The sequence below is a fragment of the Serinus canaria genome, chromosome 5 (genome assembly GCF_022539315.1).
Source record: "Serinus canaria isolate serCan28SL12 chromosome 5, serCan2020, whole genome shotgun sequence".
Lineage (NCBI taxonomy): Eukaryota > Metazoa > Chordata > Aves > Passeriformes > Fringillidae > Serinus > Serinus canaria.
In genome coordinates, this window is record NC_066319.1 from 17,632,927 (window position 1) to 17,701,921 (window position 68,995).

General features: G+C 47.7%; 3 protein-coding genes and 1 non-coding gene across 7 annotated transcripts in view; 2 read left to right on the forward strand and 2 right to left on the reverse strand.

Annotated features, from left to right (window-relative positions):
• Positions 1–3,190: 3,190 nt before the first annotated feature.
• On the reverse strand, positions 3,191–7,876 carry RPLP2 (ribosomal protein lateral stalk subunit P2). Its single transcript, XM_009099279.4, has 5 exons — positions 7,730–7,876; positions 7,176–7,299; positions 5,409–5,457; positions 3,718–3,816; positions 3,191–3,310 (listed from the first exon to the last, which is right to left on the reverse strand). Exons 2-5 carry the CDS (start codon positions 7,296–7,298, stop codon positions 3,234–3,236), a joined length of 348 nt encoding a protein of 115 aa, XP_009097527.1. The 5' UTR covers position 7,299; positions 7,730–7,876; the 3' UTR covers positions 3,191–3,233.
• On the reverse strand, positions 5,142–5,274 carry LOC115485509 (small nucleolar RNA SNORA52). Its single transcript, XR_003946286.1, has one exon. It is a non-coding gene; the product is annotated as a small nucleolar RNA SNORA52 (small nucleolar RNA).
• Positions 7,877–10,253: 2,377 nt separating the features above from the next.
• PIDD1 (p53-induced death domain protein 1) lies at positions 10,254–26,300 on the forward strand. 2 transcript variants are annotated; one of them, XM_050975401.1, is made up of 16 exons: positions 10,254–10,346; positions 11,858–12,228; positions 13,944–14,357; positions 15,018–15,221; positions 16,078–16,132; positions 16,313–16,514; positions 17,167–17,295; positions 17,592–17,771; positions 18,335–18,482; positions 19,459–19,594; positions 19,825–19,975; positions 21,307–21,430; positions 21,767–21,885; positions 22,304–22,411; positions 23,361–23,566; positions 24,291–26,300. In XM_050975401.1, the coding sequence occupies exons 2-16, from the start codon at positions 11,964–11,966 to the stop codon at positions 24,526–24,528; spliced, it is 2,679 nt and encodes an 892-aa protein (XP_050831358.1). In that variant the 5' UTR covers positions 10,254–10,346; positions 11,858–11,963; the 3' UTR covers positions 24,529–26,300. The 2 variants fall into 2 exon arrangements, with proteins under 2 accessions (XP_050831358.1, XP_050831359.1); XM_050975402.1 differs by having other exon boundaries at positions 19,825–19,903.
• Positions 26,301–35,249: 8,949 nt separating this feature from the next.
• The window catches only part of SLC25A22 (solute carrier family 25 member 22), a 50,595-nt gene continuing 16,849 nt past the window's right edge, over positions 35,250–68,995 (forward strand). Inside the window, exons 1-5 of one of the 3 annotated variants that reach the window (XM_030240438.2) lie at positions 35,305–35,319; positions 39,535–39,595; positions 58,286–58,392; positions 62,499–62,624; positions 65,784–65,839. In XM_030240438.2, coding sequence (XP_030096298.1) covers positions 58,373–58,392; positions 62,499–62,624; positions 65,784–65,839 — 202 coding nt within the window. In that variant the 5' untranslated portion in view covers positions 35,305–35,319; positions 39,535–39,595; positions 58,286–58,372. Of the gene's footprint in view, positions 35,320–39,534; positions 39,596–53,016; positions 53,128–58,285; positions 58,393–62,498; positions 62,625–65,783; positions 65,840–68,995 lie in introns of those variants that run through there. The other 2 variants (XM_030240437.2, XM_009099281.4) reach the window with 2 other exon arrangements.

Below are 68,995 nucleotides of genomic sequence, written 5' to 3' on the forward strand. Positions count from 1 at the left end.
GTTAGTACCTGCAAGATAACAACATACAGGCTAACAATCTCTGCTTTTTCAGGCAAGACCTTGTGTTTTTGCCAGCCGTTGGGAATTCAAAGGAAGACCAAAGGCAGCCTGTTACAATGCTGATTCCAGAATGTTACTTTAGTAACATTGCTGTCCGTAGTCAGCAAGAAAAGCACACCAGTCATGCAACGCAACCCAAGTGCTCTCAACATCACTGGAAAGCTGGAGTTAAATGTCTTTTTCTTACCTCTTTGTGTATGTTAGGTCATTCCATGGCAGACTCTTGGCACTTGCTTCATAGGAGCATGTCCTGAGGCAGAGGAGCAGTCTTGCTCCTTTGGGACTGAATTTTTCTTCTAGGAAAGGTTCTACAACCATCTCTGCACCTACGTAAGTCAAGCCTACTGAGTTCAGCAGGCCTGCCTGCATATAGCAGCTTGCAAAACTGGGCCTTGGTAGTAAGAGTGAAACTAGTTGAGAGTGGCCCCAGGGAACCATTGCTTATTGCTTTCCAAGTAGTGGAGATGCCTTGTCCTTTTCCCTGCCCCATGGTGTTTGTAAGGAATGTTGTGATGTTCAGTGAGAGCTGATTTGAGACAGCATGGCATTTGTGTACCACTGAGGAAAGCCTGCACATTTCAACGTCAAGCCTATGACTAAATCACTCTCCCCTGCTGTCAATTTGGTAATGATCAGTTACTAGTGTAATCTCCAGGCACAAGACTATCCCTCCCTTTCCCTTCAATGCCCTTGAGCCCACCTTTTATGAAAAATTCAGGAAAAATCTTCTCTAGCTAAAATTGATTCTGTAAGGGGGACAGACCAGGACACAAGTCCAAGTATGAGCAGGCACTAGTCTCCTCTGAGAGAAGCATGGAATACAGTGATTCCACCCCACCAGTACCTTTGCCTTTGATAAGTCTGAAAGGGCATCACTGAGACTTGAAAATCCAGAACAGTGACTCAAAGCAGAAGCAGTGATCCCATCTCCTTCACAGCTGAAGCTCATTGAAATCAGAACCGAATGAACTCCATGCAGAACACCAAACAAGTGTGCAATAAACTTCCAGGCACATCCCTGCTCCTGTACAAAGCCATCTGGTGGCAACAGTTTCATAAATAAGTAAGGAAGGGGGAAGTAAACTTAATAGGTTTGATTTTGTATTCAGAAGAAATGTCACTATGCAGAGGTTTTAACAAATTCTGCATGTGTGTGAAATCTTGGAGCAGAGCCGAGCCATGCCCTGACCTTCTCATGAAAAACCTACCATGTGGTTGTTACGTTGACTCCTTATAGCACTGTGATGAGAGCTCTATTTTCAGAGCTTTCCCTGAGAGCTGCCCCCAGAAGTTTCTTCTCAGAACAGTTTACCAATGAGCTGTCCTTTTGCTCAGAGGTTAACCGACAGTTTTCATGAAAATCATGCACTTTTGCAAAGGTATTTAAAGGTTGTAAGAGAACACCCTCCACAGGATCAGGCCCATAATTCAAGGTTAAAAGGTCATATGAAGAAGATAAAAACAGGGTGAAAAAATAAGTTAGTCTAGGTGTAGTTGTACTCCTCCCCTCATCACAGTAGCCAGCAACTGGCACCACAGGTTTGTTTCATCCCACGAGCATGGGCACTGCAAACCCATCAAATAGCTCAGCGCCATTCAAATAAATTCCTTTGTGCATGGAAAAACCCTACTGAGTGGTGTGCCAGGGCAATCCCTTCCTGTGTAAACACTGATGGTGCTCTTGAAGCAGCAAAGCAAGGCACTACTGGGAAGGGGGGAGGCAGGAGCGACCTCTCAGTAAAACTACATCCAAAACCCACTCTTTTTCAGTGACCTGAAATGGAGAAATCACCAAGAAAAGCACCACAGCCCCCCTGCTCCCAGGGCTGAACCACTGCCATTATGGATCTAACAGAACTACGGTGAACAACTGAATGGTTTCCATTACTATCAAACCACCAGGTTGGCACTTAAGGGACTAAGTAGATGAAAGGTATTGGCACTGTTATTACTGTACATTTTTCTGGCACCGAGGAGAGAAGGGCAGCAAGGGTTAGTTGCTTAAATCATGGCCATTTTGAAACTCTTTCAACTGCTCTCCTGCTTGGCTGCGAAGTATTGGGTGTTTTCTCTCAGTACACCAGAGAGATGAAATAGTTTTTCCTACTTGGATTTCACCCATCTCTACTCCCAGAAGTATTTTCCATGCTTTGTCCAATGAGTCATATGAACACAGCTGTATCAGCAATTGCCTTTTTTCCCCAAAAACAACTACACTAGAAAAGCTCCTCAGCATACCTGCTGCAGGGATATCTTTTTGACTCTATCTGTCCAGACTTTATCTGCACAGATCACACATGAGATTTGTACTCTACCTACCTACACTGACAGATGAAGGCTGCCACAAGAAGCCACGTTAAGTTGCCTGCCAAAACCATCTTCTAGCAGTAGACAAATAAAGCAAAATTCTCCTTCCTCTCAAGCTGATAAGTTCTTGGCATGACAGAGATGTTTCAGTTCTCCAAAAACACCATTCTCATTTCTTTGTTTAAATCAAGGTACGAATAATGTCCTGATAGCCCAGAACAGCCATTTAGCATGAAGGGCACCTCTGGATTGATCTGTGACTTATGCCAGCAGGATGCAGTTAGGCTTTTATTTTCTGGTTACAGACTGTTAAGCATATGGATGTAACAGGAAATCCCAGTCAACCATTTTATCACTGTTGTCCCTAGATCTTCGAAGTCTGACAGTAATGAAATTGGTGTTTTTAAATATTTAAAAAACAAATTATTATAATTAGCTCTGAAATTGTTACTGGCCTAATTCAGGCCTGCAGTTCCTTCAGTTCCACATTTTGGAACTGAATAAACATATCCTGGAAAACAAAGTCCTTGTATTGCTGAATAGATGAGCCACTTCACTGAGTAACCAAGATAGAATGAAGAAGGCTAACATCAGGAAGATTCCGTTTCCACACACTGTTTAAGAAACAGCAGTGTCAAAACAAGCATCCAGGTTCACACAAGCTTTGCCATTTCCTCAGTACTCTCAGAGCTGAGTCCTACAGTCTGTCAGAAAATTCACACACCTATTGCAGACAGAGATAAAAATCGAAGCTGAGTCAGAGCTATTTAAAGAACAGCTGAATCCAAGAGCACTCGTGTGGTAATAATAATAAATACAAAAATATTTAAAACAAAGAATTTTAATAACTTCTCTATAACAAATAATTAATCAAAGAGGCCGAATCCCATGTCATCATCAGATTCTTCTGACTCCTCCTTCTTCTCTTCTTTCTTCTCCTCAGCTGAAGAAAAAAAATACCAAGTGAATAGGCAGTATTAACACTGCACAACAGATTTTTAAGATTCAAGTTTTGGCGTTCCCTGCCTACTAGTATTAGAGCCTCCAGGGCTCATCTCATTCCCTTTCAGCAACCAAATAACACTGAACAGATACAGACACTACTGTTGCAGGAATGTGCTTTACACCACCAAGTCTCTTTGATTCTTGGTTCTAAGCAAGACCAATCCTAAGGCAGACAAAGAGCAAATGCTTCTGACTGTCCAAAGGAAAAGTAACTGTTCAGTTGACACTTCCATTACATACTGAACTGCTGAAGTGGAGAAACCCTGAACTGTTGACTTAGTTGTTAAGCTGTTACCAGAGGCAAAAGGAGTTTCCCTGGAGCCACACCTTTCCACTCACACTCACCAGCAGCAGGGGCAGCAGCTGCGGCAGGAGCAGCAGAGCCCCCTCCAGCAGAGACTGCCACGGCTCCCCCAGCCGGCATGCTGGCAAGTTTTCCATTACCTGAATGGGATACAAGAGAAGGTATTTATTTACACACGCATGCCAAGCACAAAGTTAGGAGAAATGGAAAAGCACAGGAACAAATGGATCCTGTCTCATGGATTGAACCTGTCACTAATCTGCTGAAAGGAACAAGAGGCTGCATCCATGATAAATATAAACCGTTATGTGAAAAACACTCAGGAGTTTCAAGATTCACAAAGGCTTGTTCCAAGAACACTGGCATCATATTATTAGTAAGTTTTCTTCTGTTCGAAGAGTACCTGTCTTTCTTCCAAAAAGTGTCATAAAAATAGCAGCAAACACATCCAATTTCGCACACCCATGTCGTTCTCTGAATACAGCACAGTAGCCCAGAAAGTGATAATGTACCTCAAAAGTAACACTGGCAGCACTGGTTTCTCCTGCTCCTTTTTTTTTCCCTTTAAGAGTAAAGAGAACTCTGAGGGCATAACGGGATCACACTTACAGGAGAGAAAGGGAAAAATTGATTTATTTATGGCAAAGAGTACAGTACTTTAACGAAATTCCTCAGCACCCTATGAACCCTACTGCATCTCCTTTGAGACTCCTGATTTCTGCTCGTATTTGGAAAGCCAGCTGGTTCTCTGGCCTCTTGTCTTTCACATACCAAGGCTCCCTTGGCATTCAAAGGTCACGTACACACTATGTTTGCCTGTATTCCAGTTTCTTGGAATCAGTTTCTAAATAATTCCCTGTTACTTCAAGAACTAATTAAACTAGCAAAGTAAACAAACATGTTTCATATATATGTATGTTCTAAGAAACAATTTAATCAAAGTATTACAGAAAGAGACAGCGTAAACATGTTGTAACCACAAGTATAATAGCTCTCTTAGGTCTTTCAAACCACATGGATAGAAATGTCCAGTGCCTGCCCCTGACAGCAAGGCCAGGCAAAGTCCTGGCTACCTTTAAACAAAAATATGCCTGCAAATTCCCTTGTGCATATACACTTGCAAGAAAATAAAAATTCAATATTCAGAAACCTTTGCACTACCTCAGCTCTGCTTTACTTCAGCCCTATGACCCAGTCAATTAACGTAAAAAGTTGCAGCCTCAGTAAGAGCACAAATTTCTACAGAAATCATCCCTCAGAGTTCTGTCTCAGGGAAAAGGAAATGCTGGACTCTGAGAGCTCTATAAGATATGTGCACTGGAGAGGCTTGTGCTCATGGCAGAGAGTGGAGCTGCACTCCAATGCCAACTGCCTGCTCCTCATGCTTTACATCACCGGTGCACACAAGTGGGTAAAACACTAAACATCTCGTAGAGACCCCAAAGGACAGCTCAGTCTCTCATCAACATGTCCAGAAAACTCCATCATGAGCAGACTACCAGTGAGCTCATACATGCTTCAGTTCTCCAGTTTAATGTGGTCCACAAGCGAAACCCAGCAGGTACTGGCACTGACCTGCAGGGAATTAGAATGGACCTGATTCCACTCAATCCAGCTGTGATCCACAATGCTCAACAGACAAAGGGTCTGACTTGGCAGCAATTCCATACTCTCAGGTCTAGGCTATCAAAGTAACAGGCAATTACCTGGGTCACTCAGAGACTCTACTTACCCTGGGCAATTACATCTTCAATATTTTTTCCATTCAGCTCACTAATAACCTGTAAGTAAAATTTACAATGTTAAGAGTTTCCAAACAGTGTAAGAATCACCTACATTTAAACAAGTACTGATAAATCACCATATGCAGTGCCTCCATCCTGCCACTTATCCAGCCCCAAAATTCCTTACTTTGAAGTGCCAGGATCAGAACATTGACATGAAAACTTCAGCTAAGTCTTCAATACTTTAAGCATTTTCATGAAATCTGTTACTGAATTCCTAACTAATCCAATGACCTTGAAAAAAAGAGGATGCAGAGATGTTGTGGAACCAATGAGGAAGCCCCACCAGCAGTGTAAGTCACCGAGGGACTGTTTACATTTCTTGCTTAATGGCCCCTGGGAGGCTCTGAAGCACTGGGTTCTGGACCCAATACCACAAGGTCCCATTCCTAGCTGTATCAAATGTTAAAAGCCAAGCTATTGTATCCTTGCCCTGGAACACAGAGTTCCAACTTTAATTTTAGGACCACTGTTGTATTACCAGAGATGACCAAAGCAAAACACAAATCCAAAACTGCTAAAGCAAGCACTTAAAAATAATGCTCCAGAACTTACTGGTGAGTCCCAGCTATCAGGAGTCAGTGGCCAAAGCTAAAGGACTTTAGCAAGAGCTTTTTAACAGGTATCTTCTGCTTACACAGAGCATGGGATGTGTGAAACTATGTGCCTGCATGACTGCTCCATGCAGAGAAAGGTGCTTCTAAGACTTCACTTCATCTACACAGGCTTAAGATACAGACAATCAAAAAATTAATTATGACCAAAACAGATCCCAGAACAGCTTTCTGAATATTGGAGAATTAAAAAAAGCAATTAATTCATTACAGTATTAAACCTTAAGGAGCAAAAACCAAAACACCTGGCATTTAAACAGGAGCACCACGAGTTTAGACCATAGTAAGGATGCTGTCAGCTCAGCCAACCCTGTCCTGTTGGGCCTACGGTAAAATACCGGGAAAAAAGTTTCTTTTTACCTTTACCTCTCTGGAAACACTTCACATATGAGTATGGGACAACTGATAAGATCATTTTATTGGTTCTTGGTTTTTTCCCCCTTTGCCAATTATTGTTAGGTCCACAATGTTAGGATCGATTTTATAACAGGAAGCATTCTAATTAAAATACTCTTTATAAGTCTGTTTTCTAACACAAGCACGTTCATAATTATTTCCAAAATCTTCCTATATATTATCCTCAAATACCTTTAATCTCCACCTTAGGACTTGCTTTTGTTTCTTGGTGAGGAAACAAATGCTCATTTGCAGCACACTAAATAAGAATGTATTACTGAGTATCACACCTTCAAAAATGTTGGCTCTGAATCAATACTGACCAAAAATAAGAAGTGAACCTTCAGTGCAGACTATACATCCTGTCAGAACATATTCAGTGCATCCTTACATGCAGCCACCATCTCAATGATGATTAGGCTGAACTCCCAGAAGCCAGCAACAACTGACAGAGACCTTTGCAGAGGTATTGAGTACACTCAAGACCTTAGCAGAGGTATTGAATAAGAAAGCCAGACTTTCAAAAAAGTTGTAAAAACTTATGACTGGCTCAGAAGCGTTCAGAATTCACACTGGTAAGGATCACCAAATGTCTGAACAGCATAAGAGAACATCGGTAGGGAGGCAACGGGAACACTGAAGACAAAGAAACAGCTCCAATGTCTGGCGCTGGCTGGGGCATCTGGAATTAAGAGGCAACGCCACCTTGTTCATGCGTTCATCGTCTGTCTCGATGCCGACGCTGTCGAGGATCTTTTTCAAGTCCTTGGACGTGGGGGACTCGTTGCCCCCGAGCACGGCGAGCAGGTAAGCAGCGACGTAACGCATCCTGCAAGACCGGAGAGGAGAGTTTCAGCATGGCCGAGTTACGTGTGCTCGGAGGGAGCCCATCCCTGCTCCCTCCGCGCCACAATCCTTTGGCTCCGCTTCCAAAGGAGGATCCGCGGCCAGCGAGGCCACGCTCCGCAGACGGCGCCAGCACGGGGCCCGCCCGCGCCGGTACCGCACACCTCTCCCGAAAGGAAGCGGCAACGCGGCACTGCCGACCTGGCGTCCGCCTCAGCCCATCTTGTGCCGTCCCGTCCCTCCGCCAGCTCCGGCCCAGGCGCGGGCCGGGAGAACACATGGCCGCCGTTCTCCCCTCCTGCCCCCCCCCACCCCGCCCGAGTGATCTCGCCCGAGTCCCGCGGCCACGGCGGGCTAGTGCGCGCGGGCCGGGCGACACCACTGCCGCGGAGGGGGGCGCGCCACGCGCTTACCTGGGCGGCAGCGGCGGCGCGGGACAGCGGCCTGGAACGTGCGCACGCGAGGGCAGAGCGGCGGCGAAAGGAAGGGGCGAGGCATCGGCAACGCCTTCTTCCCGCTACCCTTCAACAACGAGCGCTGCCATTGGGCCGGAGCGGCGGGCAGCGCGCAGGCCAATGGGGAGCCGCGGGTGCAGCCACCGCCAGCGCGGCCGGTGACACATGCGCAGAGGCTGGGTTGCCCGAGCTGGGAGTGCTGTGTGGCATTGTCCCTTTGAAGCTGGGATGGTGGAGATTCCCCAAATCACGGAGTCACAGAGTCAAAGGAGATTGGCAAACACCTCTGCGATCATCGAGTCCAATCTCTGACCGAGTAGCACTCTGTCAACTAGAACATGGCACTGAGTGCCACGTTCCATCTTTCCTTGGACTCTTCCAGGAACGGTGACTGCCGCCAGCCCTGGGCAGCCCGTTCCAATGCCCGAGTACTCTTTCTGTAGAGAAATTACTCCTGATGTTCAACCCAAACCTTCCCTGGCACAGCCCAACACTGTCATCCAACTCTGGAATTCTGCCCTGCCCTGGCCTGGCAGGCTCAGCACAGACCCCTCCATTTGTCCCGGGAGCTGGGTTCTGCCACCAGGTGCACATGAGGCAGATCCACACCCAGAGCCCTCATATTTGTTTATTTCGTATGAGCGCAGAGATGGGCAGTGGGTCATGAATCCAGAAAGCCAGTGCCTGGCTCTGTTGCATTTCTTCATGGAAAGGGTGGTCAGGCATTGGAAAAATCAACCCCAGGGAGGTGGTGGAACCATTGTACCTGGAAATGTTCTGGGAACAACTGGACATACCAGTTAACTTTGGTCTAGTGGAGTTTGGCCGGCGGTGGAACTTGATGATCTTGGAGTGCCCAGCAGGATTAGGGAAGTGATCATCCCTCTGTGTTTGGCACAAGTGAGGCCACACCTCAAGCCCTGTGTCCAGTTCTGAGCCCCTCACTTCAATACAGACACAGAGGTGCTGGAATGTGCCTGGAGAAGGGCAATGGAGCTGGTGAAGGGTCTGGAGCACAAGTCTTGTGAGGAGTAGCTGAGGGAGACGGGGGTTTTTAGTCTGGAGAAAAGGAGGCTCAGGGGTGACCTTAGTGCTCTCTACAACCACCTGAAAGGGGGTTGTAGAAAGGCAGGGGTTGACCTCTTCTCCCAGGCAATTAGCAAAAGGACAAGAGGACATAGCTTCAAACTGCGTCAGGGAAGGTTCAGCTTATATATTCAGAAGAATTTCTTCACAGAAAGAGTGATTAGACGTTAAAATGGACTTCCCAGGGCAATGATGGAGTCACTCTCCCTGGAGGTGTTTAAGGAAAGACCAAACATGGTACTTAGTGCCATGGCCTATTGGTCATGGGTTGGACTGAATGGTCTTGGAGGTCTTTTCCATCTGAATGACTTTGTGGTTCTGTGAAATACCTCAACTCCATGTGTGGATTGGCTTCTTGCACACTGGGTGACAGAACCCACTTGTGGGACATTGCACTGAGGCAAGGCTCTCTGCAGGAGGGACAGGGCTGCTGTCCTGTGCTGGGAGGCTGGGAGGTGGTAATCCTGTGGCCATGGGGCTATGGGAGTCACCACCTATGCTTGTTCACTTGATTTCCTGCATTGGGGAAAGGAATAGAAGTAAAAAGTTAACACCGTGCTGAAACCCATTGGACCCAAACAAACCAGGAGTGCTGGTTCAGCAGCAGGGCTGTGTGGGCTGTGGCTGTCCCTGCCTTGCTGCCCTGGGGGTGCCCCAGAGATCCCCAGTGTGGTGGGGCTTCTGTGGTAGTTAGGTGCTCTCAGAAAACAACCAGACTCAGAGTGTTGTAACTGAGCCAGAGCTTGGAGCAGTAGTCAGTGGTTACTGTTTACTACCTGTAGGAAGAGAAATTTCCCTCTGGGCCATGTGCAGCTTGCATCAAGAGTCCCAGACTCAGTAAGTTGGGAAAGCCTTCTGAGATCATCAAGTCCAACCTATGACCAAACACCACCCTGTCAACTAGACCATGGCACTGAGTGCCACATCCAGTCTTTCCTTAAACACTTCCAGAGACGGTGACTCCACCACTTCCCTGGGCATCTCATTCCAATGCCTGACCACCCTTTCTGTGAAGCAATTCTTCCTGACGTCCAGCCTGAACCTGGACACCAGCTGGAGAGCATGTCCTCTTGTCCTGCCACTTGCTGCTTGGGAGAAGAGGCTGACCCCCACCAGGGCAGCCCCAGCCCTGCGCTCTATTAGGCTCGCAGCTCCTGCTCCATTTCTCTCCCTGGATTTGTATGGAATAAGCACAACAACCGGAGCCGCCCGTGCCTCCCGCTCCCTTGGAGCCCAGGGGAGCCGAACCGGGACCGACTGCGGTGCCGGGGCCGTGTCGGAAAAAAATCTCCTTTCGTGCCCTTGCTGCGGCAGCAGGACGCCTGGATACGGTTCCCGACAGCATCCGGCCCATGTCCCACTGCCTCTGGCACCGCCCCCGTCCCGTCCCGCCCCGGATCGCGGCTCCGCTCCCGAGAACTTTTCAGGAAGTGGCGGGCAGAGCCCAGCCCAGCCCCGGCTGCCGGGTGCCCGGGGCTGGTGCGGAGGGGTGAGACGAGCGGGGCCGTGCTCGGCCGGGCATGGGGCGCGGCTGCGGCTGCTGCCGGGGCCTGGACAGCGCGCCCGGGGGGACGGGGCCAGGGCACGGGGTGCTGCGGGCAGCCCGGCCCGGCTGTGTGCGACCATGTGCGGGGCTGTGTGTCCGTGTGCGGGGCTGTGTGTCCGTGTGCGGGGCTGTGTGTCCATGTGCTTGGGTGTGTGTCTATGTGAAAGGGCTGTGCGCATGTGAAGGGCTGTGTCCATGTGTAGGGTAGTGTGTCCATGCACAGAGCTCTGTGTGTCCACGTGCAGGGCTGTGTGTCCATGTGAAGGCCTGTGTGTCCATGCAAAGGACTGTGTGTCCATGTGCTGGTGTGCGTTTCAGGGTGTCTGTGGCACCACATCTATCTGTGTTTGTTGGCCCTGAGGCTGCCTCTGTGGCTTTTGGAGCTGCCCTCTGGTTCTTTCACCGCTGACAGTTTTACAAAGCTGATGGACTTTTTTCTTACACCTGTCTGTAAGGGGGCTGTGTGCATGTTGTGCACAATGTCTTTGTAAGAAATGCTCACCTTTATACTAAAGCAGTAGTTTCACTTTTATCCCATTGGCCCTCAGTTTCACAAACCGGGTTCATCGAGGACCCAGCACAATTTGCGAGCTGCCTCTGGGTTCTGCTTCCTCTCCTTCTTGCTTTTAATTTCTGTCCTTTCAGGGTGAGGCGTTTCTGCCCTTTCAGGGGATGATGCCTCTCCCAGACTATGCCTTGTGAACATCAGTGCTGCTGTGTCCCACAGGCTAACAGTAAAAGCACTGCTCTTCAGGGTGTTATCTTGTTTCTGGCCTGCCTGGCCTCGGATGTTAGAGCCAAGTTTGTTCTAATTCTGCATCATTCAGAGGAAACTTCTATTTACCAATTTGATCCATGGCAGGGTTTACAGAGAGCTCCTGATATTCACACCATGAGCTGGTTTAATTGCCAAGCTCAGGAGGTGTTGCTCCTGCACCTCCAACGGCGTTTTCTAAGCCCGTCGCTGGCCCTGACACGTTTTCTCTGCTGCCCTTTGTCCACTTCCTTTTATCCCATTGACACTGGGTTTCACAACCGTGCTCGATGAGGACCTGTCACAGTCTGTTAGCCACCTCCAGGCTCTGCTTCTGGCTCAGCTCTCCTTGCTCTGGTTTTCTTCTCTACTTGTAAAGATTCCTACTAAGGCACCTTGAAATCTGCATTAGGCATAGGCATTTACATTTATGTCTTTTAAAGTTAATATTGGTCTTTATTCTGATGGTGTATAATTGCTCCATTCCCTGCTGAGATGTTGACTGGAAAAATTCAGAGGTTTTCTCTAGGAGGAGAAGGCTCTGTGACATCTGTCATGCTGCATTTCTGTGCTCTTTGCCTCCAAAGCTTTCAGTAACATGCATGTAATCTTTCCTACCATCTTGCTGTGATTATGAACTGTTTTCAGCCACTCTGGACTGGGGCAGGAGCCTTCATTGTGCACTTGTGTTCTTTTTCAGAGCCATCTTTCCTCCTCTCCTTGTCCCAGCTGCCTTGTGGTGCTGCCAGTGCCTGCCTGCCTGGCAAGTCAGAGCATGTCTGGACCCTGTGGATGAGAGGCAGAAGATGGCAGAGCTACTGGGGCTCAGGGATGAGTGCGGGGAGGGGACTTTGGGGGCTCCTGCCCTCGCTGGCTCCTGCCTCGCTGACAACAGACTGAACCTGGACGTTTATCCTGACGGCTGCCGCCGTTTCCTCCAGCTGTTCAAGGAGCAGCAAGGAGAGCTGGTCCAGATTGAGTTCCTCCGGCTCAGCAGCAACGATTGCCTCCTTGACACCACACTGGGCTGCTTTCCTCATCTGAAGCACCTGAAATCCCTGGTACTTAAAGGTAAATTCTGGGGCCCATCACCATCCAGCTTTTCTAGGCTCAGATTTTTTGTTAATCCTTTTCTCCATATCTGCAGGATAAACTGTCCTTGGAAGTGTTTCGTTCCAGTGCCCCTTACCTCAGCTTTGGCCCAGCCTTGCTCAGAGCTGAATGCAGATTTCAACAAGATACAGCTTCTGGACTCTTATTTCCTCCCTTTGTTTTTACAGCTGCCTGGGGACTGGGGTTTTGGAGTCTCATTGGGTTGATGCTGCAGCATTTTCTGTAGCCATTCTCTAGAAGAGCATTTTTGCAGTTATGCAAGAAGAGGGGGATTGAAAGGTGTTGAATCTTTTGGTGACTGTTCAGCCCCTATTTCATTTTTGAGAGTATAATAAGCTGTATTTTTTGTGTTTCTGTCTGAATCAATCCATGCTTAATCCTTGCTTACTGTCATTGACTGTAGGTTTAGCAAAGTTCAAGACAGATCAGAAGAGGCTGTTCAACATTTTATCTCAAGTAGGACACAGGGTGTGTATGTAATTTGGCAAAGTGTAATAACTGTTAGAGCTATAAATATTAGATCATTATTTGACTGTCTCATCTATTTATTGTGGTAGGATATCAATACAATTTGTATAATTTCTGTATCAGACTGAATAATTTGCTCTTAGGGAGGTAGAATTTTAAAAATAAATGAGAACAAAAAGGGGGAGTTTAGGGGCAGAATTCAGGGTTCCAGCTGAAAACTGAGAAGTCTGAGGTTTGTTTCTATATCTGTCACAAATTTCTCATGTGAATAATTTGATTTACCTTTTCCCCCCTTTAGTAAGGTGGCAATAACAGCAGTACCTTTTATCAGTCTGGTTTTGTGAGATGTACACACACCCTGAGCATCCTGAAGTGCAATAAAGTAGTTCAGTAAAATCTTATGTTCAAAATGCAATGTGCCTGTTTGGTTGTTCTCATTTTATACCATAATGCAGCCAAAAAAAAAAAAATTGGTGCCCTCTGCTGTATAAGGATATAAATAGAAAACAGTAGAGAAGGGGTATGAAACAATGAATAAGTGGAAAAGTTTGGAAGTTTCCTTTTGTTTGCTCAAGTTATTTTCCAGGGGGTCCAGCCCTTCTCTAATTTGAGTGTCACAAGCTGGCATATGGGACTTTGATTCTTCCCTCTCTGTGCTGTCTGCTCTTCAAAATACTGAACTAGCTACTTTCCCTCCACATTTTCACTGCTCTTTCCTCAGGTGTGCCCTCCAGTCTTGCAAGGGCAGATTTCAGTCCTCAGGGCTGTTTGCTTCTCAGCAATATGGATAAATCCTTGAGGCAAGGACTATTTCCTTGATCCATAAAATGTTGTGTGTTGGCCACTGGTAGTAGGGAAGAAGAGTGGGATCTTGGAGGTGTATGGGCCACCCTGCTGAAGTGTGGTAAATGTGTGGGGTGGCCTGGCTCATTCTGAGCTTTGACTCCAGATGTGTTTAGCAGACTGTACTGGTTCACTGTGGCATCTCCTGATTTCTTAACAGCTCTTCACTGTTACACCCCTTTCACTAATCAGGAAACTGAGGCATGGAGCAGAAAACTCGCTTCCCTGAGTACTTTGTGATTAGTGCTGCTCATTGCTACCAGTAACTCCCAATCTTGTGGATCTCTGTGCTGAGTATCACATGAGGCTGGTGAGCTCTCCTGGTAGCATACTGACCTCTTCTTCCACTTCCCTCCACCCAGGTGGCCATGCTAGGGATGAGTTTGGTTCCTATCAGCATGGCTCCCTGACAAGCTTGCCACCAGACTTTGGGAACCTCAGGTGTCTCACCCACCTGGATCTCAGCTTCAATAGACTCTCCACCTTGCCAAGCTGCATTCTCCACCTCCCCAGCCTCCGTGTGCTCCTGGTGAGTCACAACAGCCTGGTGACACTTCCTGAGGACTTTGGCTGTCTGACCAAACTTACTTACTTCTCTGCAATGAAAAATCATCTGAAAGACCTACCTCAGAGCATTGGGGAGCTATCAATGCTGCAGGATCTGGATCTTTCAGAAAATGGTTTGGAATTGCTCCCTGAAGAAGTTGGGAATCTGCACAACTGCACAGAGCTGGATCTCTCTGGGAATCGCTTATCGAGCATCCCAGACTCCCTAGGTATGTATTTTACTGGGGAAGAGAAAGTCATGGACTTGCCCAGCTTTTGGTACAACCTCTGAGACCCTTGGTCTCTATCCCCAGAGTTGTTAGCATAAACCATTCCATATTGGAACCAAATGGAAGTGGTGTCCAGAAGGATCGTGCTTGGTTCAGTCAGTGCCTTTGAGCATTAACAACTCTCTGGACCACACTTTCTGTTTCTATGAATCAGCAACACTGCTGAGATTTCAATACAATTTACAATGACTGAGGATCTGGCCTGGCTGGTTTTGGGTAGCAGAAGAGCTGAGGTTTGATGGGATGAGAATCTGGGCTTGAAATCACACTGTTCAGTGTGGATCATTCCACAGAACCGGACTCTGACTTTTGCTGCTCAGCTTCCTGGTTCCTCTATTACTTTGTGACCGAGGTTGTTTTTGATGCTGTTACAGAGCTGTCTTACTTGTAGCTGAAAAGCAGAAGACAGAGGAGGCTGTGTTTCCTCTCAGCTAATTCCTTGCACTCCTTTATTTTGTGAGCTAAAGGGATGTTAAACTTCTGTGCTTTTCCCTCATTATGTGTATGTTTACATGGGCTGACGAGAGAGGGAGGGTTCGAGCTGATATGCAATGCAATTAACAGCACGGATGGGGGGTCACTTCTTGTTCCAACCTGCAGCCAATTTGAAGTCTCTGCGTCGGCTGCATCTCCACAGCAATCTCCTGGTGACAGTCCCTGCCTCGCTTGCCAGCCTGCCCAACTTGTCCAGACTTGATCTGCAGAACAACTGCCTCCGTGCCATCCCTGCTGAGATCCAGACCTTGCCATTCGTGCACGTCCGAGGCAATCCCTTGGGAGAAACGGAACCGTCCCCGCAGGCTGGTAATTGCAAGGCTTCTGTGCTGTGTGTTCTGCCCAGCTGTTCCCTCACTCAACCCAGCATGGTGTAGATGGGTTTGGATTAGAGAAGACAAGCAGGGGGGGAATCAGATCAGCATTTATTTCTCTGGAAAAATTATTAAGTTGTAAGGATACAGACAGTATTAGTTATGTTTTTATGAGGCTTATCCCAGTCTGAAGGGCTCAGTGGTCCCTGGAATTGGGCTTTCTTGGTAGGGTTTTATAGTAGAAGTGAAAATGGGTCTCACAGGAAACAGATCAGGAGTGGTCCCTAAAGGGGTCCAACCTTTTTAGCAGAGGTGAGCACCAGTTCCTGGACTTGCTGCATGGCCCTAAGGCTGTGGTGGCTCATGCTAGAGTCTCTCAGAACAGCAAGGGGTCATTCTGGTGTGCAGTTACCTCCTGCTTTCCTGAAGTTCACAGACTGCAGAGGAGCAGCTCTTAGTCTAAGAAGAAGGTGATGAAGTGAGCAGGATTCTGAGCAGGGTTTCCCAGTGGTGCTGATGTTCACAAGAGCAAGCACTGATTCCCAGGGTGGCCCCAGGCAATCAAACATGGCTCTGAGAGCTGCAGAGGTAAACTGAAATATTTTTGAATTCCCTATGCTTCTGAGTTTCCCTGGGGGAGAGCTAGCATTTTCAGTATGTCCTGGGACCTCGAAACCACATGCCATCCTCTTGCTGCAGTGTGTTCTGGGGCCCACTGCAGGGTGACCAGAATTCCATTAACGACTTCTGTCAGATTAGGATTAAGCCAAAACTGTTCAGCCTTTCTTTGTCTACCTTGGTTTAAGTAACCTCTGTCTCTTTCTCCTACCTAAATCTTCTTATTGCCACAGATAAACCCAGTACCGGAAGGCTAAAAAGACTCTTCCTTTCATCAGGAGAGGGCAGGTAAGCCCCTGTTATTAAGACTTTACTTTACAGACAAGGTGCATAGTGGGTATTGCAGGAATGTATAGGAGCCTATAACCTCAGTAGGCCTGTGAAACACAAGTATGAGATTATTCTGTTGATCTTTGGAGGGCTGAAGTCACTACACAATGTCATAAATTCATGCATGTCTTCTGGAAGCTTTATTGTCACCTCTGAAGGCTGCAGAGTGTTCCTGGCCTGTGGCATCAATTTCTACTTTCCGCCGGGGGCTGCCTCTGCTCCACTGCGGATCCACTTCCGATCCCTCACGCCGGATCCGCAGTGGGTAAAGCTGAGACACCATGATGTCCTGCTGAGTAGAGTCCTGGAGCTGCATCCTCATGGGATCCAATTCCAGCAGGTGAGGATACACCCAGGTCACCTCCTGATGAATTTGCCTTTGCAGTAGCTGAGTAGTCTTCTGAGAGCACCTTTTGGGACTTGTGAGACAGTTCCCCCCCATCCCTGGTCCTTTTAAGTAGCTGCAGGACCCCCTTTCAAAGAAGCCCTGCTGCAGAGAGAAAGGAGGCAGCCAGCTTCTCTGATACTGTGCTGATCTGGCACCTTCCCCACTGCTCCTGGTTGAGCTGAGCTAAATAACCTTTCTCCCTCACAACCCCCCTGCTCTAACAGAGGATAAGTCCAGCGTCTGGCCTTAACTTGGAAGGAAAATGGTTTGCATCCTTGTCTAAGAGTCTGATTGCGTGGTTTGCATTCAAGCTGGGGAGTAGTCACACCACCTACCAGGCCCATAATGACTGACAGCAGCTTAGTGCAAAGGTTGCTTTGCCCTTTTTGCTCAGAAGGTGCTGAACCTTTCCTACCATCAAAGTCCATAGCAGACCTGACATTTCCTGTTGCCTCCCTGGAGACCGCAGGACAGAGCAGGTTCTTTGATTCCCTGCATACAGACCATGCTCTGCCCTCCCTCGTCTGCATAGGGAGCCACAGAGCAGAGCTGGCCTTGGTTTTATCCTTTCAATTGGTGTCTCACAGGAATGCTTTTTTGCCAGGAGGTGCAGATCTGGATGCCATATATCTCACCTCAAACCCCTCACCAGCATGAGGTGGTAGTTCGGACCTTCTGTGGGCAGAGCTGGAGTGATCTGAAAACGAGAGTGAAGCAGAAGAGAAAATCAAAGGTGAGCAGATTGAAATTACCAGTGACACACTTTGCTCCTGTTCCCTTCTTTGGTTGTGCCCAGTTAAGAGTAAATGTATTTGAAACATCTCATGAGCTGTGTTTTCACCAGCTGCAATAAAATGTAGTGGATTTCAGCTCCAGGTTCCCTTTCTCATGGAGAGAGTTGATGAGTTGCATCCTGCCATGTTTCATCCCTGATTTAGTACTTTCTTCTGCTTGGCTGGTACTCATTTTCCTGCCTTTATTATATTAAGTTATATGCCTATATGTTTTCTTCTATGTCCTTTGTCACAGAAGTGTGTGGCCCATTGTTGTGTCCTTCACTTCTCTTGGTTCCTTGTTGTGTCTCGACTTGTCCAAAATGAATGCAAAGTGCCAGCAGAGGGGACATTGCTCTTTTCCAGCGTGGATCCAAACATCAAAGTGATCTTTCCTCCTGGAGCCACCAAAGAGCCTCGTAGTGTCAAGCTGCAGGTATGCATGCTTTTTGGTGAGCTCTGGTACAGCTGTTTTCTCATGTTCAGTACAGAACTAAGCAGAGATGCCTTGGGGTAATTCATGTCTAGATGTGGTTGCTTCATGGGCTGACCCATCTCAGATCACCTTCTCTCTTCACTTCCATGCAATATGGGCCTTCCTCTGTGCTGCCCTGGGTGGGAAAGGGATCTCCAGCAGACCAGCGTGTAGCTGCTATGAAGGGAGCACAAAAAGATTTTGCCTCTTTTTCCCTTGCAAAACTGACCATAACAAAACAGCTCAGTGAGAATTGGGAATGGTGGGAGAATCTAATGTGGATCTAATTCTAAAATCACCCCACTAAAATGAATTGTTCTGTCGAGCTGTGAGATGCTCTTGTAATACTTTAAGTCCATCCCAGCCCGACAGGTTGCCAGACTTCAGCTGAAGTTCACTGTGCTTTATTTCTCAATGGGCCCTGCAGCAAGAGCAGCATTTGCCTGCTGCCTGCTGAACTGAGTGAGCAGTGTGGGAATTTGGTGCCTGACTGCTCTGCTCACTGTGCTGTCTGCCACATCCAGGTGCTCTCAGTCTCTGCAGAAGAGATACAGGAAATCACAGCCCATGCAGAGTGCAGAGCTAGTCCCTTGCTCTACCTCTCCCAGGACGCCACGGTGGATTTTCTCAAGCCAGTGAGAATTCAGCTGCCTCTTCCACCCGGGGTCACAGGTCAGCTTATTCCCAAAATTGTCAAAGGGAAATGCCGTATCTAGAAAACCACAAAGGGCAAGAGAGAATTTTATTTGCCTCTCCTGTTGTTAATAAAGCTTGCTGCTTTTCCTGCAGGAACAGCAAGGTGTGTCCGCTGACTGTGTGGTGGTGCAGAGCGGTGGGAGCTGAAGGTAGTTCAGGTCCATCAGATCAGGGCTGGGGTTCACAGACCAGACAAGCTGGGAGAATGGTCTTGGCAAAAGGATTTCTCTGCCAAACCACATGTGTATTTTAACTGCTGGTTTTACTGTGGTGGATTGGAGAGGCACTCCTGCCTGCTGGAGAGCTGCATTGTAAAAGGGCTTTGATTCATGATTGGGAATAGCTTGAAGCAAGAAATGAATGCTGCCTCCAGGGGTCTGCCTGCTCTTTTTCTTGCATATGAATCAGGTGCTGGGCCACTGCATTTAAAAATGTATGATTGTATGCAGAGCCACATCCCACTCTGAAAACTGCTAAAAACAGCCTCAGTCATGCCAAGCATTCCTCTGTTTGCTGAGTATCCTCAGTCTCCTTACTCCTATTTTCTTTGACCTCTCCTGGTTTTCTTGTAAAGAAATACATGGCCTTCATTATAACATCACCAGGTGTTTGTATGCCTGAAGTGCATCAGGATTGAAAAGTCTGTGAGATATACATTAGAAAGAGACAGAACTTAATTAATAACCCTAGATTTTAGTGACTTGTCTAATGAATCTGTTGGTGGGAATATCTGCATATTTTTCCAGAATATCCCAAAAGCACTGGGATAACTTGGTCCTTTTATTGCTGCTCTTCTTTGACCAAAGTTCAGTCCTGGATGCTGAAGAGAAGGCTGTGAACCCTTACTCGGTGTCTTTAAAAAGTAAATCACCCAAACCTGTGGCTGGGTTTGTAAAGCCATGAATAAAGGTTTCTGCTGCATATAGCATCTCTTGATCATTGGTGTCCTTAGGACTGAATTTGGATCGGTCAAGGCTGCATATACTCCATGGAGACCTGGAGGGCCAAACCTGGAATGACATCACCAGTGAGGTTGTGCTGCAATTCACCCATCTTTATGCAGTGTTTGAAGTCACTCACTTCTCCTGGTAAGTACAAGATTAGTCCTGAGGAAAAGATGGGATGTTCCTCTGCCTTGCTTTTCCAGCACTCTGACCAGAGGCCATGACATTAATTCTGTCTGTTCCCTCATCCTTTTACAAGTCAGGCCCAGTGTAGCATTTTGTCTCTACCTGTCATTCTTTCCAATCGTGTGGGTGTGACACAGGTACCTTTCTCTGGGTAGGGTCCCTCATTTTTTTTAATTCCCTGTCTCCAGGTACTGGCTGTGGTACACCACCAAGACCTACATTGGAGGCATTGCCAAGAAGGTCTATGAGCGGCTGCGTCTGTACCAGGTGAACTTCATTGCGCTGCAGAGGAAGAGGGATCCCGAGCAAGTCCTGCTACAGTGTGTCCCCAAGCACAAGGTCTGATCTGGGTTGCACTGCCTTGCTCCTGAGCTTCCCAGGCTTCCCTTTGTAGGATGTAAAGGCAGCAGTGCACTGAAGGGTCCTGTTCACCACCCCAGAGTCATGGCTGGGGTATGCTGTCACCACACTGTTGGTGGTGTGATACTGATGACTCACAGGGAGCTGGGGGAAGAAAAAAACCTCATTCTATGCAGTGGCAAATGCCATGCATTGATTTCCTTTCCTGCAAACCCTGAGGACTGGGCTGCTAAAATCAGCTGAACCACAGTTACTGGCCATGTATATGCTATTACAATCCAGCAAACATGAGGTAAAACATGTTGCCTTAAATTTAAGTCAAAGTTTACATGTCACTTGTCTGACATGGGCTAGTGGTGTGGGCAGCAGCACTGCTTTGTTTTCAGCTGGAGTGGTTAGAAATGGTAATTTTCCATATGTTCCTTGCTGTTCTCAGTTCTGGAAGCACTGGAACAGAACATATGAGCACTCCTTAATCTGCTTTAATGCAACACGAGGTTAATTTATGCGATGAGTGTGAGCTAATCTGGCTGACTTTGTCAAGAAGGAGATGGGAAGTGCTCATGCATTCTCTTCTGCTGCTTCTTCCTAGGGTTTTCAGCCCTCAGCAGTGTTGTTTCAGGTTAATGTAAGCATGAGTGTGCAGCTGTGGAGAACATGTCCCTTGGCAGGCAGTGCAGCTTGGTGAGGTTTATTTTATCAGACTGCCACTACTGGGCTGCATATCCAGCTCTGCACAATTCTCTGCTCTGGTTGCTCCTTCTCTTTACCTGTGCTCCTGTAGTAAAGTGACCTGTGGACACAAACATCTGCAAGGATTTTTTATATAGGGTTGTGGGCTAAAACTGTCTCCAGAGGAGGCATCAATGACAGTGAGATGGTTGGTTGGGTGTGTCTGTTATCCTGCTGGGAATGGTCAGGGAGTGAGAGAAGTTTACTGTTACAAATAGAAAGAATCTAATCTGACTCTTGCCCTGCCATTGTGATCATAGGCTACAAAGCCAAAATGAGCTTTCTGGTGTCCTCAGTGGTGTGCTATTGTAGCATGTGTCTTTTTGCAGAGAAAATGTATTTGAATAGTGAGTGGGATATGGTAGCAAGTAAATCCTTCCTTGTCTTTGAAGTTAAAAAGGCCTGTTAAAAAACAGAGACAGTGCTGAAATGCTTTTTTAATGGGTCTTTGTTCATTTGTTTACATCCTTTTCATGTAAATTAGTCTTCCCCGTTGAAGGTGAGAGGAACATCATGGGTATAGAAACATGGGCTGGGGGACAGATGTGCTTCTGACCAAACACTGTCATCCTTGTCAGGTTGACCCAGTGCTGAAGAAGCTGCAGGACCGATATCGAGGACCTGAGCCATCCGACATGGTGGAGATGTTTGAGGGAGAGCAATTTTTTGCAGCTTTTGAGCGAGGCATCAGCATTGATATGGGTATGGCAGTACTGGGCTCGTTCTGCTCCTCTTGTCCTGCTCTGGCCCTAGACATGTTTCTGCCGTGGGCTGTACTCCTCCATGGCATTCCTCTCTGTCTCCAGCTCGCTCCCTACTCACAGCAGGCAGCCCCTGGATATTGAACTTGTCACATTCTCTGGTCACATAACTTTTCTGTCTACTTTTCCTTACGAAAGTGCTGTTTGCAGACTTTCATTTCTTCTCATGCTCTTGTAAACCTGCAGAGGGCAGTAGCCAGGTGGGTTTATTTTTATGACTGGTCTGCTTCTGCACACTTTTCTCCACAAGTTGAATGTTTTGTGCTTCTCTGCACAGATCGCCCTGACTGCGTGGATGGACGTCTCTCATTTATTTTTTACTCCCACTTGAAGAACATGAAGGAAATCTATGTGACCTCCCCTGTGGACAGAAAAGGCCAAGCTGTAAAAGGCCAGGTGAACAACCAGTTACACTGACTTCTTGTTTCCTCCTTCATGATTGCTTTTACAATACTCATTATAATAATCTCTGAGTGCTGGGCATGACTCTTTTCTTACCCTCTTTCTCTGGCTTTGCATTTCACTGACTAAACTCTGAACAGTCAAGAAGTGTAATCTCAAAGGATCACTCATCACTTAACTCTCTGACTTATATTGCTGCCATTAATTTTTGGGGTGTTGGTATGAAGTCCAGCCTTTATGGCAGAGCCTCAGTGCTCCTCCCAGTTACACATAATTGAGAGGCCATATTTGTGGGCTGAGGATAGCTGAGAATGCTGAATTCATGCTTTCCCAAACAGAAAAGACATGGTGCCAATAGGCTGGGCCACTGTGCTTGAATCAGACCCTCACTGCATGCTTTCTCTTTGCAAAGGTCTCTTTCTACCGAGGGGCAGTTCCAGACAGCATCCCTGAAGATGCCAGCAGGAGGAGAAAAGGTCCAGACTCCCTCTGGCTTGCTACTCTGCCCATCAAACTGCCTGTGAGTTGTCTCCTACAGAAAAATTATTCTAGATGGGGTAAGAGCATGGCATTTCTGCTCAGCTAATTTTGTTTCCTCCATGAGAAGGCATGCAATGAATGATCACAAGGAATAGCTGCCCAGCCTTGTCATGGTGGAGATTTTGCACTCCCTGTGAGCGAGCTCTTCTGATATGAGAAAATGAAGAGCTGGGAGTGGTCTCCACCTCTCCTGCTCATCTTGTCTGTTAAGCACAGGCTTGTTGGGTGGGTGGTCAGAGTCAGAGAGGGTGGATCCTTTGAATAAATGAGAATGTAGTATGCAAGGAAGTTTGCTGTAATTAAGGGAAGTGTCTGTTTTGTTTATAAATTTCGTAGTCACACAGCTCATGCAGCAGAAAAAAAGAAAGGAATAGGATGAGGTAGTTCTGCTGGACTTGAACATAGACATTGAGTGTAGGTATTCTGCTGTGAGCCTTAAAGTCTGGGTTGTAGGTTACAGTGAGAAATGCAACTTTTGGTTACAGAATTTAAGTGACATTTCAGAAGCCTAAATCAATAAATACCTTGGTAGGCTGAATACTTCCCTTTGGATCACGTGTGATGATCTCACATCCCTTTCTGGCACATGTAACCTCAACTACAAATGCACACTAAGTATTCTCTTATTGCTGAGGCAAATATGCTTCAGGGATGTGGCTCATTTTAACCTGCTCTATAAATGCAAGAAAGGAAATTTCCGATGTGGGCTATGACTGTGAGCATTACAATTTGATCTTTTCCTGAGGCAGTGAGCATTGTTGGTCATTGCCAGTGTAAGTCCTCCTTGCTTCTTTCAGTCTGACCCTTCAGCCCCAAGTACTTCCTTTCTCCCCAGTAGAAGGGAGGAGATTTCACTGTGGAGACTGAGTGGCCGCACACTGTCCTCTATGAAAAGAAAGAATGTACTTTCTCTCTCCTTTGTGACACAGCAACTGAAACCGCGGTGGGATGAGAACCCCGGTCCCCTGTATGGCTTCTCCTTCCCTCCCTTGAACCTGGGCAATGCTGAGACTGGCTACCTGACACAGGCAAACCTGCTGAGCATTGCTAGGCGTGTGGGAGCTGACTGGCAGAGCATCGGCCTCAACCTGGGCCTGACCTACCAGCAGATTGAGCGCATAGGATACAATAACAGGTGAGAATAGGACACAGTAACCAACAGTGATGCATTATAAATGTCTGTACATCTGTCTGCAGTGTAATAGTATAAATCAATGCATGGGTGGTTGAAAGTTCTTCCACTGCAATAGTTTCTCTGGATTAAAGATGGGTTGACTAATGATTCATCTGAAAAGAATACCTTTTATAATGGGAAACTGATTATGTTCTCTTGCCATTATAAAATAAAGTTTTTTGTTTGAAAAACAAAATGGGAAATAACAAACCTGATGAGCTTTGTAGTTCAGCTGAGTTGCATTCCTGTTTTGTTCTATGATTGGATTTCTGGCCAGACTCCATCTCTTACAAAGAGAAATGATCTATGGCTTTAATAGTGAATATCATTGTTAATCCAAAAGAGCTTGTGGTACATCACGGGCCATGCAGTCTGACCAAAAAGCCAAAGCAGTAGGAGAGAATTAGACTTGTTATAATCAAACTAGTGTTCCTGTAAGGAAATTATATTCAAAAGCAGAATGCCTTAATTTGATACTTCTATTAGGAAAATATTTTATAGAGATACATTCATGTGGGAACTGCAACTCCTGTATGCTGTGTAGGAAAGAGGCAGGCCCACTATGCTTTGTTTGTCTGGAAAGCTTCTTTAAGGCTCTAGCCATGGCTGGCACTTAGGTAAGGTCTCTTTGGTTTGCTGCTCAGGAGAGCGTGTTGGTTACTTCTGTCTTTCCTCCTTTCTTCAGAGAGGACCTCAACAAGCAGATCCTGGACATGCTTTTCTCGTGGGCTCAGCAGAACTCAGAGGATCCTGACTGTGTGAGCAAGCTGATCACAGCCCTGAAGGAGAGTGGCCGCCAGGACATCGCTGATGAGGTTGAAACCATCATTGAGCTGGGGCGGCAGAAATACAGCGAGTCCATCCGCCGGCTGGGCCTGGGGCAGGAGAGCAGCACTGAGGACTCTGCAATAGCCATCATGTAGCACCTAGCAGAGAAAAATGGAGTTTGTGTGGGACCCTTCTGTGTACCCAGAGTGATGGTGCCTGGGGACTGCTCCCTCCTCAAGGGCCTGTGTCTTCCTGAGGAGATGGGCATTGATTCTCCCGGGTCTGTGCTCATGTGCCACTTCTGCCAATCCCAGGAAGTTTAGAGTGCATTTATGAACCTTTTTTCTACTACCACTTTGTGACCTTCAGCTTTAGCTTTCAGGAATGTGGAGAAGTTTAGAGACTGAAGTTTTTGTCTGTCAGCTGAGTAGTGGCTTAAGTAGTGTTTGATGAGTTAATACTCATATTACATGTATTTATTTATAACTTATTCCTGAAACTGGAAACACTAATGGAAACACTGTGTGTGAGCATTTGGGTCCATTTGTGCTCCAGTGCTTGATAGGAGAGTGGAGGTGCAGTCATGTTATGAAGACCTGTGATGTGGTGGGGACTGTTCAGCCATTTCTGTCAATGATGTGTTCTGCTCACATGAAAACGTGAACTGTATTCCCCATGAAAATCCAAATCTCTTCCAGTTCCCTTAAGTCCAAACAAAACCTAAGTATTTGTGGGGAAGAAAGAAGAAACTGATTTCTAGAAAAATTACTCTTTTTTTTTTTTTTTGGTTTTGCTCCAAAAGCTATCATGAAACAAATAGCCTGCTGCACCTGCAAGCACCTTTTTAGACGACACCTACATACTGCTGATCTTTGACAAAGTTCCAGTTTTATTTTATAAAAAAAGTAAAAATCCATTATCTCTTCTGGGACAGACTCTAGTTTAAGTGCAATTAAAATTTCCCTTGCAGTTTCCAAGGAGTAGTCCTCATATCTTCCCAGTGAAATGTGACAGTGTAGGGGTGAAGGTGTGACCCCCTCCTGAAGTTTGGGGAAAAGTGTGACTTTAATTTGCATTTTAAAAACTGGTCTGACCAGCTGTGAAATAAGGCACTGTTGAGTGTTTGGCATGAGCCATGCTGAGCTAACTTCCTAGTTTTTCAGTCTGAATATCTTGTATAAGGCTGGGAGCATTTGCTGCTTTTTAGCTGCTCAATGATTTATTACTGAGGTGCCCTTCTCTTCCTGTTCCCCATCTCATAATGGCCCTCAGTTAATGACCCACTAGTGACAGTGGAAAATTACATGCAAACTTTTTGAAAGACTACTGTCATTTAAGTAAATTCAAGTCTTTCAAGATGGGTTTGAATTCAGCATAGCTCTCTAAACATTATTTAAAGGGCTGTTCTTAGTCTGAAAAAACAAAAGTGTGTTTAAAAATGCCAAGTTGCACAACCCAAAGTCAATGTGCAGTTGCAGGTTGGATAAATTCTGGCATTTTCTTCCCCTCATGAAGAATCATTGGTGGCTTCCCTGATGCTGCTTCAGACCTGCCATCAGTATTACTGAAAGAGAGGCATAAAATTGTTCTGCTTTTTCTCTAATTTAGAGCTGTTCCAACATCTCAGGCTACGGAGTGCTTACTGTCCAGCCAGAGCACTGGGCAAGTACTTGCAGATTTGAGCTGTCACTTTGGGCCTAGGGACTCCCACAGATCTGGTTTCTTAGGTTGTGCTGCCCCAATTCTCATGCTGGGTTGAAGTCAGCAGTGCTCTTTTGAATGTACATTTTCTCTTGTATTCTGTGTCATATGTTATTGTTTGTAATTTTCATGGATACCAACAAGGTATTTGTTCTTTCCTCCAGTTTTGGAGAGATACATTTGAGCATATTGCTCTCACTGGAAATAAAATAAGCACTTAACTGTTTCACAGCATGGTCTGCTATTCCATAAATGCCTTGAGTGAGATGGAGACTGGTCCCTTTAAACCTGCTGGCAGGAGAACACAGGTGAGCCTGGCTGTGCTGTGCAGAAATGGGAGAAGAGCTCCTGTTTGGGTACTGCTGGTTGCAAAGCACAGGACAGACAGACTGCAGCTGAGTTAATGGTGTCCCTGGAGGGTGGCTTTGCTGCAGTGGGACTAGGCCAGGAAACAATGTTCAGGGAATGAGCTGAGGCTCAGGTCGAGCAGGTCTAGGGAACAACAAGGCTAATCTAGAAGGGACAGCATGTAGGGTAAGCCTGTTCTCTGGTGAAGGTGCAGGAGAAGTCTACAGGAAGCACAAGGTAGCATCCACAGCTACAACAGGATGGAGCTTGGCTGCACTTAGCTTTCCATTTGTGATAGTCTGACCAGAGCTGAGTTAGGCGATGCTGGAATAAAGGATAGGTAGGCTGGACTTTGTGGAGGACTCATCCAGGCATCAGCAGAGCTACACCTCTTCTGGAAAACAGTTTGGTGCCAAGAGAGAGGAAGGTTAGTGCCAGGTGTACAGGTTATTCTCATGATGGGCTGCAGCCAGGCCAGGCAACAGCAGATACCAAAGCCTAGACAGTTCCATCAGTAGGTCAGCTCTTCAAGATTTGGGCTGATAACTTAAGGGAAGGTAAGTATTGTACCCCAGACAAGGATTGTTATCTCCAGTCTTTCCTGCTGAGCCATAGGCGCTGGGCTGGGCCTCCTTGCATGCATCTGGCTTTCTCCTTGAAGTGACACCAAAGCAAGCACCCAGCTGAGGACACTGAGGTGCTGGCAGGAAATCAGAGCAACTGTTCAACTCCTCTTTCCTCAGCTGACTTGGCAGCAAATATTTGAGCTGGAAGAGTCAATGGAAAACATTATTTTGAGGTGTGTTATCTTTATCAATAATCTCTTTGAGGCACAGTAAGTCTTTCATAAGCCCATAACTGCTATGGCTGATAACAGTTACAGCAGATGGTTGAGACAGCAAAAGAAATAACTAACCTGGCATTTATCTTTTGAATCAAAATATGGCATTACTTTCTGATTTCTGTCATGAATTCATCACTTACTAGAGTAGTATCTTTCCCTTTTCAGCTATCTGGCTTTTCCTGCTGCCTAATATGCACCTTACAGTGTCCTACAGATGATCTAGCAGATTTTATGGTTTTTACTGTGCATGATCCCAATGTGTCCCAAATGAATTTTTACCAGGAAAAGCCTACTTGCAAAAAAATTTTAAAAGTAAAGCAAGAAACTGTTTGCAAGTGGGAACATTTATTTTTCCTCCTTTTTTTGGCTGTAACATTTATAGCTCTTTAACTGTCATAATTAAACCTTTTTCTACTTCATAAACTTACAGATCTCCAGCAAAATGACCTGGGTGTTTCCCACATGTCACTTCAAGTTTTTTCTAACCATGACACTCCTCTAGCTGCCAGGAGACAGATCCAGGTAGGATGCTTCCAACTCCTACAGATATTAATAAAAAAAACCCGAGAAATAAAAGCCCAGGCAAAGCTCAAATCAGTTTGTTAATTCCATAAAAAATACAAGGGAAAGCCTGATTATGTTCTGCAGAGGGTTAAACTGTTTACACAGTCCTGTCAGTAAAATGCTGTATAATTCCCAGTAAAAGACCTGACTGAAATACAAAATTGAGAGCGAACCCACAGGGGCTGTGTTCAGTTTCTCTGTTTACTGTGGGCAGGCAGCAATGCTGTAAAACTCAGCACATCCATAGGATTGCTCTAATAAAGGAAAGGAATCTCTGTGGTGCACTGAGGACTAGATGGCTCAGCCATGAACCTACTCAGCTTGATGTCAAAACGGAAAGAATATTAGAAGATACCCAGTCTGTAAGATTTCCTTCTACTTGGTACTCACAAACTTGGCAGTGTCATACTGCTTGGGTTTTTAAAAGGGAAATGAAATCTGATGGTCCTTAAATTCACTGTTTTCTCCCCAAGGGAGGATCACCCATGTTTTCAGCCTTTAAAGCAAGAGTAGCTTTCCCTGGGAAAGGGAGTGGGGCTGGCTTTCAGTCATTGGTGCGTCAGAACCCCAGCCCAGAGCAGTGTCAAAGTGAGCCCACCACGCTTATCAGTTGGTACTGTTAAAATGAAGAAAACGGCATTCGCTGCAATTAAGTGTGTGTGTTCATTTCCTGAACTTCACAGAAATAAACTCTGTGTTCTTAAAGCACCATTTTTCTGTGTCTTGAAAATCCATGAGGAGAGTTTGACCCTTGTTCCAGTTTCCAGGTACCTTCTTGAAAGAATCTGGTGACTGGAAAACAGAAACCAGATAGGCAATATGACCATGCCTTTATTCTTCTTGTCTCACAGTAGGTCTGTATGTTGATCCAGAAGTTTTTTTTAGGGGGCTGGAGCTAAGATCCTTCTGCATGGTTTGCTCACTGAATACCAGTGCAGTTCTTGTCTTTTCCAGACAGGAGATGGTAGAACAGGAAAATGTGCAAGGGGCAGGAGGAATGCTCAGAGGTGAATTCTACGGAGCATTTTAAACTCTTACAGCAAAGTATTACATCTCCTGGGAAAGGATGGAGACTGTGAATATATGGTTGCCATGCACTGTTTCTCAACTAGGTGGCACCAAACGAAATCGTCCAGTGTCACTGCAAATTAGCAAAAGGGGGTACTTTTTTCCCCCATTCTGAGTAGTTCTAATGCTGACTCCTTGCTGTGGAAGGTTTAGGCCAAAACATAAATGTTGTGTCAGAAAGTGATTGATTAAACTGGTGGGGAAACAAATCCTCTAAAAAGTAAAAAGATACAGAAAGCTGAATGCATTCCCACGTGAAAGGAGCAAGAGATTTGGGGCTGCCTTTCTCAGGCAAGAGTAGGATGAGATAGCAGCAATAGAGCATGTGGAGAAACAAAGCAGGCAGAGGAAGCTGATCAGACATCTCTACTTGCTTTCTCTAGAAAAGCAGGACGGCTGCAAATTTTGTTTCTGCTGAAGCCCTGTGGATAAGAGGAGACCACACTTGCAAGGGTGGGAGGAGGCAGCTGTTGCTGGAATTGCTCCTCAAAGCCGTGTGGCTGAGCTTCACTCCTGGACTGAGAATTACAGTGGTGACCCAAAACAAACCAGGTAGCACTGCTCAAAGGGGGAGACATGATTTCTACTCTGGACATGTCAAGCTTGAAAACATCTGCTCTGCCCTGTTTTCATAGCGTGTCAGGCTGAGTACACAAAGTCCCATGTGCTGGGTCACCTGGTGGGGCCACACCTTGGGGCAGGCCCTGCATGGTCATCTGCTGCTAGGTCACAGGAGTCCAGGGAAGATAGACTGAGCACAACCCAGAGCAGTCAGCGGGAAGGTGTTCCTGCCCATGGCAGGTGAGTTGGATCTTTAAAATCCCTTCCAACCCATTGTGTGATCATCCAATCCATTGTGTGATTCCATGAAGTTGGGCAGGTTTGATTAAACTAACAGGACATGAGAGATTAAGGGATGCTGTTTGCAGACATTTAGTGAGTGACTTGGGAAAAGATCAAGGTAATATTCATCATCTCTTAGTTGCCAAGCTCTCCTAGGTTTCCATGCTTCTACAACCCTACCAGCCCTCTACTTGAAATAGCAAGAATAAACCTTGGAATTTCTAAAAGACCCCTCAAAAAGCTTAAGAAATTATTTGAGTTTTCCATCCTAATGTAGGAAACCTTTTTCCTGATCAGAAGAGGTACTAGGGTATGGCAGGCTCACCTGTGGGACAGTTCCAAGGCATCAGCAAGAACTTAAAGCTTTGGGTGTGAACAGGATCACACAGTGGTGTGAGTAACCCCAGATATGTCCCAGCCATGCTGTTTCTGTCAGGTTTCTGCCACAGGCCAGACCTGGTCTTCTGGAAGTGTTTAGCATCATCAGGTTTAGAAACAGCAAATCTGCATGTCCAGAAGAGAGTGGAATTGCAGAGGGTGGCTGCAGCCCCTATGGAGTCACCCATCTCTCCCTGTCATGTGAAGAAGAGACCTGGCTGATGAGCCTGGTCATCAGCCAGATCTCTTCTAATTCTGCTCTGTTGGGCTGATGGAGAGAAGCTTTAGATTACAGTGAGAAGTAGGACAGGAAAGCTGGATGAGGGAGGTAGTAACAGGATAGCTGGGGGAGAACATGAACTTAGGTATGACTCTTCACCTTTCTGCTTCTTCAGCCACGTCATCGGAAGATTTTACTTCCTCTGGAAGAAGCAATGGTTCGGGACAAATGTTTTTGGGTTTTTTCCCCTCCAGGTTGGAGAAGAATGGAAACCGTTGTGATTCTTAGCATCTCCCCAAAGCCAGAGCTGAGAGCAAGCATGGCTTGTGATATTGATTGTAGCTGCTCCCTCTCAACATTGCAGGTTTCTGTCTCCTGGTGTCTGCACAGCCTTCATGCGTTGCAGGAGCATCAGGCTGAGTGACAGTCCTGGTAAGGCTTTCATCCCAGTGCATTGAAAGGAGCAAGAAGATACAGTGCCTCCCCCTCAAAAATCCCCACAACAGATGATTTGGTGAGGCTTTCATCCTGATGCATTGAAAGGAACAAGAACACATGGTCTCTCCCCCTCAAAAGTCCCTTACAAGAGATGATTTCTTTGCAGTCTGGGCAAAGTAAAGAAAATCCTGCTGCTTAAACAGGCTATTTTGTGACAACTGCTGTGCACGAATGATGGCTGCGAGGCAGAGGCAGTCACAAATGGATCCATCAGCTTTTTGGGGTCCTAAAATAACATGACCCTGAAGGAGCTGGCTGCAGCTCTTGGTGAGGCGGCAAGCCTGGAATCTGTGACTCTGCCTGAGGTCCAGCTCTTTCACCCATGGCAGGGTGACATTGTCCTCAGCAGCCACTTCATCCTGGCAACATGGGGCCATCACACCTTTCTGCCCTCCAAGAAACAGCCATGCAGGTTACTGCCAATGCAGATTCCTCACAGTTGTTTGTCAGCTGCTGGAAGGGGAGAAGAACAAACGAGCTGTGGAAGGTGAGGAATATTGAAAAATTCTGGAGCAAACTGCATTCTTTGGCACCCATCTGTACTCTTGGGCCATACTTGCAGAGGAAAAGAGTGATCAGTGCCCCATAAATCTGACGCAACCTCTGCATGGCGACAGATGCATATGGTGGGAAGCTGTTGGTCATTTTGTCCCTGGGTTGAGGAGGAACACCCTGCTGAAAGGCTCCCAGGGCAATGGGTGGCTTCCTGCCAGCAGCTGTGCCCAGAGTGGGATCTGGAGGCCGATCTCACAGCCAAGACAGCGCCATTCATTAGCACTCAATAAACAAAAGTGCCTCACTGTTTTATCCAGGAGATAAGCGTGGAGGGCATGAGATTGCTTTCCCTTGTGTTGTCTGTGCTGAGCGTGGGAGCCTGTGTTGGCTGCCAAAGGAGCTGAGGCGCTGCTGCTGTGGCACATGCTGTGGACAGGCAGGGAACCGGGCTGCTGGGTGTGGGGCAGCCCTAAGGCTGGAACCTCACAGGGACTGGGCACTGTGAGATGCTGGTGCTTACTGGAGGCTGCCAGTCCTGCAGGATGTGTTGCAGGAGCTGGGCCATTGTTTAAGTCAGCTCATGACATGTTACTCATTAGAATGCCAGGGTCAACCCAGCTGCTCTAAAAGTCACTTTAAAAAGGAAGAAAATTCTACTTTTTTTTTTTTTTTTTTTTTTTTTTTTTTTTTTTTTTTTTTTAACACACACTTCTGTGCTTTGAGCATCGGGGGGTTTATTCCCACTAATTGGTCAGCATTTGAATCAAATAGCTACTAAGAAGATGTTTGCAGCCTCTTTTCAAGGAGTAAAGGGCAGAGAGAACAGACAGACTACATACGTTGGATTCACCAGTGTGATCTTGCAGCTTGAGCTTTTGGGAACAACAGAGCCGGGTTTGGGGTTAAGCTGTCCCCTTCTTGCACTCTCCAGCTGCACAGCTGCATCCACACATCCTCTCTCGCTTCTGTAATGTCAAATACCTGCACAGAAAATGAAACCAGACCAGTGGTTTCTGGGTGCTTCCTGCCATCCCAGCCGGTGGCCAGCTGTGAATTTGTTCATTTTACTCATTCTGTTTGACTATACCCTGGATACATCCCCTAACACCTCTGTGCTGTTACCTTTGGCAACACATCCTGTGGTCTCAATGGAGAACAATACCAGGCTTGGTTGGGATTGATTTTTCCAGAAAACAATGTTGACTGGTACTAATTACATTACTGCCTCTTCAATATGTATCAGTTGAATTGTCTACCAGTGGTCTGAGAATCATGTCCAGGACAAGGGAGCAGTGACCAAGCTTGCCCAATTTTACTTTTTTAAGCGTTGGTTTAATAACCACACTCAGCAGGCACTTGGGGATTTCACTGGCAGCCCACAATTTATTAAAACAGAAAACAATGCAAATGGGGAAGGAAACTGAAGAGCGAGACCTCGTGAAAGCCTCTTTCTTTGCAGCAGACTGAACTTGACCCATGTTCTTGAAGGGCTGAACCAGCCCACAGCCCCTCTGGGAGGTGGGCTGAAAGCAGTGCAGAATTTTGAGACTCACACAGGACAAGCTTTGTGACGAGAAGAGCACAGACCTGGTCTAAATGCTTCTGTGTGCACCGTGATGACAACAATGTTGCTTTGCACAGGAGGTCCTGAGCTGTGCCCTTCACCTTCTGTCAGACACAGACAGCGCTGCTTTTGAAGCTCCATTTTGCACCAAACAGTTTTAAATCTCTTTTGTGTCTGTCAGGAGAAAAAAATTATGTCTGAAAGCAAAGGAAACCTTGACAGCCTGGCACTTGCTGAATACGAACTTTCTTCCTCTGCTTCCTTTTTTTATGCCCTCTCTTAAATGCTGCCGGAAGAAACGGGTCCTTTGTGCCATGCAGGTTACAAAGAGCAGTTGTTCTAATGCAGCAGAACCAAAAATAAAAATGTGTGATTGCAGTCCTCCTGAGATGCAGCACAAAGATGGACAGTGTTAACCTCTTCTTTGCCAGCACATCTACACGGTGATAAACATTAACATCTATACCTCAAGCCACACTGAGTTCAGTTCAGCTTTGGACTGAGAGGATACAGCACAGTAAAACCCACTGATGCCTTTACAAAACAGGGCAGAGTGGGGATATGCCACCACCAAGGAAAGGAGTGGGAAGCAATTTTGCAGATGGGGAGTAAGAAGACTTCAATTCTCCGACACTGTTCCCCAAACTGGGAAATCCCGCAGCAGTGCCCACCACAGCAGCCTGCCTGCAACCCAGGCCTTGCTGCCTGTTTTTCCAAGGACATGGTGGAGATAGCACTTGCATTTTTCTCTTGTGCTGGATGCTCATCCAATATATGCCCAGAAAATAGCCACAGGTCTCCTCCCTTGGTCAGGCACCACCCTTCTGGAGGGAGCTTTCTACCTCCAGTGCTCCAGTATCTTCTCATGCTTTGCTCAGCCCAGGTTGAATAGCACACAAGGAGAGCTGATGCCCTTTCCACCTATATCCAACTCACTAACATTGGCTTCTGATGCTTCACTGCCCTCTGGTTTACATCTTCTCACCTTGGGTTCCATGTCCCTAACTGTGATAACAAGCTCCTCTTGTTTTCAGGTGTGTGAAGAACTGTGAGTTTTCTGGGCTGTTCATTGTGACTCCATATAATTGTCACCTCTCCTGTGTACACAAAGTCCTCATTAGCCCTACATGCTCCTGGGAGCATCCTTGTAGGCACTCTTTTCTAGTCACCTCCAATTCATTGCACAGGATAACTGTGCACTGATGCTCTGCCAACTTCCACAGGCCCTGGGTACAGAGCTGGTAATCCCACACTCACAGGGCCTGGTATATGTGAGCAACGAGGGAGGCTCATAGAGATGTGTTCCCCTGGAGATCTTCATCTCTTTCCCTGGTGGTATCACACCTGTGGATGTTACAGAATCACAAAATGGTTTGGGTTGGAAGAGACCTTAAAGATCATCTCACTCTACCCTCCTCTAGTGGACATCTTCCACTAGATCAGGTTACTCAGAGCCCCATCCAGCCTGGCCTTGAATACTGCTGGGGATGGGGCATCCACAGCTCCCCTGGGCAACCTGTTCCAGTGCCTCACCCCCCTCACCACAAAGAACTTGGTCATCCCAAGAGCCACAGAGATCTGTTTGGCTGCTGCTGTCCTCCTCGCCATTAAAATGCCTAATTTCCAAGGCCTGATGAAACAGTCTCTGTGGATGTTTTGTCCCAGCAAGGATTTAAGTCCCATAATACTCCTGAGAACTCCAGGTCTGCAATGGAGCCTGCTAACCCCAAAAATCAATGCCTGCCAGTAGGGGTAGCAGGCAGAACAGCATGGTGACCCAATGGGCACAGTGGGCCTGGCTGTTATCCTGAAGAGAATCACAGAAGATGCTGAGTTGGAAAGGACCCATAAGGATCATCGAATCCGACTCCCATCCCTGCACAGCAGCATCCCCTGGAGTCACACCCTGTGCCCGAGAGCATCGCCCAAACGCTTCTTGGGCTCTGTCAGGCTTGGTGCTGTGAGCGCTTTCCTGGGGAGCCTGTTCCAGTGCCCAATCACCCTCTGGGTGAAGAACCTTTTTCTAAAGCCCAACCAAAACCCGCCCTGACACAATTTCAGGCCGTTCCCTCGGGTACAGACGACAGACTTATTTCTCCCCGCTGCCTCTCGCCCCGTGTCCTGCCGTGAGCCGCCTCTCAAGACGGCTGTGGGCACGGCCCGGGGCTGCTCGGGGCACGGCGGGGCAGTCCCGGCCCCCCGCGCCCGGCTGGGGGCGGCGGCGGCGATCCCCGGGCGCCCCGGCCCGCGTTGCCATGGGGACGCGGCGGCCGCCCCGGCGGGGAGGGACAGGCGGCGGCGGCTCCTGCGCCGAGCACGGCCGGAGGGGGCAGAGCTGAGTCGGGCCGGGCCGCGCCGCGCAGGAGCTCCGCACCCCGCGCCGCACCGTCCCCGGCCCCGGCGGGAGCCGCCGCCGCCGCCCGGTAAGTGTGGGCACGGCCCTTCCCAAGCCCTCCGGAGGCGCCGCCGGGGGTCCCGACACCCCTCCTGCCGCCGGGATGGAGCTCGGCCATGCACCCCGGCCTGGCTCCTGCTGCACCGGCCCCGCCGCCGCTCACCCCGGCCCCTCATGCCAGGGGTGTGCCGGCCGCCCGTCCTGCGCCCCCGGGCCCTGGAGGGCCGTCTTCTCGCCCCGGGGGGCTGCGGGCCCCCCACGTACCCACCCCCCTCCCTCCCCGGAGCTGCGGGCTCCCCTTGCCCGCCGCCACTTCCCCTCCTCACCCTGGGGGTTTTAGGTCTTCCCAGCCCTTCCCCTCCTCCCCGGGCTGGCTCCTTCTGTCTGATGGCCCCCGCTCGCCGTCGTGCGGGGCTTGCCCTTGCCGGGCGCGGGGGCTGCAGCCCCGGTGTTCCTTCCTCTGCCCTGCCCGCGCCGGGGAAATTGCGGGTGACACGTGTGCGGCTCCAGCGAGCCCTTTAGTGCCCCGGAGCTGCAGCTTTTTATATTGAAAGCGATTAACGAGTTTCACCGGGCTTCTGATTCTGGGGCGATTCGTAGGATTCCCTGACCGCCCCGGTTGCAGCGCAGGTCCTGCATCTAAGCCCCTCTGAGCTCCTTCCAGACTCTCCTAAGCCAGATCCCTGCCTCTTTGAGATAGGTCAAGGTTATTGTGCTCTTCATGCAGTGGACGGGAAGAGTGGAAATGTGGACAGACTGTGGGATTTCCTCAAGGTCACCCTGGGAACTGGACCCCAAGCATCCTCTTGCTGCCCCCTCTGCAGCTGCTGGGTGAGGGTGAAGTTGTGGAAATCGGATTTTCCAGTGCCCCAGCCTCTTTCCTGCAAGGCTTCTCAGATTGTAGTGTATATACCTTGCCAGGTGTCAGGGCAGGATCCCAGGTATATTTATTTGGCCTGATGTCTTTTGGCTATTAGATGTTTACAGCTCAATAGTGGGTATTTTTACCGTAGTGTGTTAATCTCTGAGAGTCTTGCTGCTATTAGGATCTGACTTCGTGGTGCTGCTGCTGCTGTTGGGATGGTATCTGCAGTGATTTTGATCACTGCAAGTAACTGTGGCTTTGCTTCTCAAGAGCTCTCTTCTTGGCAGTGCCAAGCAAAAGGCAACTGAACTGGAGTGGTACTGATAAGGATGTATCGTGGGACTCGGGTGGTGGTTGCCTTCTTGTCTTCTACTTTGTTTTGCTTTGCAGGCTGTTATAAACAAAGGAGTAGGCAAGGTTTAATAGGAGGAGTTCCTCTAACCTCCTCCTCAGAAAATAAACACGAGGATTTAATGAGGGTTTACCTCTTTGAATGTCTTGCCTGTAGGATTTTCAACTGCGTGCTGTTACTTGTATTTGTTCATACAGGTGCAGTTTTCCTCCTGGTGCTGTGCCCTTGGGCTCATCTGTTCACCAAGTGCCTGTCATAGTAAGGAGTGTTGTGTTGGGGGGGGTTGATGGCGATCTGTGGCACAGATGGATGGCTGAGGTGGAAAAGGGATCAAATCTGTGTTGTAAACTGAAGCCGTGCTCTGAAGGAAAGTCTGCAGTCCCGTTTGGTGCCCAGCAATCTTGTTAATGTCTTACTAGGATGCCAGAGCCGTTGAGCATCTTCCTGCTGCCGTTTTAGGAAGGGATCGTGTGCTGTATTAAGTTACTAAAAGGTAGAAATCACTGACAGCCTGTCAAGGCCATTTGCTCCCCTTTTCCTGCCAAGATTTAAATTAGTGGGCAAGATGGGGGAAATACCTACCTGGCTAGCCAAGGTGACAGCAGCATGTCCATGTGGAAGCAGCTCCCTGCTTGCTTGTGCATCATGTTTTTTCTTGTAGGTCTCTGCCAGGGCAAAGGTATGATGGAGGCACAGTGACTGGTGGCTGGTGTGCCTTGAAACCTGGGAGCTGTAGGATTTGGAGCTGTCTGATAAGGGGAATTTGGGGAAAGTCTTGCTTAGAAGCTGTAAGCATTTCATGTGTCTATACAGCTGTTCTTGCGTAACTGTTGTCATCCTGAGAATTGTGAAATAGTAGGAGGGAGAAATTTCCCAGAGTAGGGCGGCTGTGTTTCCAGGTGAGTAAATGTTGTGTTGTGTTTAGCTGGAATAAAATCTGTGTGTAGAGCCAACATCCCTGACCAGGGCCCCAGTTCTTCAGATTCCCATGAGAACAGCTTTTCCTTGAAGGTTAAAACCCAGTCTAGGGTACATCATTGTTGGAGGGTGTGTGATGATCGTGCAATGCTGTGGAAATAGTTAAATATCTTTGGCACTTCTTGAGGCATACACCTCAAGTGTATTCCACCACCAGTTGATAGCTCGGTGTGCAGCTGTGGTGTGAGCTATGGTTTGTGCCCTGGATGGGGGAAATGTCAGGAGCTGTGGTGTGAGCTATGGTTTGTGCCCTGGATGGGGGAAATGTCAGGAGCGCCAGGAAAGGGGCTGTGACCTGGTGCTGACCCTTTAGACAGCAAAGGGCACAGGGATACAGCAGGAGCTGATGACTCAGCAGGAAGACCCCAGACTCTCTGGCTGCACAAACTGTACGAGTAAAAAAGCCCAGGACTGCTTTTGTTAGGGATCCCTCCCCAGAGGCACCATGTCAAGGTGTTTTTGTGTCACTGCACCATGATTAAGTTACTTAGAAGATCCAGACATCTGAGACTGCTGTGGGAAACCCAGGGCTGAGCCAGTAAGGAAACCCTGTCTGACTGTGTGAGTGTGGGGTGTGCAGGGAGCCAAAAGGGCCACCCATGGGGTCACTGGAGCCATCTGCTGTGAAGGGACTTTGGTCCCAGCAGTGAAAGTCTTGGAATGGGGGGAGTGTGACTGACAGAGTGGCTCCTGGGTGGTCAGACAGGAAAGTTTCTTTAACACACTCTGGGTTTTATCTGAATAATCTGTAGCCAGGAGGCTGTAAGATGGGTGATGAGTTGTTCCTTCTTCCTCAGCGAGGAGTACCTGGGTGTGGAATAAGGATCCATGCTCTCCATCTCCGGTCCTCCAAAGGATCAGGCCTTGTGTTTGCTGATGGGCTGACAGTTACTTGTTTTACAGATGCTAGCAAACCTCTGGACTCTCACTCTACTGTGGAAATAAGATGCTTCTGGAGGGTAATTGCCAGATTCACAGTAGCTACTGGAAGGTGGGATGTCCTTGTGACGTCCGAGGGATGAAAGGCTTGTGTGGTGGGAAGGAAAGTTTAGCAGCATTGACCATAACTGCAGAGGGACTCCTGTCCCCTGGTGCTGACTAGCAGCAGGTCTGTCTTGTTCCACACCAGGCTTGCTTTTGTCACTTGATCCCTAGTCTCACTTGCAGGCAGGGAACTGCAAATCTTTTGCACTGCCAACTTTCCAGTGCCAGCAAGATGTCTTGCACAGGGCGTATCTCTTAATGGGTTGGGTTTATCTGCCTAAAATCATATGGTGCTGTCAGAATGACATAAAAGGGCTTTGAACTAGGCCCCAAAGGGAAAGGAAAAGGGTTGGAAAAATACAAAATATTTTTGTTCTATTGTCAGGAGAGCCTGGGCTGGGGAGATGATGTGTAACCAAACCAGGTTTGGAATGGCTGGGACAAATGATCCTCAGTGCTGCAGTTAATATGTGTTATGATAGGATGCTGATGCACTGTGAAGGGAGTTTCTACATTTTCCCCTTTTCCAGCCTGTTTCAGAACAGAGAGCTATTTCTTCCTAAGCCTGATTTCTTCATGGCCTTCCTTTTTCACAGTGTTTTTTCCTCTGTTTGGTTTTTTGGGGTTTTGTTTGTTTGTTTGTTTGTTTTGGGGTTTTTCTTTGTTTTGGGTTTTTGTTTTGTTTTGGGGTTGTTTTTTTTTTGCTTTGTTTCTTTGTTTTTCCCTAGAATAAAATTTCTACACAGCTGGTGGCCCATCACTGGTGTCCCAGTGGCCTGTCAGTGGTGTCCCAGAGCTGAGCACCCTTTACTGGAGTAAGTTGATACAGCTCTGGCAGACAGTGGAGCAAATTTAGTTTGCACCAGCTGAGTTTGAGCATCATGTGGGAGTCCTGGAGCAAACGGAAGAGTCTGGTCCCACAGCCTGTTTAGCCTGTCACTTACAAGTTTGTTAATGTCCTGTTAGGCTTCCAGTTGGACCTGTCTTTCTCTCAGCTGCTTCTGCTCTCCTGTTAAAATCTGCAGTGCTGTGTAGGACAAATGTTTGTTCTGCTCCTTCTACAGCAACAGTGCAGGATGGGGAAGAATCTGCCTGTGCATAGTGTTCTGCCTTCTGCTGCTGCAGGTACATAAGGACTGGTAATTATTCCTTTTACATCCATGATGCATTCTCCTAAATCCTTAACTGTGTTTTCAGGAAATGCAAAAGTCTGCTTTAATGCCCATGTTTGTATATTCAGGCTCTCTTAGAAGTGACCAAACATCTGCACTACCACAGATTGGGAGATATGGAATTGTCAATTACTTATCTTGGCAAATGAGCTGGAGATGCTGCCTGTTGTAGGCAGTGCATTGATTTTATTTGTTACTCTTGAACATGTTGAACACCATGCCTGTGTTCCATGGTGCATTCCTCCTAAATGGCTGCATGGACTCCAGCCTTGCTGGAGACAGTTGTCTTGTCTGTCCACAGTGAGACAACAGGGATGTGACTGCAAGTGCCTATTCTCTGCCAGAGAGGTGTCTGAGGTCTAACAGGGCAGTGTGTTTCAGCTTCTCTGGCACCATGATGTAATGAAGCAAGGCTGAGTGCTCTGGCTGTACCTGCTGGGTTTGGGGACTGTCACTTGGCCATATGCAGCTAACAGTGGCAGCTTGCTAGAGCTAACACTGTGTTGCTCCAGCTAATCCTAACAGCAGATAAATATTTTTTTCCTGTCCTCTTCTGTTTGCCTTTTAGCACAGAGATAGCAGGAAGGAGGAGTTGGATTGAGCTGTCCAATGCCAAACTTGGATGTTGCTTTAACCTTGCAGTATTGATTGCCTGGTAGTTTGAGTTATTGTGAAGAAAAAGTAGCAGGAGGTACAAAAGCTTTAGAAAACAAGGCAAAATCCCAGACAAATGTAATGAAAAGACCTTGTCACTCTGGGTGGTTTGGATTTCTGTCAGGCAGTTTGCTCTTAAACATCTGCAAATATAAAAACTTTGAACATTTCTGCCTTAGGTGGGCTGTCTCTGTGGAGATTATATGCTCAGGGAAGGGAGAGGCACCCAGGCAGCAATGTTCTGTATCAGAAGGAATATGAAGGGTTACTGTTTATTTAATTTATGGGGTCTCTGTTGATCATAATTTAGTACAGCCTGTGGTGAGCTGCTCACAGGAGTGCATTCTTACTCTATTTTGTTAAACATTTTTGTAACTGGTACTTGTTCTCGTTTTGGTAGTCGTGTTGTGGGTGGGTGACTGCATCTTGTCAAACCTTCCTGTGCCCTGCTCCTTCCTTTGGCACTGATGCGGGTGTATGGCATATCAGGAGAGCTGTGTGGATTTTTTACTTTCCTGTGTCTGAGGCATTTATCCAGAAGCCAGCAGGAGAGAGGCTGGTTTTGACCCAACTAAGTTTCCCCAAATAGCATGAATTTGAGGAGCTGGAGATGACTAAGTCACAGCAAAGACTGTGCCTGCCCCACCTGGAGTTTTGACTCTGTGTTTGGGGCTTATACTCTCAATTTAAAAGCTGTCCCAGCTATGAGGAAGGTGGGTGCCCTTTGTGGACAGGGTGGGGAAAGGGAAAGAGAAGGAAATATATATGACAGTGATGCTTCTGCACTGGTTGAGTAACTGGCTTGGAGGAGGTGTTTGGGAAGAGAGTTATGTACTTTTCTTTTTTAGAGCACAAAGATAGGGGACTTTCAGCAAATGATATTAGTAGGAAAGATATGCTGTGCAAGTGAGCAATTGGTTTGGATCAAGCCAGAAAGAAGCCCAGGAGCCATGATCCTTGGTTTCTGAATCAGCTGCAGCTTTCAGTGAAGCCTTTTTGCTTTGACCGGGGCTGTGTTGTGTGCTGTGAGAGCTCCGAGCTGGATGAGTGCTGGCTTTTGTGTGGATAAGTGCCTGGAACGAAGCTGTAGCTTAGTCTGGGCCAGGCCATCATCATTTCTGCTGCTGCTGCATCTCTGTCTTTGTCACTTTGGTGTCTGACACCTTACTGCCCTTAATGGGCGTGGAGGAAAGGGCAGGTCCCTGTTGCCTCCTGGGTCTGATGGGATGGAAACTCCTTCTTCAAGGCCATGCGCGGACTGGGAGTGTGTTTGTGCCCTGTTCAGTGCTGTTCTCTTTGCTGTGTGATAGTTAGGGATTTATAAAAAGGAAGAAATTGTGTTTTAGGGACAGGCTGTGTGGGGGGCTTACTGTGAATTTGAGTCCTGCTTTTCCTTTGCTACAGATTTAGAGCAGGACCTGGGCTAAGCAATAAATCTCTGATCCTTTCCCTTACAATGCAATGGGAGCAGCAACACTCCAGGCATTTGCCATTTAAAATGACTGTGGCAGCTGTTGCAGAAAGTATGATCTGATCTAGTAAATGGTCTCTTCTTCTAGGTGTTTCACCTCCCTTTTTCAGTTTGTGTTGGCTTTCTCAAGGGTCGTGGTACTAGCTTCCTTTTCCGTGCCCTCGGCAAGCCAAGCTCTTCTCTGTAAGGCAACAGGAGCACTTGTTGTTTATGAAGACTATTTTGTAAGTGTAGTAGTTTTTTTAAAGGACATAAAATTCATTGTGTTGGCTCTTCCCCTTTCTCCTGAACTATCCCACTTGCTTTATTAGCAGCTAAATGTGTGCATGACCAGAGCAGCTGTCATCTTTTTGATGCCCTTTTTTATTTTTTGCAGAGCTTACAATGTAGATTCTGTGGTGCCTCACACTGGTTCTTCAAAAGTAATGGAGAGCTTGAAGGAAATAGCTTGGGTACTGAAGTGATAAGCACTGCAGAAATGCCAGACACTATATAAACAACTAAACTCAGCCCCCGGCCCTTCCCAAAAGAGGGATGATTTGCAGAAATACTTCAACAGATGGTCTGAATTTGGCTTTGGAAAGGGGGGATGAAATGCCAGGTCGCTGCTGAGCTGTGTGTGGGCGCGTGCCTGCGTGCAGCGCGTTCCCTGCCAGCACGCTCGGGGAGGCTGAGCCGGCTGCTCAGGAGGCACCTGCACACCTCTGACTCAGTGCCTGTGCCTCCGCCGGGCCCGTGCGGAGCAAGGTCCCATCTTCCCTGCGGTGAGGCTCAGCTGTGCCCGCTCGTCAGGCTGGTCTGGTGGAGGTGAGCCAGGGGCAGTTTGCAGACACACGGAGTCAGCTTGTGGGAGAGAGGCTGCAGAGCTGCAGCTTGTGAGATCTTGCTTGGCACATGGCTGAGATTGTAGGAAGGCCATAGGTCATCTGACACTGGGTTGTTCCTAGTGCTGGTGCAATGTTCTGGACCTGTGTCAGTGCAAATTGAGGTGGTGTGGAGCTGAAAACAAATGAATCACCTGTGATAAAGGGCATGTGCTGTTTGGACACACCTGTGCATATATGTGAGCAGGCAAACTTGCTGGCAGCTTGAAAGGGCGTGGGTGAGGGTTTACATGTCATGGTTGGGAACCCTGATGAGCTCTGCTGCAGCCAGCCTCCCCTCTTCCTCTCTCCAATGAAATTACTGCTCTTGCAGAGGAGGGAGAACATGTTTCCCCCAGAGTGCTGCATCATATCTTGAGTGGGCTCTGCTCTGGGGCACGCAGGTTCCCATGTCTGTTGTCACAGCTGACTCCAGCTGGGTTATAGATTGGAGCCCAGAAGTCCTTGTCCAAGGACCTCTGGAGCAGAACAGCGTCTAGTTTCTGCATTGCCAAACTGTTGCCAGTCTTCTGAGGCAACGTGCCTGTTCCACTGCTCACTGGCATGACAATTCCTTGTGTCTACTGCTGCCTGCTGTTGTGCCCTGCACTCTTTGTGAGACAGGGCTGGTAATTAGAGTTGTGAGGCGTTTTTCATTTGGAAACTTTTTGGAAACAGTTTCTCAAGCAGTGCAAGATGAATTGCTTCCCTGAGGGTGTGTCAGGTAGAACTTCTGGATACATCTGTCGGGTAGCAGCATTGCCCGGCGTATACGGGGTAGCCAGGTGAGACATCTGATGTTCAGAGAATGACTTTTCAAGTTTGATTTACTTCACTTTTTCCTCTTTTCCCTTTCTTGTGTTACTCATCTCCCTGCACTCTGTTTAGGTGAGCAGGACTAGATGTGTTTTCATTTGCCTGTAGCCTCCAAAATACGTTGTCTTCCTGCCGGGAATGCCTTGCCTGCCTTGCAACCTGCTGATTCACAGCACTCTGGGTGAGCAGGGAGCTGGGGAATGCATTATGCCACAGACTCCTGAGCCATCAGGTGGTGGTTGCAGTTCCCTCCTTGACAGTTCCTCTGCTTGTCACAGAGCGTGTATGAGTTTCTCTGGAGGAGCTGCTAACCTCTTCAGAAGCAGCATGACCCATGTGGGACTGCTGATGTGCATTTAGCAAGGAACCATTTTTCTGTGGTCTGAACAGTTTTGGCATAAGCAAAACAGCTGAGGTGGGAGGTGAGAAGGGCTTTGGCAATGCAGGAGCGGAGCAGTTGCGTTCACGTACCCCACAGCAAAGGGACTGGCAGCAGCAGTGTCCTGTGGCTGAGAGGCAAGGAGTATTGACTAACATGACATTTAAGAGGCATTTCTTCCAGTGCACTGGGAGCACTAGTGAAATTCTGCTTTTGGCACTGAGAAGTAATGAGACAAGCTTTGTTCTTCAGAGTAATGAGAGAGCTTTGTTCTACCTGCTGTTGCAAAGTGTTTGGAAGGCTGGGAAATGTCCTTTTGTTATTCTGTCAATTCTCCATGTCTGGTCTCTTGTACAAAAGGCCTTGGCTCTAGTAGGCAGCTGAGGTTGTAGCTGTACACCAGCATGGGCATGCTTACGTGGTGGCTCCTGCTCTATGCTTCTCTGTCACCTTGCCTTAGGTGGAGCCTAGCTCTTGACTCCAAAGGGTCATGCAGGAAGGATCTGTCCTTTCACATCCTGAGGTCCTGCTTCATTCGCCTGTGATATTTCAGCCTCGGTTCCCATGTCCATGGCTGATGCTCTTGGTGCACTCTGGGATGCAGCATTTGTGGGATGCTCTGCAGTTCCAGCCAGGCTCAGCAGTCCCTCTTTGGGACTTTTGAGTGACAGCTATCAGTTGACATACAGACCCACAGGGCTCTGGGTTACTAGGCCTTTTAAATAATTTTGTTAAGGGCCCAGAAGCTCTTATCTCCCAGGCTTCCCTGGAGGGATTCTTGTTCTATTTTATTGTTGTATATTGGTTTACTTTATCGGTGCACTCAGCAAGCTGCTGCAGGCTGCTGCCAAGAGGAACAGCCCTGCTTCCACTCTTGCCTCTCTCTACTTATGTCAACACAAGCATTTGTGTGTTCACAGCTACACGTGACCTGGGAATAGGCCTGGTCCAAAGTGAGTTCTTTGAGTTGCTGGGGAAAGGAAGAGCAGTAGTCTGAAGTTGGACAAGTGGTTGAGTAACCACAGTCTCTGCTGGGAAAGTAAAATCATGTGGCATTTTCCAGGGACTAAAAATCCCTGGTACTGTTCCCTTCATGAAAATCTTTGCACCTTCTCCGCCAACACACCATCAAGACTGCATCGAGCCTGTCCCAGTTCCTCTTTGTGCAGAAAAAATGGTGTTGTGCTGCCCTTCCATGGCACTGGCTCTCACCTGGTACCTGGTTGTAGATTCTCTCTTTTTTGCAGAGAGACAGCATCATGCCTTTATAATGCTTAAAATTCACGTAGCATAGCAGCCAGAGAAAGATGGTGGCTTTTCACATCTCTTAGGGATGGCCCTAAGATGTGCTGCCAGATGCATGCAGTATAGGAAGAAGTGATAAGAGAGGAAGAAGAAAAACCCAACACTTTGCTTTGCTCCAGCACAGTCCCCTAATGCTTACAGGAAAAGCACATCCTTCAGAAAGTGCTTGGTGAGCATGTGTCCTTGGAGGTGCCAAGAAATATGACCAACTTCCTCTCCTCTTCCTTTCCTTCCCTTGCATGCCAGGAAGTGGTCAGTTCCTAGCAGACACCTCAGTGAGCATAGCTGTTGCTGGATCTTCTTCTCCAGAGGTGACAGAGGTTAGAGATCTGCTTACCCTTGGGCTGGAGAGATGGGAGGCTCCTCTCTGAGCATATCTGAACCTTGCTGGGATTGTATGTCTCTCTCCTTCTTGTGCAGCCTGTTAGATTTCTGAAGGCTCTGTTGCCATTTTGACGAGGGAGGTGCAACTGTCCCTTCTGCTTCCTCCATTGCCAGATAGGTTTAGGGATGTGTTGGGATTGCCTAACTTAGTTAAGGTCCCACTGCATGCTGTCTGGCTGGCTGACTTTGGGGTTGGGGAGGAGATGGGGCTGTATGAAGAGCATCACATGGCTGGATGATGAGTGACTTGCAGCCCTCGATGCTGCTTCAGGGCTTGAGGCTGCTGGTGCCATGTGGGAAGGGGGCTGCCAGCAGGGTCCCAGGCTCACAGTCCCAAAGCAGCAGGGTGTCATTCCAAGGCTTGCGATGTGCTCTGGGCCACAGAGACAGGAAGAGACAAGCTGGCTGGCCCTTTGGAGTGAGGATCCTGTGTCTATCATTGCACCAAGGGCTGGGTGAATGAGCAGGATTTTGCACATTAACCAGGCAGCAGCTGGGCTGAGTGAGCCATAGGGTGCCAGCCACAGCGTTCCTGTGCTTCTCCAAAAGCTGTGTCAAGGCAAGTACTCTCCGCCGTCTCACAGCTATTATGAAAAAGCCTGTGTTTGCTGCACCCTTCTCTCCCTTTGCCCTCAGGGCATGCTGGGCTTGTTTGAATTAATGTAATTAGCACATGCCTTATTAGCTCACTAAGGCACAAAGAACTCATGTATATTTGTAGCCAGGTTAAGCAGCTCCTATTAATTTAATAACCGTGTCCTCCTTAGTGCATGGCAACAGTTAATCACTGGTGGTGACTCAGGACCAGTCAGTATGGAGGAAATTTGGGCGAGGTGTGTATGTGTGCGGTTCTCTTTTATTGTGCTGTATTTTTATTAATGAGCAGAGCTGTGAAGGGAATTAGCAGCAGGCGCAGTAGATGGAAGGGAACTTTCAGTGCAGGCTTACTAAGCAACCAGCCCTGGATATTTCCTATGCTCTATGCTGCTGGTAGAAAAGGATCTGAAGAATGAATCAGCGAAATATGACACACACTGGGAGGCGGAAATTTACAGAAATAAACTTCAGCAACCCACGCTTGAACTCTGCTCCAATCAGGTTATATGCTAGGTACTGATAGTAATTTTGCTTCTTTGTCTATCCTATTTCCCCGAGGAAGTGGCTAGTGTATTCTGGCGCTGCTCGTATTTGAGACTGCAAAAGAGCAAGATTCTTGTAAAAGGACAAAGATAGTTGCAAGTACTTTCACTTGCTGCAGCACTGTGGTCCTTGGTTCCTTTTACTGTTCGGGGTCTTGCCATGCACAGCACTTAGCTAGGTCTCATGGGATGCTGCCAGGATGTTTGCCACCAGATGTTTGGGGGTTTGTTTTGGTTTTGTTGTTTGGTTGGTTTTGGGGTTTTTTCTTCCTTTTTTCACAGAAGCTGCAGGTTATGCTTTGTGCTCCACCACCCCAGAATGATGCAGTCTGTGAGTCCAGGATGGTGATATGTATCTCTGTTCCAGTAGTTCTGCATGTGGGATAGTAAAGTCCTGCACTGATTCTAAAACTAGTGAGTTAAGCATTTTGGGGGCTTTTTTCAGCCAAGACCACTGTGCATGCACAGGAGACTTCCTGCATTTCTTCTCTTCTTCCTCCTTCTTCAATAATCACAGGTTGTGCTCTTTGTGGTGAGCACAAGCTGGGAGGAGGAGCAGGAAGAATGGTACTGGAAAGCTGTTGATGTCCTTGCACTGTTTTGGTCAGGTTTCCTATAAGTAACAGTTAGGATGAGGTGCAGGTGTCCTGCCTGTCCCTACTCCCTCTTTTTATTTTACCTGTTTGCTGTTTCTGCCTAGTAAGCTTGGGCTTGCAAGGCCTGAACTGTTCTTGGCCATCATGAGCCTGTGCAGGAGCATCACTGAGAAGATGAAGTTGTTACAGTCAAAGGGATAATGAAACCCGATGAAACAGGACCAAAGTGTGTATGTACTTGTAATAATGTGCCCTCTTGTTGCATCTGGCAGGGGACCAAGTCCTTAGGCTCCAGCAGAGATGCTGAGTTCTTCTGGCTTGCATCTCTGCTGAGAATCTGGACCTCCTGGGAGGCACGGAAGGAAAACAAGTCTGAGATCTCCATGGAGTGACCAGGGATGCACACAAGTCTTGCTGCAGCAGATTGAAGCAGATAAATTTAATTTCTACTTTCTTAGAGCCTGTTCTCAGGAGAAATCAAAGTTGTAATGAAGGCTCTGTGAGTGGTGTGTGGGGTGAGGAGATGCAATGGGTGAGGATCTGCAGGGGTGCCCATGTGCAGTTCCTAACAGGTATATTGCAGGGGGGAGAAAAAAATCAAATAAACTCTGGGGGAAGATAAATACCTGCTGGGGTACCTCAGGTGCTGCCCAGAGATGGTGATTTCCCTCCCCTCCTCCTTTTTCCTTTGTTTCAGGAGCAGGTAGGGACACTGGTTGGCTCATGCTGGCTCAAAGCTGTGGAATGCTTAGTACACACCAAGACAGGAGGCTTTTTCCAGAAAAGCTTTTTTAGCCAGTGTTGTAGCTTTGTCTGGCATAGAGATAATCTTCTTCCTAGTAGCTGATACAGTGCTGTGTTTTGAATTTAGTATGAGAACAATGTTGATAACATGCTGATATCTTAGTTGCTGCTAAGTACTGCTCACTCTAAATCAAGGACTTTTCAGTTTCCCACTCTCTTCCAGCGAGGAGGTGCACAAGAGGCTATGAGGGAGCGTGGCAGCGGGAAAGCTATGATGTGGGCACCATGGTGGAACCTGGGGGGGATGACTGCCATGACTGGAGTGCTGCAGTGGATGACTGTATGCTCCTCAGAAGGGGCAGGCAAGGAAGGAGAGGCAGCGACTGTCTGTTAGGGAGTGTTTTGACTATTGAGAGCTGAAGGGTAGTGATGATGACCTAAGGCTGAGTGCCTGTGGGTGAGAATTAGGGGGAAGGCTAGCAAGGCAGACACCCTGGGGGAGGGTATGTTACAGGCCACCCAACCAGGATGAAAAGACAGATGAATGAGCCAACTGCTTAATGATTGCCAGCCCTTGTTCTTTTGGGAGACTTGCTGGATGTCGGCTGGAAGCTCAACAGAGCAGAGAGAAAGCAGTCTAGGAGATTCCTGGGCTGTGTGGAAGATAACTTCTGACACAGCTGGTCAGAGAGCCCAGCAGGGGTGCTTCCTCCCAGACCTGCTGTTTACAAGCAGAGAAGGGCTGGTGGGAGATGTGGTGGTTGGAGGCAGTCTGGGGCACAGTGACCATGAAATTACAGAGTATTCAATTCTTGATGCAGTAAAGAAGGAGGTCACCAAAGGGGGTCCAGGAAGGCTGAACATACATTAAGAAGGGAATTTTAAAGATGCAGCATGTCCCTCTGTGCCAAAAGATGAGACAGCAGGAGAGAAGACCAGCCTAGTAGAACAGGGAGCTTTTGCAGGAACCAAGGCAGGTAAAAAAAAGGGTTTGCAACATTTGAAAGAAGGGGCAGATGACTCAGGAAGAGTACAAGGACATTGTTAGGTCACATAGAGAGAAGATAAAAAAGGCAAAAGCTCAGTTAGAGCTCAGTCTTGCCAGTGCTGTGAAAAGTAATAAAAAGTGTTTTCATAAATACACTAACAACAGAAAAGAAGGTCAGAAAGAATCCCCATCCTTTATTGGATGCATAGGAAACAGCCACAAAGGCTGAGGAAAAGACTGAGGTGCTTAATGCCTTCTTTATCTCAGTCTTTACCTGTAAAACTGAATGTCCATAGGGCAGCTGGCCCCCTGAGCTGGTAAACAGGGATGGAGAGAGCACAAAAGATCCCCAGCAATCCAGGAGGAAGTAGTCAGTGATAAGGGAGCTGGCAGAGCAGCTCACCAAGCCACTCTCCATGCTAGCCCCAAGGCAGGGCTGCCAGGAGTCCACTGTGGGCACAGCAGTGACCTGAGCTGTCACTCCTTCCCCTCTGTAGCCTCTGGTTTGGCCACAGTGAACCAGCACCATTTCAGGACTACACACTTTAAGGCATCCAACAGGAACAGCTCTGTGGTTGGTTGAGTGTTGCTCTGGTGAGGTACTGCTGCAATTTGGCCTGAAAAGATGTTTATTCCTCCCAGCAGGGTCACTGACACCCCTTTCTTTTGGCAGAGAGAGCTGAGGGCCAATAGCCCTGGTTTCATTGCTGGTGGGGAATGAATGGTCCCTTTCAGGCCCCAACACCTCAGCTCAGTGCTCTACCTCATTCCTGCTGAGTGAGATAGAAACCAACCTTTAACTTTCCTTTGGGATTCTTGGTTGGTTGTTTTTAATTACTGCTTTATACATGGTGGCTATTTTCTTAACTGGGAGAGGGGAACTCTTTTCTACTCAGCCTTTTGGCAGTGCACCCAAGAGAAAGGATTTGCACCAAAGTTTCCCCATGGTATGACCGTCCAGTTCCAAGGGTTGGTCTGTCTGTCGCTGTCAGCTGGCTCTGCCTTTGTTGACCACCACAGGTTATTGAAAAGGAGTGCTGTATGTAAGTTCTTAATTGTTCTCCTTGCTCTCTCTCCCATCTGCCAGACTCCCAAAAGCTCAGCAAATGCTGCACGTCTCTGAAGCTGTAATTTCATAAAACCTGGTGTAAAGAACAGATCCAGAGGAGGGTGGATTTAAAAATATTTAGAATTGTATCAGTTCAGCATGTGACATGATTTCTCTGGTGGCACTTGGAAAGGAGCATTACTGGCAATAAGTACCCACTTAATGTTTGTCCAGTAACATCCAAGATGCACCTGCTTGTACATCAGCATGATCATGTGCAGGTCGCTTTACTGTCAGTTAGCTTGTGCTTCTATTGCTGCCTCTGCAGCTGCAGAATAACCTAGCCCATTATAATTTAATTTAAATAACCATTTTATGTAAAAGTGTGTATATATATCTATGTATAGTTCATTGTATTTGCATATGGATTACCTGTTCTGTAGCTAACTCTTACACATCCTTTTGAATTGGTGGAGGGACTTGCAGGTTTCTATAGACCAAAGATTGGAATCCACCACTATTTTCAAGCAAGTGCTGAGCCTGAATTTTTGCTATGGCCATGCCCTGGCCTCGAATGATGACATCACTGAAGATTTTATGATGAGATGCATGCAAAGGGTTTTCAGCCCTCTGGCACCTACTCCAAGACAGTTTGCCTTGAGCATGAGTAGTTGTCCTAAATTTAGAGGCTTGTTACTTGTGTTATAAGTGTTCAGAGGAGTGACAGGGCATCAGGGCAACATGCTTGATGTGGCATCTGTGCAGGGCAGAAGAGCCAGATCTTTTGACACTTGACCCAATTGCCTTTTTGAGGACTTTGAGAGGAGGCAGGTTGAGATGGGAAGAGTGCCAGCAGCTCCCATGGGTTTCCTTTGCTCCCCTCTGTCTTTCCAGGGGGGGCTGTGAGCACTTTTAGACCTGTTGTCTCTCTCCTGTGAGTGAAGATACTGCCTTAAGAGTGTTTTAATGTGTTGTCCTTCAGTTCAGGAGTGTGTTCTCAATAAGATGACTGCAAACTTTTTTGTCCTGCTGAAACCTTCCCTCTGGTTCCTTCAACTTATCTTCTCCAATGTCTTTGATACCAAGACTTCCCCTGTGAGCTCTGGGTGAGTCACTTCTCCTAAGGGCTGTCCTTACTCATCCCATCTTGCAGCTCAGTTGCAAAACCTCCAGGACAGGGACTTTTCTTTACTGAAGGTCAGAGCAGCTCCTAAAATGAGAGAGCCCAGGTGGGTGTTGGGGCCTTTTGGTGTGCTGCAGTACTGATACCCATGCCCAGCTTCAAGATGAGCATTAGCTTTCTGTCTCTTGATCCAGGGCAGTCTCTACCCAAGACATGCAGAGTCGAAGGGTGTATCTGGTGTTTCTTCCAGACCAGCACAGGCCTGTTGCCCAAGTCTTTCTGTCTTGGCAGATGGCTTGGCATCTCAGTATTAAAGGGGTCATGCTGATGCAAAAAGAGGCCTCCATGGGACTCCTTTTGTTAAGAAACAGGGCAAATGGCTTCTGCTCTAATCTAAGTAAATGGCTGGTTTTTTGGCCTGGAGAAGTTCTCCAAGTCAGGAAAGCACTTCTCTTGCTGCAAGTACCCTTTGGAAGCCTTGCTCCAAGCCTTAGCTCTCACAGAGGTAACACCAGGTGCTTGTGGTGTTCTTGTCTTTACTTACTGCAAAAGATTTTTCAGCAAAGCAGGCAAAGTTGCGTGATGCTGCTGTACTGGGGGGGCAGCCTCTGCTTCCAGCAAGATGGAGAGCCCAAAGGGGGGAGGGAGTAGGAAAACTGGGTGTGTTCCTCCTACTCTTACTGCCTGGAGGCAGGAAGTTCCCCACCTGCTTCCCTGCTGTTTTGTCCCCTTGCTTTCCAGTGATACCTGCTGCTCCACTCACTTTGATCTTTGCTTTGGAGTCAGCAGCTATGCTGGCTTTTCCTATTGTGGCTGAGACCAGGCAGATAGAGGGGGCAGTTGCCAGGAGCAGTTAAGGCTCTGCCTGATGTCTTTGGTAACTCCTTTGCTTTGCCAGGAGGTGACCCTGGTGACTGAGGGCATCAGGCAAATCTTGACTACTGTTGTGTGAATCTCCTGTAGTCTCAAGTAATTCCTGTGGAGAGGATAGTTGCAACACTGTGCATGCAGTATCAGAATGCGGGATATTGCTGTAGTCCTAGGGGCTTGAGGGATTGTTCCTGTGACACTTCCAACACAGCCCTGTTGTAAATCCTCTTCTATTGCAGCATTAGGGGTGACTGCACTGGTTTGGATGTGGTGAGTAACTATGTCTGCTAAGATGTTGGACTGTTTCTGTTCGAGGCTTGTTTTTTTCCTAAGCTGGAATGTTGTCATGGACTCGGGGTGTTCGTCAGGCTGCCAACTGTGGTTTGAAATCCTGTAGGTGAAGGGCAAGTCAGTAATGGAGCTGGAATGTGAGCTCAGGAGTCTTCATTGCTAATCAAGAGTTTTGTTCCTCTTTTTCCCCTCTGTGGGCATTCAAGTAAATCTATACTGCACCACCTGAGTTGCAAAGCCAAACGCCTCTACAACAACCCCCAGCCAGGGAACTCAGAACTCACCCATCCCTTTGTGGCACACAGGAGGTGTTTCAAGGTGTTCTCTCATCACGAGGTCTCTCAGCATGCAGTTAAGGCTCCCCAGTGTGCAGGGACAGTGCAGGCTGGATATGGGGGCAGAGTCTGCCTGCAGTTTGCAAGGGTGCCAGCCTGACTGTTCTCATGGTGATAGGAGGAGGCGGGGGGGGGGGGAACCCTCCTGACCAGCGTGAGGGAAGCTGCATGAGACAGAGGTCAGTTGTGGAGGATGGGGAGGGACTGCTGGAGCTGAGAGTCATTGCAGGGGCTATTAGGAAGGAGTGCCCTGCCTGCTGAGGCTCTGCATCCCGTGCCTTGCCAGCTGAGTGGGCGCCGTGCCACTGATCCTGTCCCCGCAGGGTGTGAGCAGCCAATGGTGCAGGCGGCTGGCATGGCACCTCCCCGCTGGTACTTTGGCCTTTTCTCACCTGAGGCAAGGGGGAAGACTGCCTTTGGCTTGGTGCTTTCACAGCCCAGTGTGGTACGGGTACAGCTGGCTGCTGACCACCAGGCAGGTGAGTTTGCGTGTGCAGCCCCGGGGCTTCTGCCTGGTGGCAGAATGCTGTGAAGGGGCCGTGCTGTCCCCTGTGCAGCTGGAGAGGTGACGCTCTGTGACACTGGAGAGCATTCACCAGTGTGTTTGAGAGCTGCTTTGTTTTCTTGAGGACTAATGCCTTGCCAGGTCCTGCAAGGAAATTCATGGCAGTCCCTGCTTTCAAGGGCCTAAAGGCAAGCAGGCAGCAGATTAAACTGCCACTTATTTTCTCTAAACCCTCTGTCCCAAACTGTCCTGAGCAGGCAAGAGCCAAATTGACAGCTTCTCCCCAGGTGACATTACCTGGTGCCAACTCCCTTGTGCACTTTGTGCCTGTCGTGCATCTAGAATGCAGCTTATCTCAGGAAATATTTGCAGTTTTATTTTGCACTCCTTAAACCTTATTGTGATGACAGCTTTGCTCCTGTCATTAACAAAATTTGGCAGTGTCCACACCTTCAGATGCATTTGTGCTGAGAAGGAAAGTGGGCTGATCCCAGAGGGTTTCTCCTCTCCCAGCAGGTACTCATTGCTGATTCCTTCCCCTTGCCATCCCTGACTGTGAATGGTTGCATGGCAGTGTTCTCTTGACACAGTGGATCCTGCCACAGCTTTGTTTCCTCTGCTCACCTTCTGATCCCTGTTTCTTGACATCGGCTTCTCTCACTGGGGCTTTGAGTTTGTTTGCTCTCAAGACAAATAGAAATATGTGGAAGGGAGTCCTGACTTCCCATTCTGCTGTTTATTCTTAAGTCAAGGTTGTAGTTTAGAAGTTGGCTTTCAGTGACAGCTCCAGTGCTGGCCTCCAGTTCTGTCTCATTCCTGTCTGACTGCTCAGCACAAATATTTGTGCTGGCATGAAACCAGGGATGGGAACACATTTGGGTGTAGGGAGAAGACAGATTTGCTTTCTTCGGCCACAGCAGCAACTGACATTTGCTAAAGGTTTTCTGTCAATCCAGCAGCCTGTGTGTGCTCAGATAAATCAGCATGTGCAGCAGTCTGAGCCTGAGAGGATGTGCTCAGCTGCACGGGGGCTGCTGGGGAGGGAATCTGCACATGAGAGTGCTGGCAGAGGGCAGAAGTGAAGAGCTGGCCTCTGGGAGGGTGGGGGTGCTGCTGGCAGGACTGGGGGAGCTGGTGGACTGGGAGCCCACAGCTGGCTTGGAGGATGGCAGCTGTGGCTCTGGCAGCCTGGCAGGAGAAGAGCAGGAGAAGGAGGGTGCTGTACTCGGCTCAGACTGGGGGTAGAACAGTGGCATCTGGGAGTAGTGGTGCCAACCCACATCTGTAGGGAAGTGTGGTGGCACCAAATGCAATCAGCAAGGTCAGAGACCAACATGGGGATACGTTTAACCTGTTTCTTCTCTGGTGATTTCCTGGCTTGTGGAGATGTTGGGTGCCTGTATTTCCAATCCAAGCTTACTGGTGTGATGCATTAATGAGACAAAATGAGGTTTGTGTGCTCCCCTCCATGCCTCATGCTGGGCTGTGATTCTCTAGTAAGCACTTTTCCTTCAGGTGATAAGGCAAAAACTGAAGGTTGAAAGTTCAGCCCCATGCCCCATGGGGTCAGGAGAGCAGATACAAAGGTTGGCCTTCCTGAAGAAAGCTTCACTGTCTGATTTGTATGGGAGATGTATGGCAAGGCAGGGGAGAAACATAGGACCATTTCACTGGTGGCTTAGGCAGTGAGAACCAGATACATTCAGGATTGCAGCGTGGTACTTCTAGTGTGGCTGTTCTGTCACTGTCTGGAGCTGACTTTTGGGAGGTGAAAAAAGGGAAAGGCAGGATTGAGGAGGCTCCTGGGCCATTTATGTGTCAGCATGAGCTTCGGGCCATTTGCACCACTTCGGTGTGCGCGTGGCTCTGAAACTAATTTGCCTGATCATTTTAATAAATGTAAAAGGGATGTCCTGGTGTGTAAGTAATGGGGCATTAATCCATGCCTAGCTGTGTTAACAGCACTCTAGGAAGGAAATACTCCCATGCTGTTCTCACTCTCTTAATTATGGGATGTTCAATTTAGGATCCCCTTCCACGAAGGCTGTTCAGCCTCTTTGGCTTTCAGGTGGCTCTCTGGTGACTCTTATTTCACTTCTTAAATCAGTTTCCTCCCAGTTCCTCAGCTCCTTTTACCACACAGGTTCCCAGTTCCAGCAGTGCCGTTGTCCTGTTGTTTAACCATACAAAAACTTTCTGAGGCATAGCACCTTTTTGGTGATGCTGGCTTGCCTGCTGCCCCAATGCAGGTCGTGATGGCAGATTTCCTAGGAAGATACAAACCCTCCTCCCTGACACTTCTCCCACAGGGAGCCTTGGAGCTACACCCTGCTTGGCTGTAGATGCTTGCCTGCTTTTATGTGCAGTTTTTGGCTCCTGAGAGCACTGTTTTCCTGGGAAGATCTACATAGGTCTTTATTTAATCTCTTCCATTTCTAGGTTAAATGTATAATGTTGTTCTGGATTTGTTTTTTAAATGTCCTATAAAATTCCTGGCATTCTCTTCCCAGCTGGTTTTCCCCTCGCTTAGACTGCAGAATGGTAGCAGCTATTTTCCTGCCCTGGAAGTGACTGGGGTCTGGCTTAGCCCAGAAACTCCCTGACCAGGCCACTGGAGGGTTCATCATTCACCTCTTTTAAGGGACTCAGGGAGTTCTGTAGATTACAGCAAAATGGTCAGATAGAGCTTGGGGTGACTTAGGGTTTGTTTTGCAAATGATCATTCGTTGGAGCTCTGTTTAAACAAACAGAGCTCAAATAAGCTTTCCACTTCATTGCATTAAAATCCCTTAATTCATTAAAATCCCCTGGCCACAGACATTCAGGCCTCTGCAGTGCCAGGTGCTGTTTAAACAGTTATCAAGTGCTGGTGTCTGCTGTAAAATGATCACATTGTTCGCTTCCCGTCGCTCGTCCGCGAGTTGAGTGGCTTTTGTTAGGGGAGATGATACTAGTCCTGGTATTTGCTGGCTGTACAGCCAGCACCAAGGAAACCTGTAACTTTGCCCAGTTTTAAACCCAGGAAGGTTGTTTTTACCCTGTCTTGCTGTGCAGCTGCAGCAGGAGCATCTGTTCCCTGGAGGGAAGCAGCAGCAGTTTTCCAACTGGATCAGACAGCTGTGGAAGACTCTGTAGTTACTGGGCAGGTGGGGAGCCAAAGCCAAAAGTCAAAAGAAAAAAAGGCCAGAGAGAACTAAACTCAGCTGTCCCAAGTCTCTTGGTGCAGAGAGACTCCATTGCCCTACTTGTGTTAGCAGGTAAGAAACAGCCCTGTGATGTGTTTGTGTGTCCATCTTGGTTTCTCATTCTTTTGGCTACCTGGCTGTGGTGAATATTGGCAGGCTTGCTGTCTTTTCTTGCTGTTGCCCTTTGGGGTGGATGTCTGTCCTCCTGAAAGCCCCTCTGCATTGAAGGGTGCAGCAGAGGCAACAAGGGGGGTGTTTAGCCAGAGCTTGGAGCAGGCTGTTAGGACCACTTAGTTAATGTATTTTGTCAGGCCTGTCTCAATAACACAAGTTTATTGAGGGTGTAGACATTATGAAGTGAGTTTTCAAAATTCACAACTTGTTTATGGCAGGGTTACGGGCTTTCAGCTACTGCTCTTCTTATATTTTTATATTTTTGTCTTATTCTGGTTAATTTGATAGAAAATTAGATTAACCTAAACCAAGCTGCTCTTGTGGACATGCATATAGAAGTACATGTAATGAAGGGTGTAAGTGATTTTCTCTTGGAAAGTGCAGACTTAGCTGATCTGGAGCTTTTTAAGGTCTGCAGCCACAGATCAGTTGGGATCAGGTGAACTATCTGAAGAGGGTCGCAGAAGGTGTAACAGCATAATGCAGTAGGTGAGGTTTGTGTGCAGTGTTTTGAGGAGGAATGCCTTTCCTTAGGGAGCTCCATGTGCTGGTGTCTCACAGCTCTAGTTGAACGTGGGGCTGCAGAAAAGGCAGTTTCAGTCTCATGTTGTCCAAGAGTGGGACTGTACAAATGGTTTCATGCTATCCTGTTCTTGGCACTTGATATAACAGGAGGGGGACCTGAACTCCTTCCCATACCTGTTTGCACCTTCACTAGCTCTTCATACTTTCAGGGACCTTCTATTCTCAGGAATGCCAGAGGTATCTCCAGAGAAGGTGTTGGCCTGTAAGCCCCTCTGTTGGATGTGAGATTCTGTTTGACTTAGGAAATCTGCAGTACAAGAGCAAATTTCCTTCCAGAGGGAAAGGGCAAACAAAGGTACTTCCTTTGCTTCTGGCTCAGCATCCAGGTGACAAGTGAAAGGGAAGAGGGAGGGAGTTGGCTGAATACGGCTGAGACACCTCCAGAAAGCATTCCCAGGCTGCAGGTGAGGAGATGAAGGCATCTCCAGAAAGCTGAAAGTTGTGGCCACTTTTGAAATTTTCTCTGGTGTCCAGATTTCTTTGTGTGGTGACTTCTAACCACTCTCATTACACGGTAACAATTAAGAGTCTTAGAGAGAATTGGTTCCTGCAGTCTGGCGCTGAGCTGAAAGGAGCGGTCCAAAGGGCAAAGTGGCATCAGTAGCTTGGGGAGGGAGAGGCATTGCTTAAAAAGCACTGTTGGCACAAGACTGAGCATGGGCTGTCTGTTTAAGCTCAGAAATAGAGAAAGGATAGCAACCTCTGGTAGAGCAGTGTTTTGAAGGCTGTCCTTTGGACACAGCATGTATGTGTTGAAGGGAAGTGCTAAATGAGTCTTGTGATGACACTTGACTCTCTTGGGCTGGCTGGACCTGCAGAGGGTTGGGGATGGGCATGGCATGGTGTGAAATGCCCTCTGAAGTTGGAGAGAAGTGAAAGACATGGCTGTCCTGGCTTCTGGGCAGAACTTGTGCCCTGCCTGGCTGCTTCCCTTCCTCATATGCTGCTAGAACCCGATGACCCTGGCAACTCTTCCCTCCATATGTCCTTGTATATTTATATTTACAGACATACATTCATAAGGCTCCCTCTGGAACTCAGTCTCCTCTTTGAGGAGATCAGGTGCTCCATTAAGTCACTTGTGCCTCAGCTGTCCTAAACCTACAGCCTGCCTGCCAAGGAGCCCCTGAGCTTTAAGGAGAGTATGTCTCAACTTTGTGTTCTTGGTGTCTTTCTGTCCTTTCCCAGGAAGAAACTGAAGTGAGGAAGACGTGACTGAAAAAGAACGATTGGAAGGAACAGATTCATTTTTTAACAAGATCAAGTTTGAATTAAATGGCTGATAAACAGATCAGGTAACTTTTAATTTTTTTTTAAATTGTTCTGTAGGTTATTCTTTTAAAATCTTTCAAACTTATTTCCTTTTGGGATCCAGGAGGTTGGAAGAAATCACCTGATCACCTCTTCCAGCCTTAAACAGTTTTGATTCTTTCTCTTCTCCTTTCTTACCCGCTTTTTTTGAACCTTCTCTTATTTTGTGTGCTCTGCCATGTTGTCACATCTCTGTTTTCCTCAGTTCTTTTTTCTCATTGCCTTTTTCTTTCTACACTCTGCTTTCTATGCTGCATGAGTCTGTTCCTTTTGTTTCTTCTTTCAAAGGTCACCCTGACCTGCTGACTTCAGCTGCTGGCATCAAGGGAGCAAAGCCAGGTCCTTGACTAACCAAGGATGCAGTACTTGTAAAGACAAAGTCCACATAGCCTTGTGCAGCCTTGTGCCCTTACTCTACAGACCGTCAAGGCTTGAGTGGTAGCAGGAATATGAAGTATCAACAATGATTAAGGACACAAACGTGCACAGTGGAAGCTTAAGAGTATTGGTTCTGGTAAAGGCTGGACTTGAGTCTTCCCTAGAAATGAAATGCGATTCATTTATTGGAAAGATACATTTCTACCCTTTGCTTCCTGAGAGCTGTGTCAGGTGGATCTGCACAGTTGTCCACGTGGGTTTAATTTTCTGGTGCTTGTGTAGTTGCCCCAGCTAAGTGACTACTGCATGCTGTGGGATTCCTGTGGGGTTTTTCATGTTGCTTTTCTAATATCTACTTTTCCAGGTTACACTCTCAGGACAGGTGGGGTGGGTGAGTGGGTGAATGAAACATGGAGACAAAGGACAGGACTTGGCAGTACCTGAATGCTGCAGGCAAGAGGGCTGCCCCTTCTTAGCATTTGCCATAATTAGGATATCTTCCTGTACGCCTGTCTTCTGCAAATGTAAATAGTCCTGAGCTGTGCTGATAAAAATACAGCATTGTGGAGTGTTTGTGTGCCTAGATTTGGCCATCATCTGCTACCCAATTTGGAGAGCACTTGGAACTCTTCCAACACACCCATGAAGGGCATACAGAGATTCACCTCCATGGAGCCTGGCAGGTCTATGTTCCCGATAACCTCAGCAAAGCAAAACCATCAGATGTCTGTGGCTGTTTGAAGCTTGGTATTTTGAAGGAAGCGGAGATGTGTTCTACAAGAGGAGATGTGTCCAACAAGATGTGCCCTGGCTCCTCCAGTGTGCTCTTGGTGGTGTGAGCAGGAGCTTGCTGGCTACAGGGCTACAGGGACTAGTTAAAAGGGCTGAGGAGGAGCACTAGAAGAGGAGAACTGGGATGCCTTTGTATCCGTTCTTGTATTAAACTGAGCAAATGGCTTCATTTGCATGCTAGCCAGTGTTGTCCTCATTTCACTAAGCCCTGCACACGTAGGTAGTGAGAGGCAGTAGCTGTGCAGAAGCTAAATAGGACAGAGAGACCAGGCACAGTGGATTCTTATCCCTTGAGAGAGCAGAAAGCACTGATGTGTGAAGTGGGATGACTCAGTCACAGGGGAAAAAGCTTTTGATTCAGGTGCAATGGTCTTTGTCTCATGTTCTTTGTGCCTCAAGTCCCTCACCTCTCCTGCTTTGGGCATCTCTCCAGTTGATGGGACCATGTGTCTGCAGTGGTCACAGGCAGCCAAGCCAAGGAGATTTGTTTCTGACACCCCTAAGTAGAACAAGATTGATAGCAAAAGACTAAAATCAACGGCAGTGGTTTGCTGCATGGTGAGATCAAGGGCACTGCATTTCTGCAGCAGTGCATGTGGAACTTAATCTCAGTGTCTTTCTGGATACTGCCTTGTGTCCATCCATACTAGTTTTCCCCTGCAGTGTTCATGGGGAAATCTGGATGGTTAGATTCAGGTGTGTTGGGAGTATTGAGCAAGGGTTTCTCCCTTACAGGCAGAGGGAGATGCTGTCTGCAGCCTCAAATTTTTGGCTTGCCCAGGCACATCAGATGTTTCCCCTTTATTGCTGGGGTCTGGGCTGAAATTGGGGAATCTCTTGCACTTACAGTAGCAGCAGGCAGGACCTTTGTGTCTGTGTCTCAGTCCCACCTGATATAAAACCTGGGTTGATTTCTCTGTTGGAACAGGTTGAGAAAGGCAAGTGTTTGCCTGTCCCAGGTGTTTCAGGGACACTTAGATAAGTGATGACAGTGCTGAGGCTGGAAGTGGGCACTGGTTGTGCCTCATAGTCTGTGACCTGCTAACAGTGACTTCAGAGCTGAATTTGGGGAGGCTGAGGTGATCCTGTCTTCAAAGACCTTCCTTGTCCATGGTGTCTTCATCCTGGGACACTTCTATCTGGTCTCTAACCTCCTCCTCCAGTGTGACTGTGGGTTAGATAAGGAGAACACAATGATGTGAAGCTTACTGTTTGAAGTTTTCCCATGTCCTGAGAACAAGTTCAGTGTAGGAGTTTGCAGGCAAATCTCTTCCATTCTCAGACTGGCACAAAGATCCCTGAGGCAACAGTCTGGAGCTGGTGAGGTCTGAAAGCCTGGCTCTGCACTGAACTTGTGCACTGATTTGGGCCTGCCCTCCTGAAGTACTGTGCTGATTTAATCGCAGTCAGCACTGTCTAGTTTGGAGCTGAGCTGAGCTCAGATCTGTCTGCCTGTCCTTGGCACCTCTTCTTCCAGCTGCGCCAGCCCTGGGGCTCTGTGTGTGTTGTATTGGCAGGTGTTGAGGAGGAAGGAGTTTTGGGTGCAGGACAGCAGAGGCTGAAAGGAGTGTGTCAAGGTATGTCAGTATGTCAGTCCTGAGGTGTCAAGATCATGCTTAGCCCTTGTGGACAAAGTCTTTTCTATTTTTTCCGTCCCTCATTTGTCTGCTTCCCTCAGGGACCCTTCAAGTTGAAACCTTGAGTCTCCATATCCTGCCTTTCCCTCAAGCATGGCTGTTTATTGATCCTCTCTGCATTTGCCCCTTGATGCAGAGTACTCTGGAGTGCTGTTGGGGAGAAGATGTTTGCGGGGCTTCACCCCACCATGCCTTGGCCAGCCTCAGCACTGCTGCCTCTGGAGGGTAATGCAGTCTGTCCCCCCATCCAGAGCAGCATGTCACTGCCATGAAAGGCAGTGTGCCACTTCCCCTGGTGGGAGGACAGGCCTTGCAGGCTCACCCAGCTGAGGAGTGCTATCAGCCTAATATCTGACACATCCTCTGTTCAGGGAGCCATGTCCTGTGCTTTATTGGAGGGAGCTGACTCAAACGGGCTTTCTTTGTCTCTGTGTGCAGTGGTTTATTGAGCATGTAAGTGCAGGACATTTTTCTTAATTGAATTTGCTGGGAACCCATGTTTAGCTGATGTGGCTTTTGCTCGGTGCCACTTGCAGGAATTCTCTGTGGGAACACAAAGGGGAGTGGAAAAATCCCCGTGCTTCGGAAGCACGTGCAGCGAGCCAGGTTTTGATTTCCCCAGAGATATGAGCTCACGTCTCCACATCTGCAGCCCTGCAGGCTGCCAGCCCGGTGGTTTTGCCGGACTGCTGCTTTGTGTGTGTTCCCCTGGCCCTGGGAGATGGGTCTGGAAGCAGTTTCCTGTGGCTGCAGCCATCTGCTCCATGGCTGCCAGCTGGGTGCTTCTGCTGGGCCATTCCCACATGATGGTAGCAGCTGATGTATCACAAACCTCTCATTAGCTGCGGATCTGATTGTGGAGCAGGAAAGTGTTTGTCAGTAAACCTGCTGGCTCAGATGCCATCACCCCTAACTGAAGGCTGTCCCCGTGGTGGATGGTCCAACACTCAGTCTTTTCTCCTCTAGGGAAAACAGAAATCCCTGGGCACTGGGCAACAGGATTTTTTCCTGCTCCTAATAATGTGTGGGTTAGGTATTTGGCTCCACTCCACTTATCAGTGGTTTGTGCTGATGGTATGTGCTGCTTTCTCTGCCTCTCCATATACACAGCAGGAACCAAGCTTTGCTTTGTGGAAGAGCTTCCTTTGTGGTGGGGGGGACAGCCTTGTCTCATAGTGCTGCATTAACTCTGGTCATGCAAAAGAGCTCAGCTCTTTCCTCTTTCCCTTCCCTGATATTACCCAGTGCTAAGACATGTTTCTCTCTATCTCTTCCCCTTACAGTTTACCTGCCAAGCTGATCAATGGAGGGATAGCTGGGCTGATTGGGGTCACCTGTGTATTTCCCATTGACCTGGCAAAAACTCGCCTGCAGAACCAGCAGAATGGTCAACGGATGTACAGCAGCCTGTGAGTACTGCCCACACGGTCACTATCCCTCGGGGCTTTCCATGAGGAGTCCTTCCTCTTTGTTACCTCTTTCAGGTGAGCTCAGCATCTCTAGGAACTGGGCTGCCCTCAGGAAAGCCAGAGGACAGTCTGGAGCCAAGCAGATAAAGCACATAGAGCAGCTCTTGAGGCTACTGAGCTGAGCAGGGGAGTCCTCTGCAGAGGGCACATCTGCTTGCATCCCTTGCTTGGGAGCACTGTGTTCACTACTGCCAGGGCTCAGAAGCAAAACACAAGGAATCCCAGTCACCTGATCCCAAACACAAGGAGTCTGCTGAGCTGGTCAGATGCCTCTGTTCTGTTTCCATTGCTCTGATATTGGAGGTCCTTTGCTGTGTCAGTTTTAAAAAGAGGAAGCAGTCGCTCATTCCCAGTCTAGAGCATTGCATGTGGACCTTTTGAAGGATCACAGGCTGACACGTGCTATAGTTAGACCGGCCATCTGGTGTCAAAAAAAACCCCCAGGTACTGCATCTGTAGGAAAAGAAGGCATGAGTGTATCCAGCCCACCAAATTAACTTGGAGTTTGTGTTGAGTGCTTAGGGCTCCATATCTGCTATGGGAATGTGTACCATACTTAGCACTAGATTCTTTATCCTGGGAACCAGAGACAGGCCTTAGTTTTCCAAAAGAATTTGTGGTATTGAGGGGAAGAAGGGACTGGGACTGGTTACCTATGTCCTGTCCTCCTACCACTTTGTTTAGAACTAGTGTAACCTGATCCCTGTTCCTCCACACCATCTTCTCCTCTTTCCTGCCCAGGAGAATTTGAGGCAGAGGGGAAATAGGAAGGAAATGCTCTCTATGCTGATGGCTTTAGTCTCTGTGCCTCCTTGTTCTAGCTGATGACATGAGCTTAGGCTGTAGGCTCTGGTGCTTCCCTTGATAGTTCCTGTGCTCTCTGCTCCCTGCATTGTCACTGTGCCATGGCTTGTTGGCAGGATGTGGCTGCCCATACTGCTTTGCATCCCCTTTTGTTGTGTCCTGCTCCTGCTGTAGATTGCTTCACCTCCCTCAGGATCACTTACCCTCATGACCTGACAGCAGGAGGAGTTTAGGCAGGTGGAAGAACTTGTAGGCACCCCTTGGGACTGCATGCCAGGATGTCTCATGCCTGAAAGGGAGCTCGGTAGGAGAGAGGCTTTAACCTCCAGCACTCTAGTGCAAGTCAGCTCCATAGCCAGGAATTGCTGTGAGATAAGGAGCTGTTAAGGAATACATAAGATTTACCCTGTATATTTGAACTGGCTGCTTCTAAGAACAGGAAGGGCTGAGCTTTCCTAAGAAAGTTTCCCCTGTCACAGCAGCTTATTCTGGAAATGGTGTGTGCCCATCAATACTAGATGTCCTGATTACACCAATTACCTGGTGTCTGCTGAACACACAGGAAAGGCAGCAAGTTCCTTTAAAATGTTGGTTCTCTTACTTTAAGATATCATGCTTTACTTATGCTTGGCTCAAGAGATCTTTGGCATCAGGGGAACCTTTCACTTTAAAAAGACAAAGACACTGGAGGACTTCTGAGGGGTGGAGAGAGCTCGGCTTTTGGGCTGTGCTGACCCAGGTGTGTTATTGTGGAGGTTTCATTTTAATATCATTTTGATTGGCTGTTGGCTCCCTTTTTCCAGGGAGAGAAGAAAGCTGGATGTGGCCTTGGCTGCATCTTGTTCTGCTGCAGCTTGAGGGGCTTTAAGTGACATGCAAGCTCTATTCTGATGCAGCAGGGCTGTATGAATATGGTGGGGAGAAGTTCTTCTCACTCTTCTCCCTGCTGCTCCTTGTTCAAAGCAGCATCACTGGCTCAGGGAAAATGTGTTGCCTCCAGCACTGCAGTGTGAGAACTTAATGGGAGGGATAGGAGGAAAGTGCACTGAGATTTCTGGGGCTTGCAGATGAGTTGGAGGGGCTGCTCGGAAGGAGATGAGTATGTGTAAGTTGCAGGAGCTAGGGTGGAATGTGTGAAAGATGAGATGCTAAAGGATTCAGGGAGCCCCAGCAGAGGGGAAACTCATTGCCATGATGGTAGCAATGCAGGATGGGCTCTTCACAAATAACTCTAGAACAGTCTTTGCCCAGGTTTGGCCATAAAGCCCTCAAGGAAGCTCTGTACTTCCTTCTCTTCCACCTCAGCACTACTGCAGAGCTGAGAAGAAGTTTACTCCTTGTGTTGCCAAATCTCTTAAAAATGTATTCGTGTTTTCATCAGCCACACTTTTCTTATTACTGCTTAAAAGAGCCTTTTATTCCTTAAATTATGTACACATACATGCATGTGCACCTCTCCCTTCCTCTATGGCTAGAGCAAGCACCTCTCTCTTCCCAAAGATCCTAAAGGCAGCATCCCAGCTTCATGTGGCTGTGGTCCAGAGAGGAAAACTCTGCCAGGGAATCTATGCAACCTTCCTGAACTGTGACTTTGGATTTGCTAGGTGTGTGTGTGTCTGTGCCTTCAAAAGGCACAGAGCCATTCCAGTGCTCTGCAGGGTTTCCCCATTTGTAGTAAATGTGTTTGCAACAAGGAAGGTGACAGATTTCCCCTTGGAGCATGGTACCCTGCCACACTGTCCTTAGAGCAAGAGCCCGAGTGCTTGCTGCCTGCTGTGGAACTTGATGTGTTAAAAGTGCGTGCTTTAATCTGTGTGGGAGGCCACAGCTGACTGAGTGTTCAGGTCATCTCATCTTTGTATGCCACGTGTCAAATTTCACAGAGTAAGACAAACAAGCTAGCATCGGGGGTTTGGCTCCCCTCATTTCCCTTCCAGAGCTGGATTTAAAAATGCCTAGATGGGGATCTGCTTGTTAGAGCATTTCATGTGCATTTGCCACAGGGGACCCTGGATAAACAGCCCTTGCAGTGACACTTCTCCCTTTTGTGTTTCTAGAAAGCAGACAGCATGTGCAGGGTGAGCCAGGGGTTTCAAAGCCCCTGTGAATTAGGGGTTGAGACTGGACTCAGGCCTCAACAATGGCACATTCAGAGGCTGACACGGTTCCCATCTCAGCTGAGGGTTTCGCTGACAGAATGTAAATGGAAACCACTCCAAGAAATTTGCTTTGTTTTTCTCTGCACTCACCCACCTTTGAGGTCCTGTGGTTCATCCCTCTCTGTTCTGTTTGCAGGTCTGACTGCCTCATTAAAACAATTCGGTCGGAAGGCTACTTTGGCATGTACAGAGGTGAGTACAGCTGACTCAGGCACAGCACAGCTTTTGCGTTGGAAGCACTGGTGCGTAAGTAGGAGGAAAAGCTCTGTTCTCTGGCATATAAAGCAATAACCTGGCAATATCCTAGGAGGTTGAACAGTGCAGCTGTTTCTAAAATAAACTCCATGCAGGTGTCTATTCAGATGCCTACGACTGAGGACATGAGTCCTCCTCATGACTGTTTTGGTGTTAAACCTTACCACTTAGTGAAGTTCATCTTTGCTAGCAGTTTAAGTGAAGCTGCTGGACTTTGTTTCAGGACAGTATTATATTTCCCAGCTTAGACATGGTAGCTTTTGACAGAGGGGCAGAAGCAAACCAGCTCTTGAAGTTCTGTGGTTAATGATTGAATTTATGTCAAAACCCTACACCAGCATGGTCAGGCCTGCTGTCTCAAGCATGCCCAAGTGCCTTGTTCAAGCATTAGAACTAGCTGCTATTAAAAAAAAAAATTAAAATAACCTGCCCTCCAAAAAAACCTCCCTTGGGATGGTAAGAAAATCAGAGGTTGGCTCAGGGTGGAACTTCAGCTGTTTGGTTGTTGTGTGCTGACCTGCTAGAAATTTCTTGGCTCCTTGTCTCAGGCTGTCTATTACAGCAGTGAGTTCCTCAGCTGACATTACACTTTTTATAGTTTAAACACAAAATCCCTGTAAGTTTTTTAAGATTTTGAGGAGAGGAGGCCAGCAGGCCAAATCCCGACTTCATTTGTAGCAGAGGAAAACATGGAATACCTCCTTGGCTTGCAGCACGCTCCAACTGGCTTCACTGACCCTGAACTCTGGTTCATTTTGTGTCCTGACAGTCACCTGCCTGCATATGCAGTTTTTATCTAGGGTGCTCAGATGGTGTTTTTGGTGGCACTCAGTCCCTGATAAAGCCTGATTAAAGTTATGCTGCTATGATTAAGTTGAGTCCTTGCTCTTTGTTTTTTCAAGCGGAAGTCCAGGGATGCTGGCGCCTTGCTCTTGGCATGTGTATTGTCTCTTGCAGCTTCTTCCCTGCTCCTAAGGAAACACAGGCATTGTGGCTGGCCAGCCCAGGAACAGGCACTGGATGTTCAGGCAGTGTCTCTTGCCCAACTTCCTGGTGGGCGTTTCAGGGGAGTGTGGTGGATGGCAGGGATGGATTGGCTGCTTTGCATCAGCTTTCCTGGGAGCAGGCAACAAGACAAATAACCTCAAGGAACCCTGGCAAGCTCCATCTTCAATGCTAGCAATGCTAGTGACGTGTTCCCCTTTGATTTTTTTCAGAATCTGGCTGCTGCTGTGTTCCTAGCCAGGATTTTGAGCTTGTGTTAACTTTGGCTGTAAATGTGCCCTGGCAGGCTGCTTGGCAGGAGGCAGAAGGAAGAAGCTGTTTGGGGAAACTTACAGGGGAGACTGTAGGACCAAGTGTTTTTGTGAGAATCAGGACTTTTGGGAGAGACAGCCTTGTCCTTTAAGGCTTAGAGTGGTAGAGATGATGTGGATCTCCAGGTCACTTATCATCCCCAAGCAGAAGGGTACAGAGGGTTTTGCATACCTCTTTCTTTTCCCCACCTTTCCCAAGTCTGGTCAGCTTGGTCCATGTCTCTAACTCTGTTCAGGGTGCTGATAGTTGCTTGAAATTACTTCTGACTAAATAAATAGGGAGCTGGGTTGGAGAGGCCTTTTTTGAATAGCTCCAGCTCCATCCAGAAAATTACAGATGCTTCAGCATAGCCATGGTGCAAATGTGAGTACTCTGAAGAGCAGCAACCCTTGTCTCTGTGCCTCAGTTCTGTGAGCTGACATGAGCAGCCCTTCCCTCCCTCTCAGGGAGAAGGTTGGTGGGTAAAATACATCCAAGGTCCATGAAGATTGTATAAGTACTTTTCTGGAAAGAAAGTAAAGAGATATCTGAGCCTTACAGGCAGAGAAGGATGGAAATCAGGTGGTGGGATTGGTTCCTGCTCCCTCCAGCTGTCCTAGTTCCCCAGCAGAATTTGCTGAATGACTCACAAGCTCCTATTTGCAGGCTTTAAGCTGAAATTGGGAGGATTATATGTTAATGTGCTAAACTAGCAGCTGCTGCTCCCCATGGAGGAGTCACAAGCACGTCAGTTGTCCCTGAAGATCCTTTGGCCTCTATCAGAGGACAGAAAGGATTTGTTTGGGCACAGCCATTCCTGCTCTGTGACTTCAGGGCTTCTTCATGTGTGAATCAAATCTCCTCGATGCAGACAGGAGACACTTGTGCTTGTAGGATGTTTTTCTGCAAATCACCTTCTAAGATATTTGTGTGGGCAAACAGTCTTTGCTTTGTATAAGTAGCCCATAGCAAACTGTGTGATGTGTAAGGCAATCCCAACATTTCTCTCAAGTTCTTCCCCAGAATTTACAGGGATTCTTGGATTTGTTTGAGACAGGAAGAAGAGGAGTTCCCTCATGTTTTTTCCCATAATGTCTGTATAGCAACAGTGCTTTGATGCTGGATGTGCTGTCTAGCCCTTTCTGTGCTCAAGGAATTGATGCTGTGCAGCCTTAAAACATGATGCCAAGTGAATGAATCCATAGTGCCTGTGGGCTCCTGATCCCTATGGGCATCAGTGATAGGGGATCTTGGAGAGATGCTCTCTCAGTTTCCTAATGCAATCCAGCCAGAAGCCACATAAAGATCCCAGCACATGTTCTGAGCAATCCCAGTGCTGTTTGCAGACCAAGTGTTTAGCCAAGCTGGCAGGAGCCAAAGGCCCAGATCAGGCTGAGGAAGTTCCCTTTGGTGTTGGTGACGTTTGGAGGGTAGCTGCACTTCAGCTGCAGTAGTGCGGCAGCCTCCCTTGGCCTCTGCTAATAATATCTCCCAGTGCTGCACTGGGGATGACTCAATCTCCCTGTTATGTAGGTTGCTGGTGGTGTATAAGGACTTCTATGAGAAATCTGTTTTAATAAAAAACCAAGGCTTGGTGAGGAGAGAGCTCCTGCAAGTTTAGTTGGCAAACAGCTAATTTTGCGCTGGTTGATTTTGTTCTTTGTAGTGCTTCCTTACTTACTTTCAAAAAGCTTTGTTTTTTAATGATTCCTGTTTATTTTTCCATTCTGTTTGTCTGTCTTTGCTTGTGGTATATGCAGCATTGCCTAAAGGCCAAGGTTGGCTTTAGTTAGGGAA

What these genes read in the sequence shown, in the direction of transcription:
- PIDD1 (XM_050975401.1), top strand. Translation starts at nt 11,964, where the DNA reads ATGGCAGAGCTACTGGGGCTCAGGGATGAGTGCGGGGAGGGGACTTTG. An exon ending in CTTTCATCAGGAGAGGGCAG is followed by an intron (nt 16,133 to 16,312) that starts GTAAGCCCCTGT and finishes GTCTTCTGGAAG; the next exon opens with CTTTATTGTCACCTCTGAAG. An exon ending in CTCTGCCCATCAAACTGCCT is followed by an intron (nt 22,412 to 23,360) that starts GTGAGTTGTCTC and finishes TTTGTGACACAG; the next exon opens with CAACTGAAACCGCGGTGGGA.
- RPLP2 (XM_009099279.4), bottom strand. Translation starts at nt 7,298, where the DNA reads ATGCGTTACGTCGCTGCTTACCTGCTCGCCGTGCTCGGGGGCAACGAG. An exon ending in TGAAGATGTAATTGCCCAGG is followed by an intron (nt 3,817 to 5,408) that starts GTAAGTAGAGTC and finishes TATCCCATTCAG; the next exon opens with GTAATGGAAAACTTGCCAGC. An exon ending in AGCTGCTGCCCCTGCTGCTG is followed by an intron (nt 3,311 to 3,717) that starts GTGAGTGTGAGT and finishes TTTTTTCTTCAG; the next exon opens with CTGAGGAGAAGAAAGAAGAG.